The following is a 72,089-nucleotide window of genomic DNA, read 5'->3' as shown; positions in this document are numbered from 1 at the left end:
AAAGTTGCCTCCTAAATTAAATATCTGATTCACTTTAGCTTCGAATTCACTAAAATCGACAAATATGCAAGTAAACATCAATTCCAAGATCAGCAATCCTTTAAAAAAGCTTAAAACGCAGACAAAAAATAAAGAGACCTTACCTGTGAGGTGAAACAGCACAAACTATCCATGAATCTGTGAACACCTCACCCATCTCTCAAAATCAAACATGCACCATCTAATTACAGGAGTAAAAATCCACACCCTGCAAACATGATTGAAGAAATATTAATCATCAACAATCACAGACCCAAAAACAACAACAAATCAAGATTAGCTAAATCTTCAACAAGAATGAAGGAAGAAGACAAAATCTTTACGAGGGCATTCCAGAAAAAAGATTCAACATAAAAATCTTTACAAGGGCATTCCAGAAAAATAGATTCAACATAAAAATATTCACAAGGGCATTCCAGAAAATGATTCCACATACAGATCCAACGGTCTCCAAGTCAAGAAGTCAAACGGGATCGGAGTATGTGGGAACTATTTAAATGAATTACAGAATTACTTTAAACCTGATCCTCCAAGAAAATCCTCTGAGCTTTTCGACAAGACATATCCGGATATCCCTATACCATTAAAAAAAACTATACGGGGACTGAAATTTCGAAAAAACAATAAATGATAGGAGGAGCTAATTGCATTCACGCCCGCGAAAAGTTTAAAATCTAAAAGGCATAAAACCCCTTGAAAAATATTAATAGACTAATGCATTCTTCGTTTTTTTTAAATATAGCACATTTCACCCCTATGTTATACAAACTCGAGCACATTTATACCATATCATAGGGGTTTTTATGCTAATTTTTTTAAAACATAGGGTCTAACATGTTATTAATTTTACACATGATATTTTATGTCTTTTAGACTTTTCACGAGGGCTCTGGATGCAATTAGCCCGATAGGAGGAGTTGTGGATGTGCGCTGAAAATGGGTCATAGATTATCTGGTGCAGAGGCACGAAATGGGGATATTTGGAGAATTGACTTTGGTCAACATTTTTTTAAAAAAATTGACCTCCCCAAATGATATGAATTGCACTAAAGGAGATTATTTTTTTAAAAAACAAGTTGATCAAGGTTAAAAAAAAATATACCCCAAAAAATGGCCGCCGAAACACCAAAGCTTTGGGCTTTGGGCTCCCCACGTTGACTTTGTTGTCTTTACTATTTCTTTTTTATTATTTATTGTGAGCAAAATGTTACGAGCGGCAAAGGACATTGTTTGTTTGTTTTTTGTTGTCATATTTTTTGAGAGAGTTTGAAAAATAATTTTGATCAATCAAATTTTTAATTTATGATCTTTTTTAAAAAAAAATTTGTAAAATGACCTTCAAATACAAAGAAAATGCAAAAACAAAACATTGGGAAAATAGAAAAGGTTATATTTCCAAATCATGGTTCAATGAAGGTTATTTAGTTAAATAAATCTCATATTTATTTTTGTGACAAAAAGGGCTCGCTGTTGTACTTTTTTCGACGTGAAACCTTGCTTTTTAATCCGGTTTTACAACCATTATCAAATTTTATATCAACCCTGAAAATATATTTTATTAATATTCCTTGGTTTAGGTGGAAATTTCAATCCCAATGGAAGAAGAACAGTTTCCTTTCTTCATGTTCATCTTACTTTTCTCTTTATAATATAATATTATATATATATTTTTATACATATACCAGTAAAAAGCACAAAAGATCACTTATTTTAAGATCAAAATTAGTTATATAATTTGCGTTAGTTCGGGGTTTACCCAGAGCACAGCGAAAGATACCGACTACGGGTTTCCACGTCACAAAAAAAATTAGTTATATAATTGAATTAAATATGATACTAATAATGAGATATAGAGTGACATTTGTTATATATATATATATATATATATATATATATATATATATTGTAAATCATGTCACATATTCCAATATGCATCTTCGTTATCTAATTCAAGAAAAAATATTGACATAGGATTCTATATATAACTTATAAAATAAATATATCATAAGTCAAAAAATCAAATACCTTGTAAAAATATTTAACACATTTGGTACGAAATGACATATAAACGTAATTATAAAGAAGTGAAAAAAATAGATATTCTAAAAAACATTGACTCAATATTAAATTATTAAAACAATAAAAAATCAAAGCATATGATATAATTGTAATAATTAATATTTAGTTATAATAAATATGAAATTAATATTTATAATTAACAAATAACATAATAACTAAAATTTGTAATTCGCTAATTTTTTTTCATATGCTTTATTACTTTATTTTTTATTTGGATTTTTCAAACTCTTATTTTATATATAATAATAATAATTTTGCAATTATTTATTTAATTAAAATATTATTAATTTAACATAAAAATATAGCAATTAAAATAAAATTTCATAAAATAAAGAAAAAATTAGAATAATAACTTAAATACTGTGATTTTAAAATTATTATATATTATTATTTTACTGTCTTCTATAGAAATTACTTATAGTGTTAAAGTACTTATAGGATTAATTTAACATATAAATATAACAATTAAAATATAGTTTCATAAAGAAGTAAAAATATTATAATAGTAACTTAAAGTATTGTGATTTTAAACTTATTATATATTTTAAGTTTTGTAATTTGTAGACATCAAAACTTAATTTTTCAACATTTATAAACTGTTAAGTCTTATTTTAAAAATAAGTTGTTAAAGTGTTTGGATGAACTTATTTTAAACATTTTAAAAATTTTGATGTGTTTGGCTTTATAAGATCTTTTTATTGTCAAAATTACTAAAATGGTATAATAATATGAAGGTGATGTAAATTATATATATATATATATATATATATATATATGAAAATAATTAAAAATTTTATAAAAAAATGTTAAAATTAACTATTTTATATGATAAATATGTAATATTTTTAAAATTACTCAATAATATATTGATGGTTTAGTCTTTTTAATTATAATAAAATGATAGAACAAAACATTATTTTAAATTATAGGTATATGTATATAATATTTTATATTTTAATTTTATGCTTTGAATTTTTTTCCAAATATTTAATTTTATATAACTTTTAAAATTACTCAATAATATATTGATAGTTTAGTTTTTTTAAATTATAAGAAACTATATAACAAAACATAATTTTGATTACTTAAAAATTTAAGCTATTAAAATATGATGGAATGTTAAACACATGCTTTTATTGTAAAAATAAATGTATAGCTAAAATTATCGTCCACTTCTTATAATTTCCATAACAATTGAATTGAATCACGCACTGTCATCCAGTATACATTGTCAGGATTATCTTCATTCTCAGCCGTAGAGTTAGCGGTAGATATATTACGTTCAATAGGTGGTTGATAACTTTCATACTCAATAATTTGGAATGCCTCGTCTGAAACATTTTTATTTCTTATGTAGTTGTGAATTGCCATTGTAGTCGGCACAATTTCTCTTTGCGTATTAATATGATAATAAGGCATATCAACCAAAATATTTCATCTTGATTTTCAAACTTCAAATGTACGTTCAACACAATTCCTGCATGAAGAATGGGCAAAGTTGAATTTTTCCTTCAAATTTCTTGGTGCGTGTAGTTGCGAGGTCCTAGCTCGGCGAAAGTCTTCAAGATGGTACCTTATATTTTCACCTTTATAAAGACCCATATATCCTGTCATATGTGAATATCCGGCATCAACCAAGTAATACTTCTTTCCTTTTGGGTGAGGAAAATTAAGTTTTGGCTACGAATAGCTTCTCCAAATATTCTATTATCATGAGCAGCTCCTTTCCATCCAGCCCACACAAATGTAAAACACATATTAAAATCTACAATTGCGAGAATATTTTGCGTAGGAAAACATTTGCGTCGAATATATGAGATTGCTTTTTCTTGCGGTAATCGTGCCTTAATATTTATATCATCAATTGCTCAAATGCAATCCAATTAATCATTTAAAAAATAAACACTTTAGTAAATCACGTTAATAAATAATTTTAATACACGAACATGTGATGTTTATAATATTAAAAATAAATAAAAACATACGTCAAAAAATGACTTGTATCGTTGATGTTGAAGCATATGGTATCCTTTGCCTTCGTTATACTCGTAATGAAGTTTAATTATATCTTCATAGAAAAGTAAAATATTAAAATAAGATATTAAAAAAAAAGTGGTGGAACAATTTTTTTAAAAAATTTTTTATAAGATGTGAAAAAAAAACATTCGAAAACTTAAAACTGTTTTTTTTTTAAAATTATTAACCAAATTTAAAGAAATTATAAACCATGCTAAATAACTTCAAGCCACAATAAATTTAAATTGATTCCAACATTTTAAGGATTTAAGGGGGTTAATTGCATCCACACCCCCTGTGAAAAGTCTAAAAGACATAAAACCCTATAAGAAATATTAATAGGCTAATGCATCCATCGTTTTTTTTAATATAGCACATTTCACACTTATGCTATACAAACTCGAGCACATTTATACCCTCTCATAGGCGTTTTTATGCTAATTTTTTTAAAACATAGAATTTAACATGCTATTAATTTTACACAGGATGCTTTATGTCTTAAACTTTTTACGAAGGGTGTGGATGCAATAAACCCGATCTAAGGATTTGAAATATGTTGTGATTAGATGAAGTGAAGTATAAATAAATATCTAAATAAATTTTATTTATTTGTTAGTTATCTAATAATATTGAATATGCATTTAAATCTATAAATTTCAAATACTTTTATCAGCACACAACCTTTTATATATTTTAATTATTTATTTATTTATTCAGCACTCATATTTACTAATTATTACAAATAATAATAATTATTATATAAAAATGACAATCTGCACATAATAATAATAATAATAATAATAATAATAATAATAATAATAATAATAAGCATTAACAAACAAACACTTATTAGAAATGCAAATATTTATTTAAAAAGTTTATTATGTTTTGCATAGTCTTCAATTTTAAATACTTGAAATTAACTTGTCATATATCTTTCAAAAAATAAAATAAATTATTTTGATACAAGTTTTGATTGATTCAATTAAACTAACATAATTATATATTTATTTTACATTGAAGTTTTATATTGTATTTATAGATTCTAAAATATCTGAAAAATAATAATCATTCCATTCTCTAAAATATCGAATGAAAAGATTTTTCGATCAAACTACAAGAAATTAGTTAAAAGCTTGAACACCTCACTTGCTGTATAAATTCAACCAGAGATGTGACACAAACAAGTTTTCCAACAGCTGGAAACCAAAATATATAAAAATAAATATATCTGAAAGAGGACAACTTCAAGTATAAATAACAAGTAAGAGAAAATAATGCAGGAGTAGGATTTACTTGCAACAGTTCAAGAAAAAGATTCGGTAAAAGTATTTGAAGCATTAACTTTATGTAGTCCAGATTTGAAGCCTTTGGTCAAACTCTCGTAGTGCCGTATTTGCTGCAAAACAAAAAGGCATATATATACGATGAACGTGAAAATGAACAAAATAACGTATATTATGTATACGATGTGTAGTAGGCAGGCACCTCCTCTGAAACAGATGGAGAGATTTTCTCCAATGCTCCTTTGAAATTTTCATTTTTCACTGTATAAAGTGAACAATCAACTGAATTTTCGTCCCATGAGCCCCATATGTCATCCATTGCTATCCTACCAGCTTCACGCATCTGTTGTAGGAGCAATTTTCAACAAAAAAACAGAAAATACAAGCTATTCAACAACTTAATGATGTATGAAGGAAGAACGTGTAAAAAAAACACATACCAGTTCATATAAATCAGCTCCACTATAATTTTTACATGATTTTCCAATCGCCATTAGGTCGACGGAAGCATCTATGTTCATCTTCCTAGCAAGAGCTTTCAGGATCATTCCTCGTTCTTCTGAACTAGGGAGAGGAACATACAAAAGATTCCCAAATCTTCCTGGTCCAAGTAAACATGGATCGATGGCTTCAGGCCTGTCAACATACATGTCCAAAGATAAAAGATGTCAGACAAAGGACTTACGAGAAACTACTCATCCATAATAATGAGCCCGGAACGAGAATCTCTACCTATTTGTGGCACCGATCACATAGACACCCTTTCTATGTTCTGCTCCATCCAGCTCTAGTAGTAGCTGAAATGATAGAAACAGTTTTCGCCCATAACAAGGTTCAACGTGCAGACAGAGATATTATATACTCAGGAGGGGAACCGTCTGGACAAATGTTTTTTACTGACCTGATTCACAAGTGCCTCCACATTAGCTCCCCCTTCTCTACCACGATTTCTTGTCAGTGCATCCACCTGTTAAAAAAGGAACCACGGAGTTCAGAAAACATAAAATCCATCAAACTGACCTACATAATTAAAGAGGAACAAACCGACAAAAATGAAAAAAATCATTCCAAGTAACCACAAATTGGCTGCTGAGGTTGCAGAATGGAGTTAGCAAGCAAAGGAACTAAATTCTTGCGTGTAGAATATGTTTTTCCGGACTATCATTAATGCATCAAGTATCGATTTTCCAACATGAATGCAACTAGTGAGAAACATATAACAGAAACACAGTATAATATGGCAAATCCACACTCGGACATTGTTAAACCAGCACTAATACTTGAAGGCTTTTTAGTATTTTATATTCCCTTTGGAAAAATTAGAAAGTAATGATCATTCAATCAAACTTCGACTACAAGCAGCTCAACTATGCATGTTTGATGTGCACAAGAATACGAGAACTTGAAACAAATCAACCACGTGGATGCAGATAATTTGAAATTAGGGCTGCTTTGAATTGAAACACCATATAAAATCTATACACCAATTTGATAACAATTTGGGTTATTACAAAGGGATGCAAATGGGAGTGAATAGTACCTCATCAAAGAAAAGTATGCATGGAGAACATGTTCTTGCCCGATTGAATGTTGTCCGCACTGCCGATTCACTTTCACCAACACATGTATTCAGCAGTTCAGCGCCCTTGATACAACAAAAGATTACTTAAAGAAGCCAACAAATATTGTGCTCGTAGATACAGGGAATAAACTCAAGGAACCTTAATACGAATGAAGTTTGCTCCAGCTTCAGTTGCAACAGCCTTAGCGATCAATGCCTTTCCACAGCCCGGAGGGCCATAAAGCAAAATACCTGACTCTACATCATCCATCCCAAAATGCTGGGAAACAATAAAGAAGTGTTTGCAAAAAAATTACTAAATTTATAGATTTTGAGTAAGTGGGGGAAATTTTGGGTGGTGTTCGAAAATACAAGTGAACAGCTGAAAATTTTTAAAGGCAAAGAGTTTGGTAATAAGTTATTCTAATACAAGTTTTATAATAAAATACCAAAAAATTCCTTATAGGAGTGTTTGCACAAAATAGGGTTTGATAAAATACCAATCATTAGATAAAAATATAGTTAGTGTGTCCGCAAAAGTTTCCATTTATTAACCAAATCCAGGAAATCACTTTTGATGAATCAGAACCAGCACGGGACAAGCTTCAAAAATTTAATTAACCAGAGAAGAAGCAAACACAAAATTTGAGGTTAAAAAATGATTTCTTCAATTGGAAGGTGGAGAATCACTTTTTACTAGAGGATGCAACTACTCCATAAACCTATTTTAATAAGAATCAAACTCCTCCGTAGGAAGATTTCTAATAAACTCGACGAAGCTTATTTGTTAATATTGATTATCAATAACATATATAAGTCTAAAAGTGTCAAGGTGCAATACACTAGCCAAGATGGAATATGCAGATTAGAAACTCAAAATAATGATCCAACAGTTATATTGTTAACCTGGTAATTACGCACAAAATGATCAAAATTGTGAATCTTGCTGAGAAATTAGCCCTATAACAGCTGAACATGCATTCAAGCAAATCATCCATTTAGATCATCTCAATCATATTTAGAGTCACGGTTATTTAAGGCTCACATGTGTCCTGGAGCCTAAGGCGTACTCTGCATAAATTGTTAGAATTCACATTACTAAAGCGAATTTTACTAAAATCTTATACACATAGAATTAGATTATAAAGGATTTTAAACAATAATGAAAACAACAAATTCATTTACTAATAACCAAATTTGAAATCTTTAGATAAGACCATAAATTTTAAGTTCAATCATTTATTTTTATATAGTAAATCATGTTAATTAGGATGGATTTCAAGTTCACCTACTAACACAATAATTTGAAATGAGTAAGGTGTAGTGGTGTAAACTTAAGATTTGTTCTATGTTTCATTGTTGACAACATAATGAATCATAATCGAAATCCTAACATCCAATCGCCGCATATAGTTTTTTTTTTATATAAAAAAAAGGGAGATTCCCTCTTTTTCCTACAGAACAAACTAGATGAACAGTTGGAGAGGTCTAGGAATTTAATAAGTGGCTGGAATTAAATTGCAGCAAATAAAAAAAGAGAAATAAAATGAAAGCTAATATATTGAAGTGCCATTAAAATAAAAAAAGAAGAGAAATGGAAAATAAAAGAAAGAAAGCAGTGCAATAATCAAATGAGTAATATAGAAGCATTGTAAATCAAATTGCAAGAGAAGAAAATTTAATGTTGTGCAGATTAAAATTAGGAGAAAGATACTGGTATGGACTTATGAGTTTTGATGGAATAAAAAGTCTGCCGATAAATACATGCAAGGTTTTCTAATAATTAGATGGTTATGGGTTTAATCTTATTGAGTTTGGGTTAGGCAAAAATGTATCAGACCAACCTTGCAAAACGCATGCGCCAAGGCTCGCATACTACAACTATGTTTGAAATGAAATTAATCACCTTGAAAACTTCAGGATGCTTTATTCCCTTGACTATATGGCCGTCAAACTCTTGTCTGAGCAAATGAAATCCACCAACTTCATTCCACTTCACATCTGGTAAAGTAGAAAATCCTTCTCTTTTAGTGGAAGGTTGGACAATTTTAGCAGCTTCCTGCAAAGAGGAGTCAAATAGAAAGATCATAGAGCATCATAATGAAAACAGATGAAAGGGCAGGAAAAGACAACAGAGTGAGAGAAACTGTTCTGAGCGGAAAGTAACACGATAGGAAAATAAGAGATATAGCAAGTGACTACAGTGAATCCGAAGAAAACCTGAAAGCAACAAACAAATCATGAAATCAAAATTGCAAATCATCGACTATTACAGCACATATTACTATCCAATTATATTTTTCATCTCCTTTTGTACTATAGAAAGGAAGTGGGTAGGAACGCAAGCAGGTTTAGAGTTCAACACAATTATTTATTTATTTAAGTACCACAATTTGTTCATTATTTACAAACGAATGGATCGGTCCAAAATCATGATTACCTTAAAATCAGCAGTCGTAACCCTAAGTTTCTCGATTTCTTCACGGGGCCACGGGTGTCTCCAAAAATCTTCACAATATTCTCCTGAAAGAAAAATTCGCTTCACTGCTCTGATATGAGCCACCTTGACAAGAAAGGCCAAATCTGCTTCAACAAATCCAGGAGTGGATCTAGCTACTTCCTTAAGATCCAAGGCACCTTCAACTTTAATATTACGGGTGAGTGATCTCAGTATCTCAACACGTGCCTTTTCATCCGGAACACGTAAACCAAATTCGTAATTAAATCGTCCAGGGCTCCTCAAGGCAACGACGTGGTCTACCACTTGGTCGACGTTGGCATAATCATCCGCGGATTCTATGCGTCGGCGTAGGACTCCGCCAAACATCGACGTCGATCTCCCCACTTGGCCGCCTCTTCCCATTTTTAGGGTTCACCTTCTCCTTTGTTAAGTCTTTCTCGGTTTGAGTTTTGGTTGAAAGCAATCGCCCCTATGCCTGTTTAAATATGGAAAAATAATATAACACAAATCTTTACGTACGGTATCTTTATATTTACATGTTTATTTTGATTATTACAAATCTAGTAGAACAACCATAATCTTTTTGTATTATAATATAATATATATAATAATAAATATATATTATAAATAAAATAGGATTGAACATGTGATCACGAAATTATCCTATTAATAAAAAAAACCCTCAAATTACTATTAAAAAAATTATAAACTGTTTTAGAGCTTTTAAGCTTTTAAATTTTGTTTGGCAAAATTTTTTAAAAACAGCTTATTTTGACAGTTTATAAGCAGTTTTTAAAAAATTAAGGGGAAGATACTTTTTTCAAAAACATCTTATTTTAATATTTTATCTCTCCAAAATATCCTTAAATATTTACATAAATCTCCATCATATCCTCCAACCATTAAATATTAAATATTATTTTTTAAAAAAATTACAAATCACATAAATTTTTCTAAAGTAAAATATTAAAACATTTTTATTTTTTAATATATGTTTATTTTAAAATATTTTCGTATGTATATAACTCAAAATTTTATTTTGATAGAATTATACTCTTTTGATAATTTTGACAATAAAAAGATCTTATAATACCAAACATATCAACATCTTTAAGTTGTTTAAAATAAGTTTACCCAAACACTTTAACAACTTATGTTTAAAATAAGTTCTAACAACTTATAAGCTCGTAAAACATCTTTTAAGCACTAGGAGCTTATAAGCTCTTTTTAATAAGCTCAAACAATATAAAAAATTTATCATCATTAATCAGAGTGTGTTTGGCAAACTTATTAAAAAAACAACTTATAAATTGTAGGAGCTTATAAGATGTTTTAGGAGCTTATAAACTGTTAGATTTTATTTTAAAAATAAGCTGTTAAAGTGTTTGGATGAACTTATTAAACACCTTAAAGATGTTGATGTGTTTGACTTTATAAGATTTTTTTCTCAGTTGAGTTGTTGCAACTCACATTCCTTCTCATTTTGAGATTTTTCTTCTGAACTAATTTTTTGATCAGTTGATCAATTTTGGGTGCGATAGACTGAATTCTTTCTTATCGTTCAGGTTGAACTGTCAGTCTAGCGAATATAAGCTAAATTGATCATATGGTTTTTATTTCCTGCAATCACAAAATCAAACTCGGCTATGGTACCCATTTTTCGTGGGTCTTTAAGTGATTAGTCCTTTAGGAATCCATACTTGAATCACTTTAACTGGTCAATTTTTGGATGGATCCCACAAGATTCGCGATTTGTGTGTTGTGTGCTTGTGAAATAAATAATGTGCATTTGATCGTAAATGAAGTGTTTGTGAGTGTTATGGCCAGTTAGTGTGAGTTTTTAAACTGCCCTTGTAATAGATTTTTCTGTTCCACTTTGAATCTTGACGTTGGTAGGTTCTGTAGTTGCAACTCTTTGTTGTTGAGATATGCTCAGTTTGACTTGATTCGCAGTTTAGTTTATGATATTTTTCCGGCATATATCCAATTCCAAATCTTTGAACATTATTGTATCCTTCGACAGTTTCTTCATTTTTGCCGAATTGGTTCCCCTGGCATATTTCCTAAACTGGACTTGATGAAATGAATGTACTTTCTTTTGCTCATATCTGGACTGAGTTGATTGTCACCCGTAGTAGTTTTGCAATTTTGGTTGCTGAATCCTAAGCCAGTTTTGTCTCCATTGGGTTTCTGTATCTCATGCAATTCATTCAATAGAGCTGATGACTTATTCCATGTTTGGAACTTTTCAGTCATCCTCTTATTCTCTGCTTTTAGTTGTTGATTTTCAGCATGTAGCTTTTCATTTTGGATTATGAGCTTTGCAATTTCTTCTTCGAGGTTTACTTTATCAACTGATGTTTGTCAACTAGGTTCATTGAGCAACTTAGCAGATTACTTTTCTCAGTCTTAATTTCTTCAATTACTAAGCAGAGTCTCTGATAATCATTTGCCATCTCATGTAGTGCTTCAGCTAACTCTTCCCGAGTGAATCTTTAAGAGTTAAAGTCAAATACGTGTTTGCTTACTTTTGGTAGATCAAATTCTTGCTCTTGTTCTTGAATAGAAGATTGTTCATCATGAGCCATAAGACAACTATCTATTTCTTCGATTATTGAAGTTGCAAAGCTATCTAAGTCACAGAGATCTTTAGTAGAATTATCCATTTGATTCCCACTATCTTCAATTCTTACTTTTTCTTCGCTTAGCTTGATTAATTGCTGCCAAATGTTCTTTATTGTAGAGAAAGTTTTTATGGTTTTGACAGTGCAGTTTCCATAGTGGTGTTCCAGAAGCTCTTAGCTAGATTCCCAAAGTTATTTGCTTACACAAGTTCATAAATGAGTTTGGTCCCGAAGGCCGTGATTCATCAATCTATGACATATATGGGGCTAAAAAAGGTAAGGATAGAGCAGTTACTCATGCCATAAATTCTATTGCCAGACTTCAGGCTCTTCAATACATGAGAAGGACTGTAGATGAGCCTACGAAACTGGTTTAGTTTTAGTTTTTACAGAATGCACCATACGGTGATTTAGTTCTTCAAACCCTTGATGTTAATTGTTGGGGTGTAGCCATGATTAAGAAATTGACAGAGGGTGACAATGAACCAGATATACGTTTGAGACCCATTGGCGAGGTGCCTAAAGGTATTTCTCATGTCTATGATGTTGATGACAGTGTTTACTTGCGAAAATGGATGAGATCTGCCTCATGGGCTTCCAATGTTTCTCTGGGTTTTTGGAAGAACATGTCTTCTAGAGGAGTTGTAATTGGCAAAAACCTTGTAGTAGCTGACATGAATCTGGTGGAAAAAGCAGCAATTATTTGTAGAGATAAATACAAGTTGGCTGAGAAAACATAAGCCATGATTGATGTTGCAATGATCAAAGGGATTAATAGAAACATTGACCTTTTTAAGGTCAGGATCTACCAAAAAAAATTTGAGTGCTTGTAGTTATTCAATTTCATGGTATCTGGGGTTACCCCAACGAATGACATTATTTACGGGTTGTGTTGCTCTTGCACGCATCTTGAAGCGTCTAATATAACAGATGTAATATGTGAATTACTTTATACTTTCTGAGTGGAGTTCATATTAGACCCATTGTTATAGTAACTCGAGTTATGATGTTTCATATCATTATGTTTTTCCTTAGAATATGGGTGTTTCTTGTTTTCAGGAACTTGTGCTTCCTCTGATTTTTAGTGCTAGAAGTTTGGAAAGATTTAGACGTTGGGATGATCCGCTTGTGACAACATCATTTCTTGGACTTATATATACTCTTATATGAAGTAGATGAGATAGAGCAAGTTGAACAAGCTAAAACAAGATCGTGAGTCATAACACAATGAACAACAAATGGACATGGAAGCACCTAAAAGAGCCGGTCAGTACAGTTGAACAGACAGAGAAAGCAACTGAACCCCACATGGAGCAAGATGACACATAAGGCATACAAAAAACTGAACCTAAGAAGGAAGCAGTTAAAGAAAATTTGGACACTGAAGAGACTGAAACTAAAGTTGAGACAGTAAACAAAGAAACTGAAACTGAGTAAGAGAGTACTGTTGAACCCAATATTGAATAACATTCATCAGAGCCGGAAGTTGAGAAATTTTCAATTGAAGTGGAAACGTATGATCAAATCTTACGGAAAGGAAAACAGTTGAGTACTGGAAAAGCAGGACCTTCAAGGATGACCAATGAATCAAAAGACAAGGAAATGCATGACAAAGATTCGATACATGATCTCGACTCAATGTTGGAAAATATTGAAGAAATTCTTTCGGCTTTGACTTCAAATATCCTAGCCATCGGGGGAGATCTGTAGTAACCCAGATTTTATTTTAAGATAATAATATGTTAAACATGATTTAGGGTTAGTAATTAACCAATTTTGGGGCTTAATGAACTAGAAAGCTAAGAGGACAAACGGACGCAACGTTCCTCATCGAACGCAACGATGAGGGATGGAACGGACACAACGTTCCTTGAGATCCAAGCAGGCATGAGGTGGCTCGGTGACTAAACCACGAGTTTTGAGAAGTGTCGGACATGCAAGGAACGAAAGCAACGTTCCTAAACGTTCGCAACGTTCGTCCCCGAGAATTTTGCCTATAAATAGGGCTTGTCTGATTTCATTTTGAATTACGAATTCCTGAGTTTCCTTCTTCAGTTATATAGTGTGAGATATACACTTGAGGGCCCTATCGGTTAATAGTGAGGTTCTGAAATAACCAAGGCGAGGTTATAGTCATTCAAGACAAGCGTCTTCAAAGGGCTTACTACGGACGAAGGTATGGTCCGGGAATCTATTTAAGTTTTGGGAGTACATATTAGCTTAGTTAAGGCTTATAGAACTTGTTTAGTGATACAGTAAAATTTTGAATATAGGCGTTGAACCTAGGATCATACTATACTTGAACTAGCCTAGAGGTACGTACACATTGACTGAGATTGCCAGAGAGTATACATGTTTATATGTTGTATTTATTTGGCATTATTATATGGCATGAGATATGATTTACCGCTTTCTATATTCATATGTTATGTGCATATACACGTTGAGCCTATACCTTGTTATACCTGACTATAGAGCCGCTCAGCTCTATACTCGATAGTCTGTCACTGAGAGTACCGTGACAGCGGGGGCATTTATGTCTGTCTACTCTGGTGTACTAGACGAGTGTGGTTGCACCCAGAGGTTGATCCGTGCAGTGACAACACTCATGTGGCGCCTGTACTGAGCATGACTTTTCAGATGACCCGTTACCAGTCATCATGTTGCATGAATCATATTTATATGTGTACTCATGTTTATGTACTGGGCGTTAGCGCTCACGTCCTAGTTGTTATCTTGGACACCCTATTCCATGGGGCAGGTCGCAGGATGGACGGAGCTGGTGGTTCAAGGCAGGACTAGGGATCAGACCTTGAGAAGTTTATTATACAGCAGGATTCGATATAGCTGTATAATGTTTATTTTTTAGTATTTCGATTTGGTTGTATTACTATAGAAGTAATCCTGGATTGGATATACTAAGCTGATATGTAATTTATGGTTTTGTTTCCGCACGTTTTTCCTCTGATTAAGCATTATTGATTTATTAAGTTTAATGTATGCTATTAGTTGCCAGTTAGTAGGTGATACCATGCAGGGTCACTACAAGATCAATCTCAGAACAATGCTCATGTCAACAGTCTACATGAATTCTTGACCAATGAAGTGGGCAAGCTACAGATTTAGCTATTACATTAGTTCAAAGCTATGGTGTAACGCCCCAAAATTTATCTTAATTTAGTTTATTTGATATAATCAGAGTTTGTAGAATTCGAGAGCCGATTTATTATTGATCAGGGACTATTTTGTAATTTTTGGAATTTTCAGAGACTAAAACGCAAATTGAGGGATTGTTATATTATTGGACTTGACTAAGGGCCCGTTTGGTTTAAGAAGCAAAGAGAAAAAGTGTTTTTCTTTTAAAAAAAGTGCTTTTATTGTAATTATTGTGTTTGGATAAATATGAAGTGTTTTTAAAACACTTAATTAAGCTAAAATAAGTGTTTTTTCAAAAGCTAATATTTGTAGCTTTTCAAATGCTTTTTTATAACCTAGTTTAAAAAAATACTTCCAATCTAATCATCCAAACACAAAATTAATACAGCTTTAACTTATAAAAGTGCTTTTAAAAATCAACTTAAAAAAACACTTATTTTTTAAAACAACTTTTGAAAGCAAACGGGCTCTAAGTCTTCTCCTACTTCACCACTTCATCCCCTCCAACGTTTCTCTCCATCAGAGACTCCTCCCAAATTCTTCAAGCTTTGAGATTTTAGTTTCTGCTCGATCCGTACGTTAAGAATTAAATCAGAAGTGATATTTGCGATCATCGTCTTGAGAGCTCCGTTCTGAAGTAAGTTTCTTTGAATTCTGCGATGTTTGAATTTTTTAAGGTTGTTAGAATTGAATGATATTTTGAGAGGTTGTTCTCAAGCTAGTATTTATCGTTTATTCTCAGTCGGATCGGAGATATGACGTCGTTCGGATTTGTTATGAATTTATAGATGATTTTCGAGAAATTGGGTTTTGAGATTTGTTGTTTTTGAGTTATTATTTGATGATTTGATATTGGGTTGAGTATATTCGATATGTTTACTGTTGTCTCTGATTTCGGATTGTTCAGAATATAGCCGTTATGTCGCCGGTTCGAGTTTTGTGCTACAGTTTGGTTTGAATTGATTTGAGCTGCATTCAATCGAGTTTGAATGTCAATCTTGATCTCGAGCCTTTATTACTTCTTTTACAAATTCGTTTGAAGGCCGTTGAGCTGCGAGGTTGCAAAAGTTGGATCGTTCTAAAGTTTAGAGCCGGTATAGTATCGATTTCCTTATTATCGATTGAAGAAGATTGAATGAGTTTTGAATGAGTATTTTTTTTGTTTTCAGATTGAAGTTGTGAAGCAACGAGAAGAGGTATAAGACAACTTAAAATTGCATGGAGCGAGTGACTCGAATCCGACTTGATTCGAGTGTTCCGAAGAAATCACATACTTGCATGTTAATTGATTACCTTAATTATTTGAATGAATATGATTTGCACTTGAATTCATATTGAGCCAATTGATTCATTCATTTTGATTTAGACGTTATGAGAATTATAGTAGAGAACATTGACAGGAAATTACTTTAATGACCGACTTAACTCTCTATAGTTGCTTCAGAGTCTAGAGGACTGAATTATACACTATCCACCTCGAGGAGAGATTCGGTGTGATTGGTGTGATATTTCATCCTCGGGATCCCAATAGAGGAAGAGAAGAACCGAATCACCTTTTGATTATCCGACTTGATATTCCCGTATTTTAAAGACATGCATTTCATTCTAGACTTCTCTTTGAATTGCATTGTTGCTATTTGTATATACTTAGTGGATATATTGAATGATATTACATGTTTGTTGTTTTACTAAGAATGTTATTCTCACCGAATTATCCGGCTGTTGTCTTGTATTTGTATGTGTACTTGGCGACAGGTGGGGCAGGACCGAGTCAAATATCGCACGGATAGTTGGGATGTGAAGATAGAGTGAGGACTCGATGTTTTAGAAATCGAAGTTGTTGTTCGAACTTGTTATGTATTTTAATAGTTTGAACTAGATGGAATCGATGCATATTCTACTTATGAGGATTTGTGCAACTTTAGACTTGTATGCTTTTGTATCTTGTTGAATGGAGTTATTTGTGTTGATTGGATTTGAGTTGGAGATCGGATTTTTAAGTAAAAGCTCAGAATTTTGGTTCGGAGTATGACTCGCTTGAGCGGGTGTTTATTACCGCTCGAGCGAGGGACCAAAAAACCTTTTTTTTAGACATGGTGATTCTCGCTCGAGCAGGTGTTTCTTACCGCTCGAGCGAGAAATCTTCAGGGTGCCGGGCAGAGCTTTGCTCGCTCGAGCAGGCGTTTCTTGCCGCTCGAGCAAGTTACTGTTCACCAAAATTAAATTTTTTTTCTTTTTTTTTTCTTGAATTAATCTTGGCTCTTGTATTGGATTAGTTCTTGATTAGACGATTATAATCGAGGCCTCACATATGGATACTGCAAATGCAACTTCTGCTTCTCTACCACCACTTATACAGAAGGCCACTGATCAAAAGATAGATGCCTTGACTTCAGATGTTACAATCCTTGAAGAGCACCATGGTTGATAACTTCATCTCAATGAAAACTCATATCAAATCAGTCTCCAATGTGGTTCAATAGATCTTGTTAGCAACACATGTTTCAAGAAATGATCAATCAAGGGGAGGCCATCAGGGCTCTCAGGGCAGAGGTAGTTTGAGTGTAGGTCATCGGGGCCATTCTTCCCATAGAGGCGCCTACAGAAGATAGAAGACCGAATTTCTTATTTTATCGACACTTGAATCAATCTCTAATCGGTATTTTATATAATATCAATTCAGAAATTTTATTTTATCTACAAGCGGCTGACATGTGTCAAAAAGAAGAGACATAACAAAGATCATATCAGTTATACATATTCAGTCAAGAGGAAAGAAAACAATGAACATAACATTTAAACAACTCCAGTCACAACATAAACTGATAATAACTTTTTCTTAAAGTACTTAAACACTTAAATTTGTCAAAAACCAAAAATGAAAAAGTTGTTGGAGAATCAATTATTGGAGTTTTATTGTTAAACAAAGACAAAAATAAAAGACCAAGTTAAGTAATTCAACCGAACGGATATAGAGCCTCTTTGGAAACAATAAATTTTTATTTAAAAAAGTGTTTTTTAAAGTTGCTTTTAAAAGTGCTTTTTTTAATAAAAGTTGTGGTATTTTTGTGTTTGGATAAACAAATGAAAAACACTTATTTAATTGATGAATATGTTTGAATGATAATTATTTATTTTTGGATAAACAAATGAAAAACACTTATCTAGAAATAAAAATTATAAAAGCACTTAAAAAGCCACATTTTTGGGCTTCTAAAAAAGCTACAATTATAGCTTAATTAAGTGCTTTTTAAAGCACTTAGAAGCCCATCCAAACACTAAAATAATCACAAAAGTGCTTTATTTTTAAAAAAATGTTTTTTTCTAAATTATCTACTGTTCCCAAACGGGCTCATAGACAACTAGAAAAGAGTTACTCAACTGAACAGTCAGTGAACTATTTGTTAAACCGCGACTGGATATTCTCAACTGGACTGGATGATTTCAGTGTGTTTGGATACCTAAAATATAAGATTTGGAATTGGAATTGGAATTGGATTCGGATTTGGAATTGGAATTGGAATTGGAATTATATTTTGGTGTTTGGAAAAAAGTTAAAACATATTTTGGAATTTGATGGTATAAATTTTATATAAATGATATTATGTAAATTTTTTTTGAAAAAAACTTAAAATTTATAACCAACGTATATATATTTATTATTAAAATATTTTATTATTTTTATAAACTCAAATACCGTGAAATCCCGTAAAATCCGACCAATTTTATAAGGATTTCAGTTAGTTAAATGAAATCACATGAAATCCCATCAAATATCAATCCCGTTTTGAAATCTCGTTTTGCCAAACACTAAAACGGTATTTTCAATTCCAAATCCCACCAAATCCAATGCAATTCCATGATTCCAAACACAATGTAATTCTTCAAGGCATGCAAGACTGATTCAGTACAGATTTTGATGACTGAAGTCTACAACTAAATAGAGAATCGTGACTGAACCATGACTGAAAGCTTTTCTAGAAGGATGCTAAACTGATCTGACCGAAACTGAAGTTAAGGGTGACTGAAACTTATCAAGGATACTCTAGAAAGTCAGTCTCAGACCCTGAACATTCCCACAGAATCCTTCAGATTTGAATTTTAACTATTTTTTTGTAAAATGACAATAATACATTGTGGACGTCGCAACAGTGCCAGTAAGAAGATTTGTCCTATTCATCATGAATTATCTCCAAGACTTAAACTCAAGCAACAAATAATTATTTATTGAGGATCGATGATCGAGTGAATAACTTCAAGAGTGTAGTCGACCGATACCAATGCTTGTTTTTTTTAATTGATTTCTCCGCTATAAGTTTTAATCTTGCATGTTTGTGATAAAGTTTAATTTTAATTGCTTTTAATTTTTAGTAGTTAATTCCAATTCTCAAAACCCCTTTATTTTATTTTAGTAATTTTTAAGAACACGATAAATTTTACTTTTCTCGTGGGAACGATCCCTACTCGCACTACTACAGAATTTATTTATCTGATTTGAGATGGGTAATTTGGACGCGACACGACTGAGCATTGCCAAATTTTGGTGCCGTTGCCGGGGAAGGCGTTTAATTTATTCGTGTTCTTGTTTTTTTTTATATTTCTATTCTTTTTCCCTGTGCTTTTGTGGTTCGTTCATGCTTTCAGGTGACTCTTCTGAAGAAGAATTTCCATACGATCCAGAGATAGAAAGAACATTGCATAGTCGAAGGAGAGAATCAAGAAGGATATTTGAAGAGGAAGAAGAGGTTCCATTCGAAGAACCTAGAGAAGAGATTGCTGCAAACGCCAATCTGATTTTGAGACAACTGGGAACTCCTGATCTAAAATAGCAGCCTTTATGCATTATTTTCCCTACCTTAGAAGCTAATGCTACTTTTGAATTAAAATCTGGGCTAATACATTTGTTGTCTGCTTTTCATGGTCTTGCAGGTGATGATCCCCACAAATACTTAATGGAATTCCATGTGGTATGCACGAGCATGAAACCCCATGGAGTAACAAAGGAGCAAATCCAGCTAAGAGTTTTTCCTTTTTCTTTAAAGAATGATGCTAAGGATTGGCTATACTACTTGTCTCCTGGATCCATCACCACCTGTGCAGAGATGAAGAGGATATTTTTAGAGAAGTACTTTCCAGCTTCGAGAGCGGAAAACATTAGGAAGGAGATCTATGACATCAAACAGTATACAGGAGAGTCACTTCACGAGTATTGAGAGAGATTCAAGAAGCTTTGTGCTAGCTGTCCACAACACCAGATAAGTGAAAATCTTTTAATCCAATACTGCTATGAAGGCTTGTTGTCTCATGACAAGAATATGCTAGATGCGGTCAGTGGAGAAGTTTTTGTGGACAAAACTCCAATCCAAGCAAGGAATTTGATCGAGAATATGGCTGTCAATTCTCAGCAATTTGGCACTAACAGGAGTGATCCAGCACTCAGATGGGGCAATGAGGTAAATGTGTCTTCCCTTGAACAATAACTGATTGATCTGACGTCTCTTGTGCGTCAAATGGCTGTAGGAAATGGACAAAATGTGAAAGTTTGTGTAATTTGCACTGCAAGGGAACATGCAACTGGCATATGTCCCACACTTCAAGAGGAAACGAGCGAACAAGTCAATGCAGCTGGAGGATTTCCTGGGGCACCATAGAGAAATTATGATCCTTATTCGAATACATTCAATCTAGGTTGGAAGGATCATCCAAACCTCAGATATGGAAATCCTTCAATGAACCAGCCTGCACCTCAAGTGCATCCGAATAATCAAGCTTACGGGCCACCGTATCCTCCACAATAGCAGCGTCCTCAAATTCCAACGTCTGGTGAGTTTCTAGAAAATATAGTTAAGGATCTTGCAACTAACACTTTGAATTTTCAACATAAAACGAGAGAAAGTATCCAACATAAAATATTTTGCTTGAAACGGCCTCTGTAAGTATGTTTGCTAATTGATCTTCTGATTTGACGAATGGGAATCGAACTATCTTGAACTCGATGTTCTGCTTGATGAAATGTCGATCCACTTCAATATGTTTTGTTCTATCATGTTCGACTGGATTGCGAGAAATGTCAATTGCTGCCTTCTTGTCACAATATAGATTCATTCCAGAATTGGGCGTATGACCTATCTCAGCCAACAATTTTTTAAGCCATAGAAGCTCACAAAGTCCTTTGGCCACGCCTCTGAATTCAGCTTCAGCACTAGACAGAGCTACCACCTTTTGTTTTTTGCTTCTCCATGTAACAAGGTTACCTCCTACAAACGTGAAGTATCCTGATGTAGATTTCCTGTCCGAGACACTACCAGTCCAGTCTGCATTAGTATAGCCTTCAATATTAAGATGCTTGTTTTTGTAGAACATCAGTCCCTTCCCTGGAGCAGATTTCAAATATCTTTGAATTCGAACGAGAGCATTCATATGTTCTTTACTTGGTGAGTGCATAAACTGACTTACTATGCTCACTGCATAAGAAATATCAGGTCGGGTATGTGATAAATAAATCAGCTTGCCTACTAATCTTTGGTATCTCTCCTTGTTAGTTGGCACCTGATTTGGGTATTCTCCAAGTTTATGATTTTGAACCATCGGAGTATCTGCTGGCTTACAATCAAGTAGCCCCACTTCAGAAAATAAGTCTAAAACATATTTCCTTTGGGAAATAATTTTTTTTTCACTTGATCTGGTAACTTCAATCCCTAAGAAATATTTTAGACCTCCAAGATTCTTCATTTTAAACTCATTTGCTAAATTTTCTTTAAGTCTATCAATCTCTTCTTTGTCATTTCCTGTGATAATTATGTCATCCACATAGATAATTAAAGCAGTTACCTTTCCTTGTCGATGCTTCAAGAATAGAGTATGATCTGAGTTACTTTGTATGTAACCATGCTTCTTCATTGCCAAACTGAAACGTCCAAACCATTCACGTGGTGATTATTTTAGACCATATAGAGAACGTTGCAATTTGCACACAACATTTGCATTTGGAGAAACACTGAATCCTGGTGAATGTCCATGTATATTTTTTCCTCAAGATCGCCATGAAGGAACACATTCTTAACATCAAACTGGTGTAATGGTCAATCCAAATTTACTGCCATTGACAATAAGACCCTAATTGTATTCAGTTTTGCAACTGGAGAAAACGTCTTGATAGTCTATGCCATACGTTTGTGTATATCCCTTCGCTACAAGTCTCGCCTTGTATCTTTCAATGGATCCATCGGCCTTGTGTTTGATGGATAAGACCCACTTGCATCCTACTGTCTTTTTTTCCACCGGCAATGGAACAAGATTCCATGATTTATTTTTCTGTAACGCCTCCATTTCTTCCTTTATCGCTTGAGCCCACAATGGATCTTCCAAGTCCTGTTGTGTTCCACTCGGAATATTTCATGTTGACAAGTTATATGTAAATGCCTTAAATGGATTTGATAATACCCGAGTTGATATGTAGTTGGAAATTGGGTACTTTGATATCATTTTTTCACAATCTGGTGAGTACCGATTTGGTGGATTTCCACGATTATGTCTGAAAAGGTAAGTTATAACCAGCAGAGATATCGAAACAATGAATATGGATGGGGTGTATCAGGAGATCGTACCTCAGAGATATTCTCAGGAGATGGGTCGTCGGGTACTAAGGAGTGCGAGGGAGTTGTAGTGTCAGCCTCAACGTCTTGTGTAATGTTCTCTAGACTGTCATCCCGAGTCAAGCCTTCTTCCCATGTATTCTCTGTAATGTCACCACTATCACTAAACACACTTTTTGTTCCAGCTTCAAATTGTATTGGGATGTGTTTATCTTCAGATGCTTCAAAATTCCACCAATTTTGCTCTTCATATCCGAGAAGCTCCCCCCGAGGAGAAGAATTGGTTGGTGATGAAGAGTAAAAAATTTCAGATTCCATAAAAGTTACATCCATGGTGATATAGGTACGCCGTGTAGCCGGGTTGTAACAACGGTACCCCTTTTTTGTGTAGCATATCCCAAAAAAACACAACGGACTGCACAAGGATCAAGTTTGGTACGCTGATTTTTATGAAGATGTACAAAGGCCACACATCCAAAGACTCGAGGAGAAATCAATAAGACAGATGGTAGAGAAATATGATTGGAGTGTGCTTGTAAAGGAGTTTTGAAATCCAAAACTTTTGAGGGCATACGATTCAATAGATGTACTATCGTGACGACAACAGAATCCCAATATCTACCTGGCATGTGTGATCCAATTAATAAGGAATGAGTAGTTTCTAAAATATGTCTATTTTTTCGTTCTGCGAGTCCATTCTGCTGCGGTGTTTGAGTACAAGAGGTTTCATGAAAAGACCATGATGCTGAAAATAAGCCTGAAAGTCTTGATTAATATACTCTATGTCATTGTCAGAACAAAGAATTTTGGGTTTGGCTTGAAATTGAGTCTTGATCATTACATGAAAGGACTTAAACACATCAAACACCTCATCTTTGTGTTTGAGCAAGTATACCCACGTCATTCGCGTACAGTCATCAATGAAAGTGATAAACCAACGGATACCAGTCAAGGAAGTAATTGGGGAGGGTCCCCAAACATCAGAATGAATTAAAGCAAATGGAATATCACTTTTATTCAAGCTAATTGGGAAAGAAACACGATGTTGTTTGGCTAAAATGCAAGTTTCACATTTAAAGTTCGACTCATGTAAAGTAGAAAACAAATCTGGAAATAAGGTCTTCATATAGCCAAAAGATGGATGTCCTAAACGACGATGCCAAACCAAATCTTCCTCTCCTTTCTACTGGTTGGGTGATGCATGTTATTAGCTCTTCCTGGGTTAAAGTCATCAATGTAGTACAACCCCCCCCCCCCTCCCTATTAGTACCACACCCAATGATCTCCCATGTGAGAATATCCTGAAAGAGACAAAATTTAAGATAAATTAGAACGCAACAATTTAATTCCTCTGTAACTTGGGCTACGGATAGTAATTTATTAGAAAGAGATGGGACAAGTAAAGTATTAGACAAAGACAGAGAGGGAGACAGAGCAACAGTTCCTGCTCCTATAACTGGGTATGTGACCCCATTGGCATTGGAAACACTCGATCGTCTTGGTTGGGCAATCTTTACATTGTCATTGGTGTCAAAAGTCATGTGATCGGTAGCCCCAGAGTCGACAATCCAACCACTGAAATTATCTTGGCCTGATCCAAAAAATGCAAAGCCACGATTACCTTGATTATTTTGAGAGTTTGACTCATCTGATGGTTCCACCATTGGAGTAAAAGAGAGTAAAGGTTCTCCACTCACTAGAGCAGCTCGTCCCGGTTCGCCATTGTTACCTCGTGCATTTTTATTTCGTGCCTTGAGCTCATGCCACCATTCTGGATACCCATGCAATTTAAAGCAAGTTTATTGAGTATGTTTTGGGTTACCGCAATGTGCACAACCACCTTCAGATTGTGTCTTAGGCTTTGAAGTTGCATTGACTTTTCCACCGCTTGTTGAGAAGGATCCTACCTTAGACATTTGGAGTATCGGTGGTTGTTGGGATCCCATCTTGACACATTTGGAGGCCATGGCAGCAGCTTGTATAGGCTCTTTGTTGGATTTCATAACTGATTGTCGTATAGCCTCTCTTCGAACATGAGAATAAGCTTGTTCCACAGTTGGAAATGGTCTGATTTGTAGCACATCAACCCGAATTTTATCGAGGTGATCATCCAATCCATCAAGAAATAAATAGACTTTATCTTCCTGTACATCTGAGTTATATCTCTTTATATCGACTGGGCATTCCATGGGGTTTGGTCTTCGAAAATCAATTTCTCTCCACAAGCCTTGTAGACCATTATAATATTCTTCAATGGATCCTCCATCTTGTCTCATTCGAGTCACTCGTCTCTTCAAACCATACACTTGAGAAGTGTCGGTTTCATCAAAATAAGTAGTAGCAATCGCATCCCAAACCATTTTTGCCGTAGGAAAGCGAATAAAATTACCGATTAGAGTCGGGTCCATCGAATTAATTAGCCACCCTTTCACGATTGCGTTTTCTGTCCTCCATTTCCGAAATACGGGGTCTGATGGTTGTGGTTGCTGAATGTCTCCGTTGATGTAGCCCAATTTGTCTTTCCCGGCAATATACATCTCGACAACTTGGGACCATAAGCCATAGTTGGATCCATCTAGCTTAATTCCAATCGGGGCGGCGGGAGGTTCGATAGTATCGATTTGGTTCTTGGTTTGATTTTGGTTTAGGACTTGCATCATTCGGGTCGTCAAGTCGTCGAGGATGACAACTTTAGAGTTCTAACCATGCCCTTGGTTTGTCTCAGAGTCTGCCATGAATTTTTTATATGGTTTGAAAGAAACGTTAGGATCTTTGCTTTGATACCATGACAAATAGAGGAATTAATTCTCTCCATTCATCTTCTTCTTTCAACCAGTACACCAATATATATATAAGCTATTACAGAGCTATTTTAGTCTAAAGATCAAATTGACCCTAAGAAAAGGAATTAAAAATATATGACAGCTACGTTATTTACAATCCTATCTTTCTTTTCATTCTTATTTGACAACTCAAGCTAACAGCAGTTACATACCATGCTATGGCCTCGAGGCCCTCGACGACAAGACCGGTGCCGGCTCCAAGGTGAGGCGGCCTAGGCGGCTGCCTAGGGCCTCCCTTGGCGGGGGCCTCAATCTTTTTAAAAAAATTATTTTTTTCATCATTTCTTTAGTAAAAAAAATACTCTTTCTATTTAAACAAAAATCTCTTTTTTCGTTATATCCACTCAAATGAGTTAGGTTATTCAAATTGTGTCAATCATCTTTCGTTTATTTATTAAATGATATTTATTTTTGTCTATTTTTATACTGCGGTTGATTTTTTTTAGTTGATTTAATTTGTGGTCTCGATATACTAGAATTTACTTAATTAGATTATAATTATTCCTTGTTTAAGTTAGTATTTAATTATAATTTATATTTTTTGTCAGATTTGTTATGACAAAAATATATTATTTATGCTTCTTTAATTTGGAGATTTTTATTCTATTTGTATTATGCATTAATTCATCTGACTAATGAGATTTGAAAATTCATCGAGTTTTTTTTTAGTTTTATTTTTTATATTTCGATTCAATTGTTTATCTTATTATTTTTAGTTACAAAATTTTGAAAATTTGATTTTTAGATGAAGTGATTGTATCGATATTTAATTAAAAAAATTATATAGCTCTTTCTGAATATTTGTCTAGGGCCTCTAATATTCTGGAGACGACCCTGGACAAGACTTGGTTTGAATTAAGATGTTCATGAATTTGTCTGAATTTTTCCTTGAGCCGGTGTATCTGCAAAGAATATGATAATTTAGCAAAACAACAATAAAATAAGAACCGAATATTTAAAGAAGTGTAAGAGAAATTATGCCAGGAAAATACCCGTTTAAGATCGTTTTCTGTTTCTCTTTTTCGCTGTCCCAGTTAGGGGTGTAAACGAGCCGAGCTACTCGTGAGCAACTCGTGAGTAGCTCGATCAAAGCTCGATTTGACCGAGCTCGAGTAGCTCGAGCATACAATCGAGCTCGAGTCGAGCTTTGAAACTATGTGATCGAGTAGCTCGCGAGCTACTCGATAAGCCATATATATTAAAAATAATATAAATAAATAAATATAAATATAATATAATTTTTAATATAAATAAATATAATATTTATATAATATTATATATATTAATTTATTTATAATATTTATATATTTTATTATATTTATATATTTATTTATTTTATAATATATATATAATATAATATAATATAATATTTATTTATTTATTTATTAATATTTTTAATTATATATATATATATAATATAAAAGCTCGAGCTCGAGTACTCGAACTACAAACGAGCTCGAGCTCGAGCACATATTTTACTACTCGATCGAGCTCCAACCCGAGTAGTAAAATATGAGCTCGAGTAGTGTGCTACTCGAGCTCGGCTCGGTTCGATAACACTCCTAGTCTCAGTGAATGTCGTAAACTGGTGATGTTGAAAACATTTTCTAAATCATCTTCAAATGCAGATTCGAAGTCGTCTCGTAGAAGTGCAGGTAACTTGTCAACAACACGCATTAGAAGAAAACATACAGTTGAACTGCAAGAAGGCAGCCATGGTTAAGGAGTTCGCAAAAATTACATTCTAATTATGTTCCAGATGGCCAGTTTGCATACACATATATGTTAAGAACAACCACTCGACTCGAGTGAAGCAATGTGGGATTAAGTGAACTTTTTTGAAGCCACGGCTACCAGAACCAAGTAAAGGAAACGAGAATGCAGAAAACTAATATGCGGCATAGTTCACCATGGGTGAGTCAAATGACACTGCAGCATACAAGTCCAAATCAAGAAAAAGGTATGCAAGGTCACAAAAGTGGTTGTTTTAACCAAATGTGTATGCAACCTTTTCGTTATCCTTTTGCAAATACTAAATAACCAATATGTTTTTTAAAAGTGGATGCTTATAAACCTTTTAGTTCTGCGGATGCAAGAAAGTATTCTCTGATCCCATGAAAAATTTGTTGAACTAATGCATAAACAATCCGTTCAGAGAAAGGGGCAAGCCTCATATTCCAGAGTGTGCTATCCAGAAGGTCAGCCAGCCTTGTCTCGGTTGTTGCAATACCAGCTGCAGAATCATTTCCTGAAGCCAAATGGTTGAGTTTGACATCTGACTTCAACTTATTCTCTAGCTTATCATTGGCTACAGGTCCAGATGATAATTCAGAAAACGAATTGGCGGAATGAACACCAGCTGTAGACTGCTCCGATCCACCAAACGAGTCCAAGAACTAACGTAATCCAGCTCGATTATGCAAGGTTATTGTGTGTGGACAGATTGGTAAGAATATGAAAGCGAAGAGGAGCAACTTTTACAAATCACATACATGTTTAGTTTTTTTGATATATCATAAATAACTTCTGTTTTACCATCAATAGACTCTTAAATCCAAACAAGCCGAAGTAATCAGGGGCAAAGGTCAATCACCATTCCACCGCAACTCCCTCTCGCCAAAAAACAAGGAATAAACATGGATTGTCCCAAGTCCTCAAACATCTTTTATGACATATCAACATCAAACACTTACTCCTCACTGTCCTAAAGAGTTTCTAATTGTGCTCACTTCATTTCATCTAAGTGTCTATAAATTAGATTTTCACCAAGTGGGGGTGCACATATAAACCAAAAGACCTCAACATAGTGACCTGAATCTCCAAAATGAAGAAACTACATCAAACATAATATTATTCATAAGCCAAAACTTAAAAAAATAATTCAGCATCCATTCTAAAGGAGGATTAGGAAACACATGATGAATTACAAGTCTGAGACTCCGTACCATTTTGAAAAGATACTGAGCAACCAAAGAATGGGATGAAAAATTCATTAAGAAATTCAAATGGCAACTTCACTACCTTGTTGTGGAGAGACCACGAAACATAACGAGTAGCGCTCACTAGGTCCTCCAAACATCTGCAATATTTGCAACGGAATGTTGATATAAATCCTATGAATGGGTAAATTGAAACCAAATTATATCAATGTTTTCAAATTGTGCTAGTTATGCAGGAACAGAGAAAAGGTACAATGCCAAGTACTAATAGTCTATTTGTTTTGTGTCGAAGGAGTTGTAAATGCTATAGGATCAATACCACGAAAACAGTCCATGTGCTACGCCGATGGATGAAAAATCATATAGATTACATTGAAGCATGAATCAAAGATTTAAATAATTATTATAATTTTGTATTCTTATATCATAAATGAGCTCGTTGAAAAGTACAATTGCAATACAGGGTCCCAACATCTATTTTCAGTCATGAAAGAAGACAAGCTTTAACAAAGCTCGAAACAGAACGAGGTCCACAAAATAATCAGTCTTCCCAGAGAAGAACAATCTTCAATGATTAAACTGAGCACTTTCTTATTTCATTGTAGATTAATGGGCGACCTTCAAATCTTAAAAGGATGCAAATCAAATATTATATAATTTAATCTTGCAAAATAGAGAACAACATATATAGGTAAGTGCCTCCTTTATATACCCCAAAATAACAATTGGGTTTCCTATAACGACCCACTGTATTAAGACGGGTCTTTTCAGCGTGCTTTTGTCCTCACTCACACGCACCTTGAGAAATTTCCCAGGGGGTCACCCATCCTATAATTTCCTCAAGTCAAGCACGTTTAACTTTGGAGTTCTTATGTAATGAGCTTCCGAAAAAAAGATGTACCTTCTTGATATGAGTAGTACATATGAAATCTTTTAAGCTCTCCTCAACTATGAGGTCTCATGTAACACCCGGTATTTTTTTTAAATACGTAAATCCGCATGCATAATTAGGATATTTAATTATTTAAATTTTAGATTTATGGGTTAAATAATTATGTGAATTATTTGTGCATGATTTAATTTATTTTTAAGCATTTAACCCATAATTAGTGATTTTTATGATTTTTAGTATTTTAATTAATTGTTTTGATCGCGTAGACGGGACCGTGGACGGACGAGATGACAACTTTCCACCCAAATTATTTTATGAGCCTTTTTAGAGCCCTAAAATATTATTTTGAGTTTTATTATCTCAAAAATTTAAGTATTTAATTTTATATTATTTTAGGAGTCCGTTTTTACCCTATTTAAGCCAAAATATGGACTTTTTAATACCTTTAAAATTCCTATTTTTACTAATTTCGAGATTTAAATTTTACCATCAGTTTTATTATGTTTTTAAGAGTTTTTAAATTATATTTTACTTATTTTAAATTCCCTTTTTATTCCCTAATTAAATATATATCATATTATATCAATTCCTAAACCTATTCTACACTCTTCCTCACGTAAATCACACACAGCCGCCACCCTCACTTCTCAGCCTCTTCACCATCGGCCATCACCATCCAAGAGCCTTAGCCGTGGGTTTTTCTAGCTCGAAGTCATCCCGTTGTCGCCCCGTCGTCCCGAAGCCCGTCGTGCACGTTTTAGCTCTATCAAATCGGTGTTAAGGCATGATTTTCTTCTCTTTTCAACCCTATATCAGTGTATGTATGTGTGTGGGTGTGTAGCATCGAGATCTATCATTTTTGACAGCAAGTTTTCAAATTCTTTCTCTTATGCACTCGGTTTTGGCTTTGTGATGTTCATGCTCACGTTTTTACTATCCATGGCTTGAAGGGGGCTGCTGGCTAGGTCCTACGGGGTCCCTAGAGTGTCTAGATGGGTCGGCTTTGGCTGGGTTGGGGCTAGGAGTCACGGCTGATCGAGTTTCAGAAGGGAAGCCATGGGCGCGCAGGTTAGGGTTGTCTTGGAAGAGGGTTCGGTGTTGGGGAAGGAGGCAGCATGGGGTTCGGGCCAGGGCATGGTTCGAACTGGCAGGACCCTGGGGAGGTCCTGCCGGCGGGGCTCCGGCCACGGTGGTCGGAGCTGGGCTGCAGCAGGCCATGAAGGCCTGCTGCTCGTGCGGCCGCGACAAGGGGGAAGAGGGAAGAATAGGGTTTCGGGTTTTTGGGTTGTTGGTGGATCCGGGTCGGGTCATGTGGTCCGGGTCGGGTCTAAAATAATATGGGTTAAGTTAGTTGGGTCCGGGTCCGGGTTATTTTAATTGGGCTCGGGTATTTTTATTTTTAAGTTTTTAAGTTAATTAGGAGTTAAATGGGCTAATTAAATTCCCAAAAATTTAATTAGTACCATTTAATTTATTTGGGCTCCATTAAATTATTTTGGGTTAATTTAATTATTTTTGGGCTTTTATTAATTTTTATTTAAATTTTTAAGTTGGCCAGAAATTTTTATGGGCTTGGGAGCCCATGAAAGTTATTGGGCCAGTCTTTGGGCTTTGGTTGATTTATTGGGCCTAGAAAAGTTGTTAATGGGCTTAAGTACACTAATGGGCCAAGTCTTAAGTTAATGGGCTTGTATGTCTAGGGCCAGCAGTTGAATCAAACCATGAAAAATTTCATGTGTCCTGAGTTTATATTTAATTATTTTATGAAAAGTTATTTGAATATTTATATGATATTAGAAAATAAATTAAATATAAATGAAGGACACACAATTTATTTAAAGTACATGCATTCATGAAATCAATTTTTATGCTATGATTGAAGTTCTATGGTTGAGCAAATAAAATATTTTAGGTGGAAATTGAAGTAGTGTGGCCATTTATGTATGGGCAGTTTCTGCCATTTATGTATGGGTGGTTCGCCACCAGCCTCGTACGATAGTTTCTTAGACTGATCAGTCGCACTATAAGTATGGGTCACACTTACGGATAGGACCATTCGATGTTAAGAAAATAAGTGCTCAACAACTCAAGTATGTATGATATTATGTATGTTATGTATAATTCAGTGATTTCTTTAAGCAACATTTATGTTAATATTTTTGAGGCATGCTCATGCATTTATAGGTTAAGTATTATGTATGAAAGTGTATTAAATTATTTTAAACCCTTGTTAGTATGCATGTTTGGCCTCTAGGCTCACTACACTGATATGGTGCAGGTGAGTACGTAGAGGAGCAGGTTACCCCTACCGGTGGTGAGGACGTATGAGCGGAGCTGCAGTGGCCCCGTGACCGTAGTCTGCATCGTGCTAGTGTTCTATGCATGAATATTTTAAACACTATTTTATTTGAAGATTTTATTCCAGTGTTGAGATTTAAGTATTATTTTTATGCAACTTTTTAGTGTATGCACTGTTGATTAAATTGTTTTGAATTATTTTAAGTATTGCATGATTCAGACGTTTTAGTAATTATTTTTATGTTGCATAATTATTTATTAAATTTTAAATCTCTTTTATGGTTGTACATATATGTATGGGCATATATGTATATATATATATATAAATATTTTACTTAGTATTTATTTTAAAATTAAAAGAAAAAGAAAAATTTTTAAATTTTCCGCATTTTAGAAATTTATAAGTCTAGGATGTTTCAGTTGGTATCAAAGCACGGTCCTTGGAGGGGTCATTACTGCTATGCTAGCTCAGAAATCTACGCTACCGGTCTGTAAGTTTTAAGTGTTTATAGCATGATTTAATTCTTTGAATTTAAGTTAGCATTACTTTTAAACCACTTAGTTATGCATGACGATTTACGTAAGGTAATATGTGGTGGTGCAGAATGCCTCCCAGACCAGTGAACCGACGTGGGGGACCTCCACCTCCACCTCCGCCTCCGCCTCCACCGCCACCTCCGCAGAATCCTTTATCAGCATTGGAGCAGGCCAATGCTAATATGATGGCGGGTATTACTGCTCTGTTGGAGCAGCAGGCTACACGTCCCAGACTGTCCCATTAGGAGGACGTTGCTGAGAGGTTCCAGAAGAAAGGGCCCAAGGAGTTTGTTGGTACCACCGATCCTTTGGTGGTTGAGGGATGGATTCGCTCTCTTGAGTCCATCTTTGATTATATGGGGATCACAGACACCGACAGGGTGAGCTGTGCGACGTACATGATGAGAGGAGATGCAGCCCTTTGGTGGGAGGGTGCAGTTAGAGGAGTCCATCTACCTACACTGACGTGGACCGAGTTCAGGCGTATCTTCTACGCCAAGTACTTCACTGAGGATGTGCGCAGTCGCATGATCCGGGAGTTTATGAGTCTCCGTCAGGGGGACAAGACAGTGGTCGAGTATGTGAGACAGTTCGAGAGGGGCTGTCGCTTTGTGCCTATGATTTCTGATAGTCCACCAGAGAAGTTGAGGCAGTTTGTGGAAGGTTTGAAGGCGGATATCAAGCATGATGTTCGCATGGCAGACGTACTTACTTATGAGTCTGCAGTCAGTAGGGCCTTGCGTTCCGAGGAGGGTCGGAGAGAGATCCAGAGAGAGCAGCAGGGTAAGAGGCAGTTTCAGCAGACGGGGTATCAGCGACCATCTTCGCAGCCTCCTGCGAAGAAGCAGTTTACAGGGCCATCTAAGGGCCCGAATCAGCAGAGGCCTCAGGGGAAGCCACAGCAGCAGACTAGGGGCGGGGCCCCTACTCCAGGGAGATATCCAGTATGTCCGAAGTGTCAGAAGATGCATTCCGGGCAGTGTCTTATGGGAGCAGGAGTCTGCTATCGTTGCAAAGAGCCGGGGCATCAGATTGCCAACTGCCCGCAGAGGCAGAACGTCAGTGGGCGAGTATATGTGATGCAGGCAGAGGAGGCAGACCCAGATACCTCCTTGATCACCGGTATACCTAACCCCTAGAACTTTTTCAATTTTTTGCTTTTGTTTATTGCGATTATATCTGAATGTCTGTTACTTGAGTTTAACTATCAGCATGCTAGAATAAGAATTTTGTTTCTTTGTGATTAGAATTAAGGATTGTAGTGTTTTAACCTTGGGAGCGTAGTGGTATGAATTGTTGGGAATCTTCTGCGTGCAGGGAGAATTCTAGTTGGAGGCAACTCCACGTTTGAGTTGCTAGATTCAGGAGCCACGCATTCGTTTATCTCCCGAGATTTTATCAGACGGATAGGCATTACACCGGAGGTTGTCGACTGTGGTTACGATGTTACCATGCCATCCGGACAGACTATCACTACCACTAGTGTCATCAGGGATCTGGAATTGGAGTTGCAGTGACACTCCATTCGAGCAGATCTAGTGGTTCTTCCATTGACTGGGTTTGACTTGATTTTGGGTATGGACTGGCTATCAGTTAATGGAGCTTCGATTGATTTCCGACGTAGGACAGTGTCAGTGAAGCCAGCAGGAGGTGAGATGTTTACTTTCTTTGCATCTCAGTCTAGCAGTATTCCTCAGATGATATCACTTGTTCGTGCGAGGAAATTATTGCGCCATGGATGTCAGGGCTTTCTTGCTAGTGTGGTCACTACCTCAGACGTTTCTAGCAGATCTTTATCAGATATAGAGGTGGTACGTGACTATCCAGATGTTTTTCCTGACGATGTTGCAGGAGTTCCACCAGTGAGAGAGGTGGAGTTCAGTATTTAGTTGTTGCCAGATACTATGCCTATCTCTAAGGCACCGTATCGACTTGCTCCTACAGAGATGAGAGAGTTGAAGGAGCAGATTCAGGAGCTGTTGGAGAAGGGCTTTGTTCGTCCTAGTTTTTCTCCATGGGGAGCTCCAGTGTTGTTTGTAAAGAAGAAGGACGGTAGCATGAGATTGTGCATCGACTACCGAGAGCTCAACAGAGTCACAGTGAAGAATAAGTATCCACTACCGAGGATAGAGGATTTATTCGATCAGTTGCAGGGAGCTTCGGTATTCTCCAAGATCGATCTGCGATCTGGTTACCATCAGCTGAGAGTCAGAGATTCAGACGTGTCTAAGACTGCCTTTAGGACACGATATGGACACTATGAGTTCTTGGTGATGCCCTTTGGGTTGACCAATGCTTCAGCAGTTTTTATGGATCTCATGCATCGTGTCTTCCAGCCGTATCTAGATCAGTTTGTCATTGTATTCATTGATGACATATTGATCTACTCGAGGAGCATTGAGGAGCATATACAACATTTGCATACAGCCTTGCAGACTTTGAGGGAGCATCGACTGTTTGCAAAGTTCAGTAAGTGTGAGTTTTGGTTGGAGCAGGTGGCGTTTCTAGGCCACATTATTTCTAGGGATGGGATTGCAGTGGATCAGTCCAAGGTGCAGGCAGTGAGGGATTGGGGGATTCCAAAGAATGCTTCGGAGATTCGCAGCTTCTTGGGTTTAGCAGGATACTATAGGAAGTTCATCAAGGGTTTTTCCTCTATTGCAGTACCCTTGACTTCCTTAACCAAGAAGAACGCGAAGTATAATTGGAGTCCAGATTGTCAGAGGAGCTTTGATCAACTGAAGGATGCACTTACTTCAGCACCTGTGTTAGCTATGACAGTGCCACATGAGGAGTTAGTGGTGTACACCGACGCGTCCAAGCTTGGTTTGGACGCAGTACTTATGCAGAGTGGCAGAGTTATCGCATATGCGTCGCGACAGTTGAAGATTCATGAGCAGAACTATCCGACGCATGATTTGGAGCTTGCAGCAGTGGTATTTGCGTTGAAAATCTGGAGGCACTATCTTTACGGCGAGAAGTGCAAGATTTTCACCGATCACAAGAGCCTCAAGTACTTCTTCACCCAGAAGGAGTTGAACATGAGGCAGCGCAGATGGCTTGAGCTTTTAAGGATTATGATTGTGACATTAGCTACCATCCGGGTAAGGCTAATGTAGTGGCCGACGCTTTGAGTCGGAAGTCCTCCGTATTACCCAGTTTGACAGTACCGTTACCACTGCAGAGTGAGATTCAGAGATTTGATTTGGAGGTGTATTCGAGTGGTCAGGCTCTGAGGTTGTCAGTATTGACAGTGCAGCCGATTCTTCGAGATCGGATCAGAGACGGACAGCCTACTGATGAGGAGCTACAGCGATGGAGACAGAGAGATGAGGCCAAGGGTGACCTTTTGTATTCAGTTGTGGATGGGATCGTTCAGTACCGCGGCAGGATGTGGGTACCGAACGTTGATCAGTTGAGAGCCGAGATTCTAGCAGAGGCTCATGCATTTCCGTACTCCATTCACCCCGGAAGTACGAAGATGTACCGAGACTTACAGTTATTGTATTGGTGGCCCGGGATGAAGAGTGACATCGGGAGAGTGGTGTCAGAGTGCTTGACTTGCCAGCAAGTCAAGGCAGAGCATCAGCGTCCAGCAGGACTTCTTAGACCTCTTCCCATTCCGGAATGGAAATGGGAGAATATTACGATGGACTTTGTGGTTGGCTTACCGAGGAGTGCCAGAGGTTGCACAGCGATTTGGGTGATTGTGGATAGACTCACCAAGTCAGCTCATTTCTTGCCGATGAAAACTACTTATACTTTGACACAGTATGCAGAGCTTTACATCAGAGAGATTGTTAGACTGCATGGCATACCAGTGTCTATTGTGTCAGACAGAGATCCGAGATTCACATCTGCGTTTTGGAAGAGTCTGCACACAGCTTTGGGGACGAGGCTTTTGTTCAGTACAGCATTTCATCCCCAGACAGATGGTCAGTCTGAGAGGGTGATTCAGGTTCTCGAGGATCTTCTGAGAGCTTGTGTCATCGATTTTCAGGGCTCTTGGGAGACTAGACTGCCATTGGTGGAGTTTACCTATAACAACAGTTTTCAGTCGTCTATAGGTATGGCTCCTTATGCAGCATTGTATGTGAGGAGATGTAGATCTCCTGTGCATTGGGATGAGGTTGGTGAGCGGATTTTGCTGGGTCCTGAGATTGTGCAGCAGACAGCTGACATTGTGACTCAGATTCGGGATCGGATGAGGACTGCTCAGAGTCGGCAGAAGAGTTATGCAGATGCCAGACGACGAGATTTGGAGTTCGCTGTAGGTGATCACGTATTCCTGAAGGTGTCACCTATGAAGGGAGTAGTGCGTTTTGGCCGGAGAGGCAAGCTTAATCCGAGGTATATAGGGCCATTCGAGATCTTGGAGAGAGTTGGCACGTTGGCCTACCGTTTAGCTCTACCTCCAGGGCTAGCGGCAGTGCACAACGTTTTCCATGTATCCATGCTTCGGAGATATGTCTCCAACCCGTCGCATGTGTTGGATTTCGAGCCCTTACAGTTGCCACCAGATCTAGTGTATGAGGAGAGACCAGTACGGATCTTGGCAAGGGAGGAGCGGAGGCTTAGGACGCGGGTCATACCGATGGTCAGAGTCCAGTGGCTGAATCACTCGGAGGAGGAAGCTACTTGGGAGACCGAGGCAGACATGAGGACTCGCTACCCGGAGTTGTTCGGGTAAGTACTTTAATTTCGAGGACGAAATTCAATTTAAGGGGGGGAGAATTGTAACACCCGGTATTTTTTTTAAATACGTAAATCCGCATGCATAATTAGGATATTTAATTATTTAAATTTTAGATTTATGGGTTAAATAATTATGTGAATTATTTGTGCATGATTTAATTTATTTTTAAGCATTTAACCCATAATTAGTGATTTTTATGATTTTTAGTATTTTAATTAATTGTTTTGATCGCGTAGACGGGGACTGTGGACGGACGAGATGACAACTTTCCACCCAAATTATTTTATGAGCCTTTTTAGAGCCCTAAAATATTATTTTGAGTTTTATTATCTCAAAAATTTAAGTATTTAATTTTATATTATTTTAGGAGTCCGTTTTTACCCTATTTAAGCCAAAATATGGACTTTTTAATACCTTTAAAATTCCTATTTGTACTAATTTCGAGATTTAAATTTTACCATCAGTTTTATTATGTTTTTAAGAGTTTTTAAGTTATATTTTACTTATTTTAAATTCCCTTTTTATTCCCTAATTAAATATATATCATATTATATCAATTCCTAAACCTATTCTACACTCTTCCTCACGTAAATCACACACAGCCGCCACCCTCATTTCTCAGCCTCTTCACCATCGGCCATCACCATCCAAGAGCCTTAGCCGTGGGTTTTTCTAGCTCGAAGTCATCCCGTTGTCGCCCCGTCGTCCCGAAGCCCGTCGTGCACGTTTTAGCTCTATCAAATCGGTGTTAAGGCATGATTTTCTTCTCTTTTCAACCCTATATCAGTGTATGTATGTGTGTGGGTGTGTAGCATCGAGATCTATCATTTTTGACAGCAAGTTTTCAAATTCTTTCTCTTATGCACTCGGTTTTGGCTTTGTGATGTTCATGCTCACGTTTTTACTATCCATGGCTTGAAGGGGGCTGCTGGCTAGGTCCTACGGGGTCCCTAGAGTGTCTAGATGGGTCGGCTTTGGCTGGGTTGGGGCTAGGAGTCACGGCCGATCGAGTTTCAGAAGGGAAGCCATGGGCGCGCAGGTTAGGGTTGTCTTGGAAGAGGGTTCGGTGTTGGGGAAGGAGGCAGCATGGGGTTCGGGCCAGGGCATGGTTCGAACTGGCAGGACCCTGGGGAGGTCCTGCCGGCGGGGCTCCGGCCACGGTGGTCGGAGCTGGGCTGCAGCAGGCCGTGAAGGCCTGCTGCTCGTGCGGCCGCGGCAAGGGGGAAGAGGGAAGAATAGGGTTTCGGGTTTTTGGGTTGTTGGTGGATTCGGGTCGGGTCATGTGGTTCGGGTCGGGTCTAAAATAATATGGGTTAAGTTAGTTGGGTCCGGGTCCGGGTTATTTTAATTGGGCTCGGGTATTTTTATTTTTAAGTTTTTAAGTTAATTAGGAGTTAAATGGGCTAATTAAATTCCCAAAAATTTAATTAGTACCATTTAATTTATTTGGGCTCCATTAAATTATTTTGGGTTAATTTAATTATTTTTGGGCTTTTATTAATTTTTATTTAAATTTTTAAGTTGGCCAGAAATTTTTATGGGCTTGGGAGCCCATGAAAGTTATTGGGCCAGTCTTTGGGCTTTGGTTGATTTATTGGGCCTAAAAAAGTTGTTAATGGGCTTAAGTACACTAATGGGCCAAGTTTTAAGTTAATGGGCTTGTATGTCTAGGGCCAGCAGTTGAATCAAACCATGAGAAATTTCATGTGTCCTGAGTTTATATTTAATTATTTTATGAAAAGTTATTTGAATATTTATATGATATTAGAAAATAAATTAAATATAAATGAAGGACACACAATTTATTTAAAGTACATGCATTCATGAAATCAATTTTTATGCTATGATTGAAGTTCTATGGTTGAGCAAATAAAATATTTTAGGTGGAAATTGAAGTAGTGTGGCCATTTATGTATGGGCAGTTTCTGCCATTTATGTATGGGTGGTTCGCCACCAGCCTCGTACGATAGTTTCTTAGACTGATCAGTCGCACTATAAGTATGGGTCACACTTACGGATAGGACCATTCGATGTTAAGAAAATAAGTGCTCAACAACTCAAGTATGTATGATATTATGTATGTTATGTATAATTCAGTGATTTCTTTAAGCAACATTTATGTTAATATTTTTGAGGCATGCTCATGCATTTATAGGTTAAGTATTATGTATGAAAGTGTATTAAATTATTTTAAACCCTTGTTAGTATGCATGTTGGGCCTCTAGGCTCACTACACTGATATGGTGCAGGTGAGTACGTAGAGGAGCAGGTTACCCCTACCGGTGGTGAGGACGTATGAGCGGAGCTGCAGTGGCCCCGTGACCGTAGTCTGCATCGTGCTAGTGTTCTATGCATGAATATTTTAAACACTATTTTATTTGAAGATTTTATTCCAGTGTTGAGATTTAAGTATTATTTTTATGCAACTTTTTAGTGTATGCACTGTTGATTAAATTGTTTTGAATTATTTTAAGTATTGCATGATTCAGACGTTTTAGTAATTATTTTTATGTTGCATAATTATTTATTAAATTTTAAATCTCTTTTATGGTTGTACATATATGTATGGGCATATATGTATATATATATATATATAAATATTTTACTTAGTATTTATTTTAAAATTAAAAGAAAAAGAAAAATTTTTAAATTTTCCGCATTTTAGAAATTTATAAGTCTAGGATGTTTCATCTCATACCTACACAGTCTCAGAATCACTCTCATTCAGGCAGGATCGGTTCATTCATGTCTCCCTCCGCCTAGAAGCCTATCGGGAGCCGCTCATTGTCCGTGTAACCTCTTGGCACCGGCGATCACTCCCCGCTCCTCAGCCCCGGGTGTCACATGCCCACCAGCTTCCGCTTGGTTCGTCCCCGAACCATACCGTACTAAGAAAGGTCGGATCTGATACATTTGTAACGACCCACACCTACACAGTCTCAGAATCCCTCTCATTCAGGCAGGATCGGTTCATTCATGTCTCCCTCCGCCTAGAAGCCTATCGGGAGCCGCTTATTGTCCGTGCAACCTCTTGGCACCGGCGATCACTCCCCGCTCCTCAGCCCCGGGCGTCACATGCCCACCAGCTTCCGATTGGTTCGTCCCCGAACCATACCGTTGAAACGACCCTAACTCTCTAATAAATAAATATGCGGAAATTTTTTTTTTTTTATACTACTAAACAAATATATGTACATATATGCCCATACATATATGCACAGAATAAAATAATTAAAATAAATACACGACTAAATAAATAGATAATTAAATACTTAAGAAAAATGCATTCTTTTAAATAACCATCTGAGTCAAAACAATAATTAAAAATATACTGCATAAATAAAATAATCAAAATGTATCATGGCAACATGCACGGTGACTCAGAAGCTGTCACGGTCACGGGGCTACTGCAGCGCTGCTCATACATCCTCACCACCGGTAGGAGTAACCTGCTTCTCTACGTACTCACCTGTACCATAACAGTGTAGTGAGCCTAGAGGCCCAACATGCATACTAACAAGGGTTTAAAAAATAATTTAAATCAATTCAATACTAATACATACATATACATGAATGAGCATGCTTAAAAATTTCATAACATAACTTACTTTAATAAACATAAATAACATAATACATAACATACATACTTGAGTTGTTGAGCATTTATTTTCTTAACATCGAATGGTCCTATCCGTAAGTGTGACCCATACTTATAGTGCGACTGATCAGTCTAAGAAACCATCGTACGAGGCTGGTGGCGAACCACCCATACATAAATGGCAGAAACTGCCCATACATAAATGGCCACACTACTTCAATTTCCACCTAAAATATTTTATTTGCTCAACCATAGAACTTCAATCATAGCATAAAAATTGATTTCATGAATGCATGTACTTAAATAAATTGTGTGTCCTTCATATATATTTAATTTAATTTTCTTACTAACATATAAATATTAAAATAACTTAAATGCATAAAAATAATTAAATATATAATCAGGACACATGCAATTTTTCTCATGGATGGTCCTGGACTGCTGGCCTTACACTCAAGCCCATTAACTTAAATCTGGCCCATTAACATACTTAAGCCCAATATCTTAAACTTTAAGCCCAATTAATTAATCTAAGCCCAATTAAATTAATTAAGCCCATTAAAATTACACTAAGCCCAATAACACTTAAACTGGCCCATTGGGCCCAAAAACCCAAAGACTGGCCCATTAACTTTTATGGGCCCAAAAGCCCATAAAATTAATGGACTAACTTAATTAAAATTTTAAAAGTCCAAATAAAATTATTTGGGAGTCCAAATAATTTTATTTCAATTAAATTGACTCAAAAACCCATTATTTCATAAAATATTTTAAAAATAACAAGACTCGAGCCCGGCCCACCAAACCCGGACCCGGACCCACTTAACCCGACCCACTAACCTACTGACCCGACCCGGACCCAAGAACCCGACCCGGACCAAGCCTAACCCTAGAACCCGAACACTTACCTATTCTTACCCTCTCGGCCGCCGAGGGCTTGAGCAGCAGGCCTTCATCGTCTGCTGCCGCCCTGCTCCGGCCACGACCGGCCGGAGCGCCGCCGGCAGGACCTCCCCAGGGTCCTGCCGGTTCGAACCATGCCATGGTTCGAGCCCCATGCACTCCCATAACCGAGCCCGAAGCCTCCACTTCCCAAACCCTAAACTGCTTCGGCCAAGCACTCGGCTGAACATGGTGACAACCTGGGCTCGTTTGGCTCGAACCACTCGAGCCACCCGAGCCCAGACCACGTACACACACCCCTGGAACCCTAGCCATCAGCCGAACCAAGCATGGAGAGGAAAAACGTGAGCATGCTTATGAAATACATGAACAATGCGCAAACCATGAACAACCGAATGGATTTTCTGAAAAATTACTAAAGGAATTTCGATGCCTACATTAACCTACATAATACATACTGATATGATGTTAAAAACAAGAAGAAAAATCATGTCTTTCACCGAAGTAGTAGAGAAAACGAGAAGGCGACGAGTCCGGGACGACGGGGCGATGACAACCGACTTGAACCTTCAAAAACCGAGGCTATGGTGTTCTTGGAGCTTGCTCGGTGGAGAAGATGAAGATTTATGAGGGTGGCGGCTGATGGAGGGGTTGAGGGATCGGCTAAAGGGGTTTGGGGTAGATTAGGTTTAGGTTTTGATTTAAAATAGGTTTTAAGATAATTAAAAAGGTTTAAATATAAAATATAAAATTTAAAAACTCTAATTAAAAGTTGAAATCTGAAATATTAAGTTAAACATATGAAAATCCCGAAATATTGAATTAAAGGAATTTTAAAAATACTAAAAAGTCAATATTTTGGCTAATTTTGAATAAAAATGGACTCCTAAAATTATATAAAATTAAATACTTAAAATTTTGAGATAATAAAACTCAAAAGAATATTTTAAGGCTCTAAAAAGGCTCATAAAATAATTTGGGTGGAAAGTCGTCATCTCGTCCGTCCATGGTCCCGTCTACGCGATCAAATAATTAAAATACTAAAAATCATACAAATCACTAATTATGGGTTAAATGCTTAAAAATAAATTAAATCATGCACCAATAGTTCACATAATTATTTAACCCATAAATCATAAATTTAAATAATTAAATATCCTAATTATGCATGCGAATTTACGTATTTAAAAATACCGGGTGTTACAACCGTACTAAGAGAGGTCGGATCTGATACATTTGTAACGACCCACTGTATAAAGACGGGTCTTTTCAGCGTGCTTTTGTCCTCACTCACACGCACCCTGAGAAACTTCCCAGGGGGTCACCCATCATATAATTTTCTCAAGTCAAACACGCTTAACTTTGGAGTTCTTATGTGATGAGCTTCCGAAAAGAAGATGCACCTTCTTGATATGAGTAGTACATATGAAATCTTTTAAGCTCTCCTCAACTATGCAGTCCCATACCTACACAGTCTCAGAATCCTTCTCATTCAGGCAGGATCGGTTCATTCATGTCTCCCTCCGCCTAGAAGCCTATCGGGAGCCGCTCATTGTCCGTGCAACCTCTTGGCACCGGCGATCACTCTCCGCTCCTCAGCCCCGGGCGTCACATTTCCAAACTTGAAAAATAAAATATAAACAATTTAAAGGAAATTATGCATTTTCATCAACCGTACGTACCCAATTTAAAATTAAGTAGAATAACTTTGAAATCTGTTGTTTAAAGTAATAAAAACGACAAAATATTGTTCCATATAAACAAATATAACACTATAACATCTGAATTAACTTAAGGTTGAATGATCACTGTTACGATATCCCACATTGAAATATTAAACTAATCAAGAGTTGGTTATAAACTCATGAGACAATCTCACCCAATAGGCAAGCCTTTTGGGATGGACACCTCATGGGTTTATAACCTAACATTTGGTGCTCTCGTTGAGAGCCGGCGTAGCGGAAGGGGCGACCTAGAAAAGGACTACCATCGGATCAGTGTCGATAATTGGAAATTATAGGCCGGATTAAGGTGCATGAATGCATGCACTGAATACTGAAAGGTGAGTGAAAGCCGTCTAGAGTAGACCGCCGTGGATGTCGACTTCTCAAGGGATCGGCAATGTTACGATATCTCACATTGAAATATTAAACTAATCAAGAGTTGGTTATAAACTCATGAGAAAATCTCATGAGAACCTGAAATGTCAAGGCAAAGTTGTTGAAGGCAGCAGAAACACGCTTCAGAAAAACTTCATGGTCACTCAAATATTCACCATCTCTTTGTTGGAAATCACAAGCAGTATAAGTGGTAAGAAACAAAAAATATAATACCAGCTGGCTCAAGTTTTAATACTAACATACAAGGCCACAAATCTTACCTGGAGAAGAAAAACTGAGATAGGAAGCATTCTCTTCAGAATGTGTAGCAGTCTAGCACCCAACTGGTGCATAGAAAACAACGAAGTTTAATTTAGAAAGCAATACCTGTTATGGGAATATAAAAATATACAAGAAGTACAGGCAGAGGTTTTTGACATCGAAACCTGATTTCAGTTCGATGTCAAAAACCACAAAATTTTTACTAACATGGTTTCATTTTTCATCCAATAATAGTCACTGCTCAAATCTCGATCGACACTTGATTTTTGAAATATATGTCTATCATGAAAAAATCTTTTAGTTTTTACTAGAAACCGACAAAATGCTGCAATGTAAAGGTGGAAATACGGGTATTTTAAGGCAATTGAATTCATCACCTGATGGAGAAAAGGTTCAAAAGTATCACGAGCCTTTGTCCTAATGTCCCAAATATATAATAATATAGATTAAGCAACAAGTATATTGGGAAAGACTGACCAAATTCATGAACTGAAAAGCTATAATTAATTAATACCTGGAATAGTTTGTTCCATCATGGATGTCCTTGTTACAGAATAATACTAATTAGGAAGTAAATAAATTAATTGTAGGGATTGATTGTATATATATTTTCCTAAGTTAGAACTTTTTTTGTATAGGCTATGTGATGTATATAAATACCTATGCCTAGATGAATAATATAAGGTGGATCAATTCCCAATTATTTCTTTCTCTATATATTTCACTTGGTATCAAAGCCCGGTTTTGTGGGAATTTGAAATTCTGAGTGTTTGGGTGAGAGTACAAAGCTGCCGGAATTTGTCACCGGAGCATCACAGGTCGTCACCGCCACTCAGAAAGGAGCGTCTGTCGCCGATCAGAAATATTTTTTTTTCTTTCACCCAGTCTATCAAGTGTTGTTTGGGTTTTCTGCAGCCACTGTTTGTCTGGACAGCCTACTGCTTTATTGGTAACTCGGTTATTTTTCACTTCTTTTCTCTGGTTCTGAGTTGTGAGCTATATTCTTGTTGATAAATATGACTGAGGGTGAAATGAAACTTGAGACTCTATCGGAAGTAATTCCACTTATGTCAAAAATCACGGATCACAAACTTGATGGTACAAATTATCTGAATTGGCGTCAGACTATTGAGTTATATTTACTGAGTACTGCCAAGGATGTTCATTTGACAGATCCTCCTAAGGATGATGACTCTAAACGAGTATGGGCACGAGAGGATGCTCGTTTATTTCTACAAATTCGTAATTCTATTGATAGTGACGTAATTGGTATGGTAACTCACTACCGCACTGTTAAAGAATTGATGAAGTATTTAGACTTTCTGTACTCTGGGAAGGAAAATATCTCTCGTATTTATGATGTGTGTAAAGCGTTTTACAGGGCAGATAAGGGTCACAAGCCTCTTACCAAGTACTTCATGGATTTCAAAAAGACTTATGAAGAACTAAATACATTGCTTCCTTTTAGTACAGATGTGAAAGTACAACAAATTCAGCGGAAAAAGATGGTTGTGATGAGTTTTTTGGCTGGTCTTCCATATGAATATGAGACAGCCAAGTCACAAATTCTCTCGGGATCAGAAAATTCTTCTCTTCAGGAGGCCTTCAGTAGAGTTCTTCGTACAGAGAACTCATCACCCTCTCAGCTTGCTCAACCGAATAGTGTTCTTGTGAGTCGTGGTAATTACTCATCAGGAGTTGGGAAACGACAACAAAGAAATGGTGGTACTCCCAATTCAGGTTCCAACACATATGGTAATCGTGATCCGAAAACAAAAAAAATAATTTGTCACTATTGTCATAAACCAGGCCACATCAAGCGTGATTGTCGAAGATTGAAGCGAAATCAATCTGCTCATGTTGCATCTACCTCTGAAAATTCTGTTACAATATCAGCCGAGGAATATGCTCAACTGATCCAGAATTCATCCCATTATTCATCATCTCAATCTAATTCCATTACTTCCATTGCCAATTCAGGTACACCCAAAACATGTCTTGTTACCTCCTCCTCCAAATGGGTTATTGATTCTGGTGCCACTGATAATATGACAGGTAATTCTGCTCTTTTCTCTACATTCCAGTCACAAAATTCTCCTAATCCCGTTACCTTAGCTGATGGCTCAACTTCTTATGTGGTTTGAACCGAAACAATTAGACCTACATCCTCACTATCTTTGTCATATGTTCTTAGCTTGCCTCAATTATCCTTTAATCTAATTTCGATTAGTCAAATTACTCGTGGTCTGAATTGTTGTGTCTCGTTTTTTTCCTGATTATTGCATGTTTCAGGATCTTGTGATGAAAAAGATTATTGGTAAAGGACATGAATCGGGAGGCCTTTACATTCTTGATATACAAGTACCAAAACCCATTGCTTGTCCTGGAGTCACCACCTCATTTGAAGCACATTGTCGGTTGGGTCATCCCTCTCTTCCAGTATTGAAGAAATTGTGTCCTCAGTTTTCAGATTTGTCATCGTTCAATTGTGAATCTTGTCAGTTTGCTAAACACCATCGTCTTAGCTTCAGTCCTCGAGTCAATAAACGAGCTACTGCTCCTTTTGAGTTAGTTCATTCGGATGTTTGGGGTCCATGTCATGTGGTTTCTAAGACTGGAATTCGATATTTTGTTACTTTTGTTGATGACTATTCTCGAATGACATGGTTATATTTTATGAAAAATCGTTCTGAATTGTTTTCCCATTTTTCTAGTTTTTGTGCTGAAATTCGAACCCAGTTTGATGTGCCTGTACAGAATTTAAGAAGTGATAATGCTAAGGAATATTTATCAGGAAATTTTCAAAATTACATGCTTAAACATGGGATTCTTCACCAAAAATCGTGTGTTGATACATCATCACAAAATGATGTTTCTGAAAGAAAGAATAGACACCTGCTTGAAACTTCCAGAGCCTTGTTATTTCAAATGCAGGTTCCCAAATATTTCTGGGCCGGTGCGGTTGCCACAACTTGTTTCTTGATTAATATAATGTCTTCTTCCGTTTTGTCTAATGAAATTCCTTTCTCTGTTCTTTTTCCTAACAAAGCCTTGTTTCCCATTCAACCCAGGATACTTGGTTGTGCTTGTTTTGTTAGAGATGTCCGCCCCCAAGTTACTAAACTGGATCCAAAATCTTTGAAATGCATCTTTCTGGGATATTTTCGTGTACAAAAAGGTTATCGATGTTAATGTCCTAGTCTTAACAGGTATCTTGTATCAGCTGATGTGACTTTTTTGGAGCATACACAGTTTTCTTCAGAACCTATTCCTCAGGGAGAGGATGACGATTTTATCTATCCAATTATTCATTCTTTGGATCCTCCTACATCAATCTCTGTCAAATCGGCCATTACCCAAACCTACACTCGCCGACTCAAATCTTCTGCTCCTGCTACTAGCATACTTTTGAAATTGTCCCCGAACCTCCCAGTTCATGTTCTAATGCGCCAGTACTTTCATCACAAGATCCGGCCCCGAGTGATGATCTTCACATTGCTCTTCGGAAATGTAAACGTACCTGTACGTATCCCATCTCTTCTTTTGTGTCCTTTAATCATTTATCTCCTTCTTCTTATTCTTTTATTGCATCCATAGATTCTGTGTCTACCCCTAAAACTGTTCTTGAAGCTTTAGGTCATTTTGGTTGGCGTAATGCTATGATTGAGGAGATGAATGCTTTGGAGGATAATTGTACTTGAAGCTTAGCAGATTTACCTGTGGGAAAACAGATTATTGGATGTAAATGGGTGTTTGCACTGAAAATGTAAGGCCCAAAAATATTAAATTATTAATTATGGGATTTGAGAATTAAATTCCATATTATGGGCTAATATTGATTTGAAGAGTTATGAATATTATAGATTTAATTTCCGAGTCGAAAATATTTAATTTGAGAATTTACGGATTTTGAGAATTACATTCCGAGAATTCTTAAATTAAAAGAATAAATATTCGATTTGAATATTTATGAGATTTAATATTAAATTCCATGTTTTGGAAATCAAAGAAGATTAATTTTGAAGATACAACCCGATTAGGGACTAATTTGCAAATATCAAAATTTGAAGGACTGAAATGCAAACAGCCGAGATTATTTTATTTAATCCGAATTTATTTAATTTTAATCCGAGCATATTTAATTTGGGAATATTTAGAGTTTCGATTTAAATTCTAATATTTTTAACTTATTTAGGATTGAAATTGAATTAAAAAAAAGGCCGAGGATTGAATTGCAGTTTATGAAGTTTCGAGGACTATATTGCAAATATGACAATACATATCCGATTCCTAAGATATTAATCAGATTGTATACGTGTTATTCAGTTGCAATTCATATTTATGAAGAACAGAGCACGTCAAAACCTTGCATTTCTTTTGATTTCGATTCTTCAAATCGCCGTAACTTTTGTTCCGGTTATCCGATTTCAATTTCGAAAGATGTTCTGGAATCCTTGCGATGAGGAATTCGATTTGATGTAAGTATTTTGATGTTTGAGTTAGGTTTTGAAATCAGTATTTGGCAGAAATAAGACGTTGAGCATGAATATTGATTTTGGTTGGTTTATATCTTCTCGTAACGATGTCGAATCGGTTATTTGAAGTCATATGACTTATAATGAGTTTTCACAGCATGTATCTTGAATGTATACTTTTGATATGCTGGGAATATAATTTTATCTTGCTGGTATGTGGATGTGAAGCCATAATTGAAGTTAGAAATGAATTCGATATTTCGTCGGTTATCGATTTTGAATCGCTACGTCGTCGGTTGATGTTTTGGAGCCGTTTTGATAGCCTATAACTGATTTGAGATAGTTGTTTATATGTTATGAATGTTATAGCATTTTTATTTCTCAATTTCAGTTGAGTTTTGAAGGCTAACGACTCAATACGTCGAATTCGAACCGAAAAAGAAGAAGAAGGTTTGAAATGAGTTTGAATGAAGTTAGATTGATGATTTTGACTTGAATTTGAGATGATTTAATAGAATGAAGATTAATATGAATGTTTTGATGCTATGTTTCAGAGTTTAATAGGAGACTATTGACTCAAGAACCTCAACTTTAAATCGAAGAAGAAGTGATCAAAGTTGAAGTGAAGTTGATAGAAGATTGATTGATGTTTGAATGATCAGATTTTTGTAGGAGTTGTGGTACTTCCTATTCAGACGTGAAACATGACAAACTCGAGAATGACAGGTATAAGATGACATCGAGAGTCAGGGATTTCGATACTCGAGAATGATGATTCTTGAGTTATCCCGACAAATCACATACTTGTTTATTTACTCGTTATTGATTTAGAACTTGTTATTGATATGTTGATCCATCACAGGTAGTTGATCTTTATTGCTTATGATATAATTTGATATTAAGTTGATTCTAATGCCAAGGTCAGATAGACCTTATTTTCGAGTCTGATGAGACGACGATAGATGGATATCCATATCAAGATCGTATACGAATCTTGATGGCAATGATCAGAGAAGAATCAATTCCTTGGCGCGCTATATAAATGAAGTGATGATTGATATGTATTATGATTGATCGATATATGCGTTAATTACCTATTGTTGAGTCAGTTATGAATGGAGTCGATATGATTTATTAACGCTTTATATGTCGATTATACTGAGAATAATTTCTCACCGGAGTTTATCTGGCTGTTGTTTTGTTTTGTATGTGTGCATTACAACAGATGGGGCAGGAGCTTATCAAATACAACATTGATAGCTCGAGGGAGAGATTTGGCATGTGTGGCTCGGGTTGTAGCGAAAACGATGAGTAGATCCTTGATTATTATGTTGTTAGTAGAGTTTGAAGTACTCTTGATATCTTATGTTTCCTTGTTATTATTTTGATGTAATTTTAATTAGTTGCTATATGAATCATAGGAATGGAAACATGATGGGAACTCTTGTATTGATCAATGCATAGTTTAGTCTTGATGATCATGAATTGATAGGGGTTGAAAGGATCAAGTTTTGGCTGTAAAAATTCAGAATACTTTCTGCCCGAAGTGCGCCCCCGCCGCTATTTTTGACCGCCCGCACGCAGCATGAATTTTTGGGTACTGTTTTGGATATTGAGGGGTGTGCCCGAGCGGGTGTTTTTGACCGCTCGAGCGCACCCCCTTCCGTTTAAAAAAAAAAAATTATTGGTTAATCTTGATCCTTTGTTGGTTAATCATGTTTATTGATTAATTGCCCATGTTTTGTTTAGTAACCCGAGGCCTCACAGAAAATGAATCCTGATGGCTCTGTCGCTAGATTGAAAGCTCGTCTTGTTGCTAAGGGATATGCTCAGACATATGGAGTGGACTATTTTGATACTTTTTCTCCTGTGGCTAAGCTTACTTCTGTCATATTGTTTATTTCCATGGCAGCCACTCATCACTGGCCTTTGCATCAGCTGGATATTAAGAATGCTTTTCTTCATGGAGACCTTCGGGAAGAAGTTTATATGGAGCAACCACCCGGTTTAGTTGCTCAAGGGGAGTATGGGACGAAAGTATGTCGCCTTCATAAATCCTTGTACGGCTTGAAACAAAGTCCTCGTGCATGGTTTGGCAAGTTTAGTCAAGTTGTTGAGACTTTTGGTACGCATAAGAGTAAGTCCGATCACTCGGTTTTCTACAAACACTCTGATGGTGACATCATTCTATTAGTTGTGTATGTAGATGATATTGTCATTACAGGTAGTGACTCTGCAGGCATTTTATCTCTAAAATCCTTTCTTCACACTCAGTTTCATACCAAAGACCTAGGAATGTTATGTTATTTCTTAGGTGTTGAAGTGACCAGGCAGCACCCCAATGATTCCTGGTATGCAGCTCACTAAAGATGGTGATTTATTTTAAAATCCTGAACGATATATAAGACTAGTCGGAAAACTAAATTATCTCACGGTGACTAGACCAAATATTGCCTACTCAGTCAGTATGGTAAGTCAGTATATGACATCTCCAACCATTGATCACTGGAAGGCTGTGGAACAAATTTTATGCTACTTAAAAGGAGCACCTGGGCGTGGAATTTTGTATGCTAATTATGGTCACACTAGAATTGAGTGTTTCCCAGATGATGATTGGGCAGGATCTAAAGAAGATCGAAGATCAACTTCTGGATATTGTGTTTTTGTTGATGGAAACTTGGTCTCGTGGAAAAGTAAGAAACAAAATGTGGTCTCACGATCCAGTGCTAAATCTGAGTACAAGGCTATGGCCAAGTCTGTTTGTGAAATCATGTGGATATTCAGCTTCTCAAGGAAGTAGGTTTCGAGGTTTCTATGCCAGCCAAGCTATGGTGTGATAACCAAGCTGCACTTCACATCGCATCCAATCCAGTTTTTCATGAGAGAACTACGCATATTGAGATTGATTGTCACTTTGTTTGTGAGAAAATCCAGCAAGACTTGATTTCTACAGGTTATATGAAAACAGGAGAACAATTGGGGGATATCTTCACAAAGGCACTCAATGAAGTTAGAGTTGATTATCTTTGTAACTAGTTGGGCATGATTAACATCTATGCTTTCTTCACGTGTAATAGGAGGACATTTGATTCCCCCAACAACAAAACGAAACTCGGCCATTGCACGATGATATTGAGCACCTCCATAAAGACACATTCCTGCATTCTGCGTAGAACCAACATAAATAGAAGTCATGTGAGAACACAAAAGAACATCACTTGATCCCATGGCAGCATTTCGTAAATAACTTCATAATCTAATTAATGTTATTGGAAGCAAAAATATATAAAATCCCAACCACAAAAATATCAGGCAGCAAGATTATTACAACACTTCTGACTAAAAGAGGAATAACCAAAAAAGTATAAAATTAGAGTCTTAGAAATACAAAAAATTAAACTACTTAAAATTTAAAAACTCTTTCAATCCTAACGGAGAAGTCATGTGAGAACACAAAAGAACATCACTTGATCCCATGGCAGCATTTCGTAAATAACTTCATAATCTAATTAATGTTATTGGAAGCAAAAATATATAAAATCCCAACCACAAAAATATCAGGCAGCAAGATTATTACAACACTTCTGACTAAAAGAGGAATAACCAAAAAAGTATAAAATTAGAGTCTTAGAAATACAAAAAATTAAACTACTTAAAATTTAAAAACTCTTTCAATCCTAACGGAGAAGTCATGTGAGAACACAAAAGAACATCACTTGATCCCATGGCAGCATTTCGTAAATAACTTCATAATCTAATTAATGTTATTGGAAGCAAAAATATATAAAATCCCAACCACAAAAATATCAGGCAGCAAGATTATTACAACACTTCTGACTAAAAGAGGAATAACCAAAAAAGTATAAAATTAGAGTCTTAGAAATACAAAAAATTAAACTACTTAAAATTTAAAGACTCTTTCAATCCTAACGGAGAGGATACAATATCTAACAAGTAAAACCTTTTTTTAAGTGTTGACTAAACTTGGAAAAATCAGCATAATTAAATTACACACTCATCAAATGTGATTATGTGAGCATAGTGTCTCAAAAAACATACACCCAATGGCATGCATAAGAAAGCATGCTCTTATCAACAATTTCCATGAGAGCAGATCAATGTGGAAAACCAAAACGCAAAATAATTAGAAAAACTGGCGTGAAAAGAAAGTAATGGTGATAAATGCATTCTGCATTGCTCTTAACACACAAAACATGAAGGTGCATGGAGGAAAAAGATACATATTTGCTAAAATACACAGCTACTTACATGTATTAACTTCTGAGGCAACTGAAGGCCATCAGAGCCAATAAATGATCCTCCATTGACCCTCTCATCTTGTAGAGTTTCACCTGAAAATGAACAAAGTTGAGCTACCAATATATTAGAAGAAATCTAATACATAAATATAATCAACACAATGAATCAAACATGATATAGAGAGGCGAACAGACGTGAACACAACACTGAAAATGAATACGGGCACAACAAAATAGGAACTATACATGATAAGACTGAAATTGTGAATGATAGGATTTGTTCTCTTTGCAGAAGTATTGAGTGGTCACAAAGAGCTTACCAACCGTTCATTTCAGCAGAAGTGATAACTGAGCAATAAAAATATAATCAGGTATGGCAGCTTGAAAGGCAAAGATGAATTTTTCATACTGGTTAGTTGGAAACAAACAATCAACCATCTCGAGATATGAGTAAATTATGACACGAAATAAAATGTAAAAGATCAGTCAGATTATTTATAAAAGCTATCAAAGTTAATGCAAAAAGAGGTGTGGTGGCAAAATATGCCAGGTGAATATTATATACAACAGCAAATTAAATAATCAACATGTCAAAGGCTCAAAGCTAAGAGTCAAGGCCAATGTTAATTTTTCAGAAACTAGTAAGTCCTGTCTTATTTTACTTGTTTATCTTTCATGTTCTACGAGGGACAGTGTCTTAAAAATTCATAATAGTTAAAAGTTAAATATCAAGTTTACTTCACCTTGGTCAAGAAAAGATCGTGGAAAGCTCTTCCTTTCTCTTTGCGCTTCACTTCATCCAAAGTGCTGAGGAAAGGCCAACAACACAGTAACTCAATTCAAATATCACAATTCACTTCAATTTAATGTGCCAAAGAAACCAAACAAGCAAATAGACCATCAACAGGACCACAAATTTCAACCAAGACTTCAGAGAAAATTTGAAAGTGACGAAAATAGAATATGCCCACTTATACTATTTTGCAACATAGGTTGAATATAATCACCAAGAAAGCACCCTTCTGATGATGTTCACCGCTAAAATATTTCAATTTTTTATATCCTATGTTCTGAAGAAATGTCGAACCTTAGTTCATGATTTATGTCATTTAGCTTCTTTGTTGTGCTCCGATACTCCTTTTCAAGAAGTGGAATGATCAGTGGTATGCTGTCCATATACCTTGAAAGAAAATAAGATCACAGAACTGTAAGTTACAGCGTTAATGGCCACTCATATGCAGCAATATGCACATTGTATACCTTTTCTGCGGCAACTCCTCCAAGAATAACCGAAGGCTGCTAACACCGATTCTGCTTCTTTCAAGTTTTGAAAGTGCCCTACCTAACTTTTCCTCCGAAGCTATGATATCTTCTATCTCCCTCAATGATATAGTCTATCAAAATTAAAGGAGAAGATTAATTTTCAATTAGTATTGGCAATAAAGCAATACATCATTAAAACATCTAAGACAGTGCACTCCGCAATGCTGAAGGTTGTAGGTGGCTACATCTACGATGTTAAACACGCCTATTCCTAAAACACTATTGATGACTTTGATAAGAACGATGATGGTCTGACAAAAGCTCTAGATAACATAGGTTTTTAACCAAGTGGAAATCATAACAGTCCTGAAGAATACTCATAAATCCTGTAGATTCTTGAAGAAATTTTTTTTTGGTATTGAAACACTGAATATAACATTTTAGACCAGTCATTATTATCATGAACTTGGGATAGAAAATGCGGCCCTCCAGATAAGACCAATGTCAATTTCTGTAACCTGTTACCTGGAATGAACTCGCTTGAAGTTTTTGCAAATTGTAATCCCCTCACCCTAACCGGATAAACAAAGTGCAAATTTACAAGGTATTAGCCATCTATCGCCTAAATTATCTTCTGAGAGCAAATCTTACATAAATAAAAATGTTAGGCAAAGCAGTAAAATTTAAAAGTTACAAAGAAATAAAAAAAATAGAAAATAGTATCGCAGAAAAAACGTACCATATGACAGGCTCACACTGTCCTATTGGACATAATGTGGGTCAAGAAGAATATAATCTAACCTGTTTGAACTCATCATTTGACCTGTATACTGATTCATGCCCAGATCCAACTCTCCCAGAAGGAACAGATGTGAAAAAGGGTGAATCCCCTAACATGAAGCCATCAAGCGTACATGCAGGTGGTGAAAGAAAAACTTCCACGTCTGAAGAGGCAGCAAACTGAGGGATTTTTATATCAAGCTTTGTTGACACAACTACAGTCCTTGAAAGTTCAGGATCAATCTACAAAAGAGTGTAAAAGATGGAATCGATCATCTACAAAACATATCAACGTTGAAAGTTTTGAATAGTAAATGGCATCACCATCCCCAGATTTTTTGAGTCCTTGTTTTGGCTCAAAGTACTTCATGATCAGAAATGAAGTTTGTGGATCTGACAATCTGGTTGTAGTAGATGTAAGTCACTTGGTCTTTTGATAATGCAATAGCTTCCTAGGTCAGCTAAGATTCCGGCAACAGAAAAAATTCTATATTTTCTCATGACCACACTGACAAGAATACTTTCACGATCCTCATAATAAATCGGGTCTGCAGAGGATTCTAAACATATTTATTAGTGAAATAAAAAGTGAGCATACAAGCTGATGGGGCTTGTAAATTAAGTAACTGCATAATTCATTAAGTCCTTAGCGATCTATTGGCTGTCAGACAATCTCAAACTCTGAAAGAAGTTGACAGCTAGCAAATGTTTCTCCTTACGGTTTGTTTACACTTCAGGTAGCTACTTTTGGCAATAATTGTATGGTTAATGCAGGCAAATGAATTAATAATGTAGTCAAGCAAATACAACATTACCTGATACTTCTATGACTCTTTCTGCACAAATTTACTTTTAGAATCGTAAATGTACTTGAGCAAGTCAACTTATCTTATACAGTTCATGAAAGTTGTTACTTATCATGAACTAAGAAACCAATGCCTATAAACATTTTTCTGACCATGGCTAAATAAACTAAGACAGATGCATGCAATGTAAATTGTAAGACACATTTCTTTTGCACTTGGAAACATAGTGAACAAACTAAGAGCATTTCTTTATTTTCTGGGGTTATTAAAGTAAGGTAACCTACACAGCTGACATGAACATACTTGCATCAATACCCTATGTGTGTGTCATTACTCCAATCACTACAATCTTCAAGGCATAATATGATAAATTCCTTTTGCTGCATCTTATGTCGCACCAAGGACTCCACGGCACGACCTTGAATCTGCCATAAAAGGTTCTTAGAATCAGACAATGAAAATATGTGATATTGAAGCGAAATTAAGTTGAAATTAGAACCTTACCTGCAATCCCCGATTTTTTCGAGTTGGGGCTGGAACAACAAGTCCAGGAGTGTCAATAATGGTAAGGTTCGGAGAATACTTGAACCCAGGTCATTTTTATCCTTCCATAAGTTAATATTTGGATATTCTCGTTTTGTAATTTGTACAGATAGTTCATTTATTCAATGATCTATTTTTTATTTTCTTTCTTTTGCGTAGAACATTCTAGATCTAGAATGTTTTGTTTTACAAATCCTGACATTTTTTATTCTCTAAGAATATCTCTAACATCTTTGTAGGTTCCACAATATTGGTTTTTGTTGTACTCAAAGTTTTCATTTTTGGTTCCACTACCGCTACCTCCTACATTCATTCGTAGAGTTAATTGTGGTCTAAAATCACCTTCTGATTCTGAAATATCCATGTCTTTATATTGTTCTGATTCCTGATGAGAATGATACAGTTCCTCTGTATTTATTCTTATTTGTTCATAATCAGATCTGTTTCACTAAACATCTCCATACTTAATTTTTCCATAAATAAGATGATTTTTATATCATGATTCAATTTTGAATGGTTCTTCCTCTATTTTTCCTTTTCATTTATTATTCATTTTTCGATAATCAATTACCATTCTTTTTTTATCAGTATCTTTTTTGCTGACATAAAAGGGTGGTGAAGAGTGTGGACTCTTGCTTGAATTGATTATCTTAAGTTTGAGTAATTCTTGAACCTCTTTTTCGAATATTTTTACATCATCCATGTTGCATCTTCTTGGTGCTTCACGGATTGTGATGTTAGGGTCTTTAAGTTTAATTGAAACCATAAATTGTTTTCTTTTCTTAATTTTGTCCTGAGGGTTTACAGAACAAATATCATGAAATTTCTTCATGATTTCTTTTTCAAGGTTAAACGTTAATATTTTCTCTTTTTTTAATTCTATCGGGTTTTTATTTTGTTTATGAAAATTCTTTGTAAATCCTTCATTTCCTATACGAAATGTCGTTCGTATTTTAGGAATATAAATCATTGATGATCATTTGTTTAAAGTTATGTGATCTTCAAATTACGTGAAAGGAAAATATTGTATTAAAAAATTATTTTCTATTATAATATCCATTACTGATATATAATTGATATTATAAATTTTGTTTCTTCGATTTTTATTCTTAATTTTTCTGCTACTGTATTTAACATAATAACTGATACATCTCATATTCGAACTTTTAAACTTTTATCATATGCCCTATTTTTTTCGATAATGATTTGAGAGTATGTGCCTACTTGCTAGACACATATTTACGTCTGTATCAACATAAGTATGCATATGATATGATTTATGTTCCTTTATTTTAATTTATATTTTTATATAAATTTTATTTGGATTAATTTTGTTTTTAGTTTCCATTTTATTCTCTCACGTTACTTTTTTTTCTTTTTTCTTTTTCTTTTTTTTTTAATATTAAACTTCCGAAGTGCTTTGGAGGTTATGGACCGAATTTGTAAAGTCAAAATTGAGTTTTAAAGAAATGAGTGTTAGTTTTTGAAATTTGGTTTTGAAAAGGTCTATTGGCCTAATTATCCCGATCCCTAAACATGGGAAGAGCGCGAGGCGGCCGAGTGGGGGGGCGATGGATGTCGATGTTGGGCGGAATCCTACGCCGACGCATAGAATCTGTGGATGATTATGCCAACGTCGACCAACTGGTAGACCACCTCCGCTCCACCTATCCGCAGTACTCGCGTCTCCCACTGCTGCTTTTCACCAAACGCGTCCATCAAATTCTTCACAGTTCAGGCAAAGCAAACGATGAGGTCTCTGATGATTCTATTGGCCATAGACATAGGGAAGCGATTCCTAGAAAGAAACGAAAGGAGTTCGATGAGAACGAGGTGAAATTGGGGAAGAAGAAGAAGAAGAAGAAGAAGAATGGTGTCGCGTTGAACCACTGCAATAACTCTGATGCATCGTCCTCAGGCACTGCAGGTTCCTTGGAGGACTGTGTTACAACATCGGGGGGTGATGGAATCGATTTGATGAAGTCGATGCTTAGGGAAAATTACTGTGATATGGTGAAGAAATCGAGTGTTGTGGAGGGGAATAGGGAGGTCGTGGTAAATCAAAAGAGTGAAGATGGTTCAGAATTTGGGGAAGGAAATGAAGGTGATGGGCGTGGGGCATTGAATAATTATGACTATAATGGGACAAAGTTTAAGGATTTAGGGGGGATGAGTCAACTTATCTGTCAATTGATAGAGGAATTGGTGGTGCCTTTTTGTCGTCCAGAGGTGACGCAGCACCTCGGCTTGGAACCCATCAGGGGAATTTTGCTGCACGGTCCACCAGGATGCGGGAAAACCAAGCTGGCTCATGCCATTGCCAATGAGGCTGGAGTCCAGTTTTACAAGATTTCTGCCACTGAATTGGTGTCTGGAGTTTCCGGTATGCTGGTTATATGCATGAGCACTTCCGAAAGTAATGTGTGATACATATGTGTTGCTAACCGTTTATCATGTTCTATTTCAGCTGGGATTAACAAATTCTCAACATTTCATTTTTATTGCTAACTTGGAAGGCTTACAATCATTATCCGTGTTAAGTGAAAGCTTCATGTTTTTAGGCATGCTTCAGCTGCCTCATGTTTGTGATTTCGCAATTTCTTATGTGCGTCTCAAAAAATATAGCTTAGTGTTGTGTCTGAAACTGCCTACTTGGCACAACCAATTTGTGACATTCTCCTGAATCCTGATTAATGTATAACATGTCTCAAGGAATGTTGATAACCATACTGTGCATTTCATTTTTAGGATTTTTAATTTTTAGTTAACTTCATTCCTGAATCTCTTGTTTGCCACCTTGTGGTTTCTTGTCTTTCTCTGTCACAGGTGATGTTTGATTTATAGGCACAATGAATATTGGTGCTTGATAGATTGTAAAGCTTCCTCATCTTCTTTCTTTTTTACTTTCTTTTTAAACTTTATAGGTGCGTCAGAGGAAAATATCCGAGAACTGTTCACAAAAGCATACAGGACAGCACCTTCTATTATATTCATTGATGAAATTGACGTGATTGCTTCAAAAAAGAAAAATTTGGAGAGAGAAACGGACCGACGCATTGTTACACAGTTGATGAACTGTATGGATGAATCGTACAGAATGGTGAAACCTGTCAATGGAAAAGAAGATTCAAAGAGTTCTAATAGCATACCTGGCCATGTCCTTGTAATTGGGGCAACAAATAGACCGGATGCTATTGACCCTGCCTTGAGGAGGCCTGGGCGATTTGATTACGAATTTGGTTTACGAGTTCCGGATGAAAATGCACGAGTTGAGATACTGAGATCACTCACCCGCAATATTAAATTTGAAGGTGCCTTGGATCTTGAGGAAGTAGCTAGATCCACTCCTGGATTTGTTGGAGCAGATTTGGCCTTTCTGGTCAAGGTGGCTTGTATCGGTGCAGTGAAGCGACTTTTACGTCCTAAAAAAGATGTTATTTCAGGAGAATATTGTGAAGATTTGTGGAGACAGCCGTGGCCCCGTGAAGAAGTCGAGAAACTTAGGGTTACGATTGCTGATTTTAAGGTAATCATGATTTTGTACCCATCCATTCGTTGGTAAATAATGAGCAAATTGTGGTACTTAATTAAGTTTCTTTTTTACATAAAATAATAAATAATTGTTTTGAACTCTTAACCTGCTTGCGTTCCTACCCACTTCCTTTCTGTAGTACAAAAGGAGATCAAAAATATAATTGGGTAGTAATATGTGCTGTAATAGGTGATGATTTGCAATTTTGATTTCGTGATTTGTTTCTTGCTTTCAGGTTTTCTTCGCGTCGGTGATTCACTGTAGTCACTTGCTGCATCTTTTATTTTCCTATCTTGTGTTACTTCCCGCTCAGAACAGTTTCTCTCACTTTGTTGTCTTTTCCTGCCCTTTCATCTGTTTTCATTATGATGCTCTATAATCTTTCTATTTGACTCTTTGCAGGAAGCTGCTATAATTGTCCAACCTTCCACTAAAAGAGAAGGATTTTCTACTTTACCAGATGTTAAGTGGAATGAAGTTGGAGGACTTCATTTGCTCAAACGAGAGTTGGACCGCCTTATAGTTAAGGGAATAAAGCATCCTGAAGTTTTCAAGGTGATTAATTTCATTTCAAACATACTTGAAAGATGCGAGCTTAGGCGCATGCGTCTTGCAAGGCGCAAGGCTTGCTTGAGGCGAGAAGCTCGGTTCTGTTAAAACTGTTGGTCGAATAAATTTGTTTCCATGTTAGCCTAACCCAAACCCAATAAGAATTAAACCCATAGGCCATAACCATCTAATTATTAGAAAACCTGGCATGTATTTATCGGCAGACTTTTATTCCTTCAAAACTCTTAAGCGCAGAGCAGTATCTTTCTCCTAATTTTAATCTGCACAACATTAAATATTCTTCTCTTGAAATTTGATTTACAATGCTTCTATATTACTCCTTTGATTATTCACTGCTTTCTTTCGTTTATTTTTCCATTTATCTTCTTTCTTTTATTTTAATGGCACTTAAATATATTAGCTGTCATTTTATTTCTCTTTTTTTTTGCTCGATTTAATTCCAGCCACTTATTAAATTCCTAGACCTCTACAACTTTTCATCTAATTTGTTCTTTAGGAAGAAAGAGGGAATAATGCCTTTTTTAAAAAAAAAAACTATAGGTTGCAATTGGATGTAAGGATTTCAAATCCATGGATTTCGATTATGATTATGTTGTCATCAATAAACATAGATCAAATCTTAAGTGTACACCTTACTCATTTCAAATGACAACGTTATTGGGCGAACTTGAAATCCATCCTAATTATAATGATTTACTATATAAAAATAAAATGATTGAATTTAAAGTTTATGGTCTTATCTAAACAACAAAATTATATTTAACCAAATTTGAAATCCATGGATTTCAAATTTGTTATTAGTAAATGGATTTATTGTTTGCATTATTGGATGGATTTCAAATTTGTTATTAGTAAATGAATTTGTTGTTTGCATTATTGTTTAAAATCCTTTGAAATATAATTCTATGTGTATAAATTTTTTGTAAAATTCACTTTAATTATGTGAATTCTAACAATTTATGCTGAGTGCGCCTTAGGCTCCAGGACACATGTATGCCTTAAATAACTGTGACTATAAATATGATTGAGATGATCTAAATGGATGATTTGATTGAATGCATGTTCAGCTGTTATAGGTTTATGGAGTAGTTGCAATTGCAACCTTGATTCTTTTAGACTTATTTTATTTATTGACAATCAATATTAACAAATAAGCTTCATTGAGTTTAAGATGGAATAATCTGCATATTCCATCTTGACAAGTATGGCACTCCTTGATTCTTTTAGACTTATTTTATTGACAATCGATATTAACAAATAAGCTTCGTTGAGATTAATAGAAATCTTCCTACCAAGGAGTTTGATTCTTAAAATAGGTTTATGGAGAAGTTGCAACCTCCAGTAAAAAGTGATTCTCCACCTTCCACTTGAAGAAATCAGTTTGTTTTTAAACCTCAAATTTTGCGTCTCCTTCGTCTCTGGTTAATTAAAATCCAGAAGCTTGTCCCGTGCTGGTTCTGATTCATCAAAAGATATTCTGGTATTTGGTAAATAAATGGAAACTTTTGCGGACACACTAACAATATTTTTGTCTAATATTTGGTATTTTATCAAACCCTATTTTGTGCAAACACTCCTATAAGGAATTTTTTGGTATTTTATTATAAAACTTGTATTAGAATAACTTATTACCAAACTCTTTACCTTAAAAAATTTTCAGCTGTTCACTTATATTTCCAAACACCACCCAAAATTTCCCCCACTTGCTCACAATCTATAAATTTAGTAACTTTTTTGCAAACACTTCTTTATTGTTTCCCAGAATTTTGGGATGGATGATGTACAGTCGGGTATTTTGCTTTATGGCCCTCCGGGCTGTGGAAAGACATTGATCGCAAAGGCTGTTGCACGTGAAGCTGGAGCAAACTTCATTCATATTAAGGTTCCTTGAGTTTATTCCCCGTAGCTATGAGCACAATATTTGCTGGTTTCTTAAAGTAATCTTTTGTTGTATCAAGGGCCCTGAACTGCTGAATAAATATGTTGGTGAAAGTGAATTGGCATTGCGAACAAAATTCAATCGGGCAAGAACATGTTCTCCATGCATAATTTTCTTCGATGAGGTACTATTCACTCCCATTTGTGTCCGTTTGTAATAACCCAGATTGTTATCAAATTGGTGAATGGATTTTATATGGTGTTTCAAGTCAAAGCAGCCCTAATTTCAAATTATCTGCATCCGCGGGGTTGATTTGTCTAGTTCTCGTATACTTGTGCACATCAAACATGCATAGTTGAGCTGCTTGTAGTCGAAGTTTGATTGAATGATCTGGGAAGTTACTTTCTAATTTTTTTCTTAGGGAATATAAAATACTAAAATGCCTTCAAGTATCTGTGCAGGTTTAACAATGTCCGAGTGTGGATTTGCCATATTATGCTGTGTTTCTGTTGTATGTTTCTCAGTAGTTGCATTCAAATATTGGAAAATCGATCCATGATGCATTAAAGATAGTCCGAATTTACAGAATTCTACCCGCAAGAATTTAGTTCCTTTGCTTCCTAACTCCTTTCTGCAACCACAGGAGCCAATTTGTGGTTACTTTGACTGATTTTTCATTTTTGTTGGTCTGTTCCTCTTTAAGTATGTAGGTCAGTTTGATGGATTTTATGTTTTCTGAACTCCTTAGTTCCTTTTTTACCAGGTGGATGCATTGACAAGAAATCGTGGCAGAGAAGGGGGAGCTAATGTTGAGGCACTTGTGAATCAGGTCAGTAAAAAACATTTGTCCAGTCGGTTCCCCTCCCGAGTATATAATATCTCCGTCTGCACGTTTAAACCTTGTTATGGGCGAAAACAAATTGTTTCTATCATTTCAGCTACTACTAGAGCTTGATGGAGGTGAACATAGACGGGGTGTCTATGTCATCGGTGCCACAAATAGGTAGAGATTATCGTTCCGGCTCATTATTATGGATGAGTAGTTTCTCGTAAGTCCTTCGTCTTGACATCTTTTATCTTTCGACATGTACGTTGACAGGCCTGAAGCCATCGATCCATGTTTACTTAGACCAGGAAGATTTGGGAATCTTTTGTATGTTCCTCTCCCTAGTCCAGAAGAACGAGGAATGATCCTGAAAGCTCTTGCTAGGAAGATGAAGATGATAGATGCTTCTGTCGACCTAATGGCGATTGGAAAATCATGTAAAAATTTTAGTGGAGCTGATTTATATGAACTGGTATGTGTTTTTTGACACTTCCTTCATACATCATTAAGTTTGTTGAATAGCTTGTATTTTGTCTTTTTGTTGGAAATTGCTCCTCTCTTTTGGCGACAACAGATGTGTGAAGCTAATAGGATAGCAATGGATGACATATGGGCCTCATGGGACGAAAATTCAGTTGATTGTTCGCTTTATACAGTAAAAAATGAACATTTCAAAGGAGCATGGGAGAAAATCTCTCCCTCAGTTTCAGAGGAGGTGCCCGCCTTTTACACGCATCATATACATAATATACGTTATTTTGTTCATTTTCATGTTCATCGTATATATGCCTTTTTGTTGTGCAGCAAATACGGCATTACGAGAGAGTGACGAAAAGCATCAAATCTGGACGGCGTATAGTTAATGCTTCAAATACTTTTATCGAGTCTTTTTCTTGAACTGTTGCAAAACCTACTACTGCATTTTCTTTGACTTGTTATTTATACTTGGAAGTTTTCCGCATTCAGATATGTTTATTTTTATATATTTTGTTTCTTCCAAACAATTTCACAGTTCAATTCTTAATTACCAAGTAATGAACAATTTTAATTGTTCCTTCTACAAAAGAACATTTACCTCCCCATTATGGGATTACACATCTGTGTCTGCCACACATAAAATTAGAAGTAAAACTTCTTATCAAATCTTTTATGACTGCACAGATGATAGTTACAAATAATTACTGGATAATTTTGCACGAGTCTAATGATTTTAAATCAAACATGAACACCCAAGTGTTTACTTTCACTTATCTCATCAAAGTCTATCCACCAAAAAGATCAAATATATTTTCAAGATTAACAAACTGACATCAAATTATACTTTAACATAACTGTTACAACGATATCTAAACTGAGTAAATATTTCACCTCCCTCTGAAGTTCAAAAAACTTTTAGAGTAACATTGAAAATATACTTCAACATCTTGATCACAGTTAACGTCTCCTAATTAAGCCATCTCGGTGTCCTGATGTAAATTTATCTTTACTTGACAATCCAAATTTCAATTCTTACAGAGAACCTTATTTAAGTAAATCGATCACTTAGAATTCTCATTCATTAATCAAGATCCTGATTAATAACTACATCCCTGATAGAATCAGTCAATACTGGTCAATCCTCTTTGTTTTCCTTCAGTATCACGTGCGAAAACTATCCGTTCAGAATAAACGTTTGTCAAGAAATCCTTTCCAAAACTATTATATCCACAAAATCAAAATCTGTAGCTCTAATAAAGTCAGTCGATAATTCATTACATCCCTTGACACTAACCCATAAAGAGATATACAAACTTTTTATTAATATTATATATTGATTGTATTTCTTCTTTATTAACTATTTTAGTAATTCAACCAATTTTTTCCGACATATGAATCTTATAAAAAAATGAAGATTAAAATAATATTTTAATTAATTATATGGAAAGAGAAATTCAACATATGACAAAGAAATTATATTGATATATTTTAGTATTAAACCTAAGAATAAAATTATTTCAATAAATCATATGAAATAAAATATATACTAAATTATAAACGCGAGAACTGACGTCATTTTTATATTTAGTCGACAAAAAAAGAACCACAAAATTGATATTATTTAATGCCTAGACTACATTTTGATTTTGTGATAATTACATTAATTCAAAATCACATTTCCGTGTTAAAACTTCAAATTGAAAAAATCTTGACTCGAAAACAAGGAGATTTTCTTTTGTTTTGTTTTGTTTCAAAATAAAAATAATAATTATATATATATATATATATATATATATATATATATCTCCTGCAACACATCGGATATTGGCATACGGATAGCTATCCGAATGATAGCATCTAAGTTTCTCCATGCATGCATCGAACAAAATGATCTTCCTTTACACATTTATTACATTTTTTACTATGTACTGTTGGGAAAGATAGCCAAATTTAATTGAATTTTATGTAGCGGAAGCTTTTGATTCTTTTCCCCTTCAGTGATATTATCGGATCAAAATGTTTCCATGATATCAATATCAATCAAGATAAAATAAGCACGAAGAAAACGACACAAGGATTTTTACGTGGAAAACCCAAATTAGGAAAAAATCACGGGACCGAAGTCCACCAAAAAAATCTCCACTATATCAATAATGTGTACAACACATTCCTACAATATTAGGAGATAACAACGACGCTCCCTAGAACAACTTAGGGGATACCAAGAACTTCAAGAAAAACTATTCTTGGATGACACACTCGATCTCACTTTACAAGTGAAACTCACACAAATCTAATCACGTAGATAATTCTTTCTGATGTGAAAGATCGGACATCGCCGCAACCACAGAGCATACTAAAATTTATCTAAATGACTAGACTACAAAAACACTCTCTATTGCTTGTGTTTTTGGGATTTCTCTTGGGATGGATTTGGTGCAAAGGTTTGTGATCTATTTATAGGCAAAATTTGGGGGGTTAGGTAATGTGTGAAACCATGGCAATGTGAATGCCTTAACTTTGTAGCCACCATTGTTGAGTTGACTCCAACAAAATTGTTTGAATTCCAACAATTCTCCCCCTCAAACATATTTGTAGATTCAATCAGACCCGCTGCACTTCTACAGCTTTCCAACTTTTCTTTTGGCAATGACTTTGTGAACATATCGGAACCATTTTCATAAGTATGTATCTTCTCAAGATGTAACAACTTGTCGTTTAACGCATCTCGGATCCAATGATACCTCACATCAATATGCTTCGACCTTGAGTGAAAACTGGAGTTTTTACTCAGATGAATTGCGCTCTGACTGTCACAGTAGAGAAACTTGTCTTGCCTTAGGCCTAACTCATGTGGAAAATTCTTCAACCATAGAAGTTCTTTGCATGCTTCGGTCGTGGCTATGTATTCGGCTTTTGTTGTGGATAATGCCACACACTTTTGAAGTTTTGATTGTCATGATACTGCTCCCCCTGCAAATGTCATCAAGTATCCGGATGTGGACTTTCTAGAATCAACATCACCAGCCATAACTGCATCAGTGTAGCCTTCTAACACAGGTAGGTTAGTTCCAAATTTCAAACAAAATCTAGAAGTACCTCTCAGATATCGGAATATCCATTTCACTGCTGACCAGTGATTTTGCCAGGATTTGAGAGAAATCGACTTACCATGCCAACTGCGTGAGCGAGGTCAGGTCTCGTACACACCATTGCATACATCAGACTGCCGACTGCTGAAGCATAAGGAACATTTTCCATTTCTTTCTTTTCTTCATCACTTGTAGGACATTGTACTGAACTTAGTTTGAAATGCCCTGCAAGTGGAGTGCACGGTCTTTGCCTTATCCATTTTGAATCTTTCAAGAACTTTCTCAATGTATTGTTCTTGAGATAGCCACAACTTTTTATTTGTCCTGTCCCTGGAGATCTTCATTCCAAGAATCTGTTTCGCTGATCCTAAGTCTTTCATTGCAAAAGACTTGTCAAGCTCCCCCTTAAGCTTGTCTATCTTGGTTGAATCATGACCAATGATCAACATATCATCAACATACAGCAACAGTATGATGATATCATTGTCATCATATTTCTTAAGAAATACACAGTGATCTGAACGGGTTCTTCTGTACCCGTGACTCATCATGAATGAGTCGAACTTTTTGTACCACTGCCTTGGAGCTTGCTTCAATCCATACAAGCTTTTGTTCAACCGACAGACCATGTTTTTTTTGCCTTTAAATTTGAATCCTTCTTGCTGATCCATATATATTTCTTCATCTAGATCACCATGAAGAAATGCGGTCTTGACATAAAGTTGTTCTATCTCCAAATCCAGACTATCAGCAAGTCCAAGAACAACTCTGATAGAAGACATCTTCACCACTGGTGAGAAAATTTCATCAAAATCAACACCTTTATTTTGGTTGAAACCTTTTACGACCAGCCTTGCTTTGTACCTCAGTCGTGATCCATTTTCTTCAGTCTTCAACCTGTAAACCCATTTATTTTTAAGTGCTCTCTTACCTTTTGGTAGATTTACCAATCCATAGGTATGATTTTCATGAAGCGACTGCATCTCATCTTTCATCGCTTCGATCCACTTATCTTTTTGGGAATTTGATACAGCTTCTTTAAAACTTTCTGGTTCTCCGTCATCAGTGAGCATCACATATTCATGTGGATTGTATCTTGTAGAAGGTATTCTTTGTCTGGTTGACATTCTAATCTCTGTCTCGGAAGGTGAATCTGAAGAGTTGTCTTGAGAATCATCTGGTTCAACTAACTCTTCATGATCTCTCCGCATATCTCCCCCATGATCACGAACTATGGGTGAACGAACTGGATCAAGATTGACTGGGATTTCTGAATTAGATTGTTGTGATTCTTTATTGTGTTCAAAATCACAACCAATGTCATCTTCAAGAAATACGACATCTCGGCTTCTAACAATCTTTTGATTTACTGGATCCCATAGTCGATATCCGAACTCTTCATGGTCATAACCCAAAAATATGCACTTTTTGGATTTATCATCAAGCTTGAATCTTTCATCTTTTGGAATATGAACAAAGGCTCTACATCCAAACACTCTTAAGTGTTTGTAGGAGACGTCTTTCCCAAACCAAACTCTGTTAGGAACATCACCATCTAACGGAGCTGATGGAGAAAGGTTGATCAAATCAATCGCAGTTCTCATAGCTTCACCCCAAAAAGAATTGAGCAATTTGGACTGAGATAACATGCACTTTATCCTCTCACAAATTATTCTGTTCATTCTTTCAGCCACACCATTGTGCTGAGGTGTTTTTGGAACACTTTTCTCAAGCCGGATTCCATGAGTTGAGCAATATTGCTCAAATGGACCCTTGTATTCGCCACCATTGTCTGCGCGAACACATTTCAACTTCATTCCAGTTTCTCTTTCAACTTTTGCATGAAAATTCTTAAAGATCTCAAGAACATGATCTTTAGATTTTAACGCAAAGCACCAGGCCTTTCGGGAGAAATCATCGATAAAGGTCACGAAATATAGAGCACCGCCGAGAGTTCTATCTTTCATATAGCACAAGTTTGTGTGCTCTAAATCCAAGCTTTGAGTTTTTCTAGATGGAGAAAAACTTTGAAATGCAACTCTATGTTGTTTTCCAGCTAAACAATCAACACAGGTATCCAAGTGCATACCAGATACTTCAGGTATGAGTTTCTTTCTAGCCAAAATTTCCATTCCCTTTTGGCTTATATGTCTAAGTCTCCTGTGCCATAATTCAATGGTGGAATTCTTTGTAGATACATTAACCTCTTCACTGGATACCTTGGCATGCATCAGATAAAGATAGTTCTGCTTCACACCTTTAGCGATAATGAGAGAACCTTTGATGAGCTTCCATTTTCCTTTTCCAAAGTGACTGACACAACCTTCATCATCAAGCTTTCCAGCAGAAATGATATTAAGTCGAATATCTGGAACATGGCGAATTTCTTTGAGAGTGATACGAGATCCTGTATCTGTCTCCAAGACAATGCTCCCCATACCAATGACTTCTGTCATACCTTGATTGGTCATTCTAACTTTTCCAAAGTTTCCACTTGAGTAGGACGCAAACATATCTCTGTGTGGAGTGATATGATATGAAGCTCCAGAATCAATAATCCAATCTGTTTGTTGGTATGATACATTTAAACATGCTTCATCGTCAAGAATGATAATATCTCCATCAGATGTAACTGCAGCTGTGTCTTTCTCTTCTGACTTTGTATCATTCCTTTGATCTCTCTTATTTTTCCTGCATTCTCTTTCGTAATGGTTTGGACCTCCACAATAATGACACTTGAATTTTTTTTCTGGTCTTAGACTTCCCCCTGGATTTGTCTCTTCCTTTCTGAGGACCTCTGGTGTAACTTCGTCCTCGATTATCAGTCGTTTCTGTAACCAATGTCTTGGTTTCAGAGTTATATTCGCTCTTTTCTTCTAGACTCTTCAGTAAGAAGACAATATTTGACTGTTTGTAATGTCATTTTTTCATCAAGAGCGGAATTACTGAGCGATACCACAAGAGTATCCCAACTGTCTGGCAAAGAGCTCAGTAGTAACAAGGCTGTAACTTCATCATCTAGGGCAATCTTCATGGTGGTAGATTTGTTGATTAAACCCTGATAAGTATTTAGGTGCTCCGTCATATTTGCACCTTCTTTGTATCTGAGTCGTGCAATACTTATGATAATTGAGGCTTTGTTCAAGACATTCTTTCTCTCAAACATAGCTTCAATTTTTTCTCCACAAAGCATCGGCTTTATCTTCGTTTGCAAAGTGATGGAAGATACTATGTTCGATAAAACGTCGTATGTAACCGACATTTTTTCGATGTAGTATAATCCAATCTTCATTTGATTGATTTTTTGGCTTAGCTTCATCACCACTCAATGGCAAGTACAAATCTTTGCAATATAGCAGATCCAGCATGCTTGCCTTCCATATGGAATATTTTGACCCGTTCAGTTTGAACATCCCTCCAAGGGGCTCCTCCATTGGACGTGGCTTTGATACCACTTATTGGGAAAGATAGCCAAATTTAATTGACTTTTATGTAGCGAAAGCTTTTGATTCTTTTCCCCTTCAGTGATACTATCGGATCAAAATGTTTCTATGATATCAATATCAATCAAGATAATAAGCACGAAGAAAACAAAACAAGGATTTTTACGTGGAAAACCCAAATTAGGAAAAAACCACGGGACCGAAGTCCACCAAAAAAATCTCCACTATATCAATAATGGGTACACCACATTTCTACAATATTAGGAGATAACAACGACGCTCCCTAGAACAACTTAGGGGATACCAAGAACTTCAAGAACAACTATTCTTGGATGACACACTCGATCTCACTTTACAAGTGGAACTCACACAAATCTAATCACGTAGAAAATTATTTCTGATGTGGAAGATCGGACATCGCCGCAACCACAGAGCATACTAAAATTTATCTAAATGACTAGACTACAAAAAACACTTTTTATTGGCAAAATTTGGGGGGTTAGGTCATGTGTGAAATCATGGTAATGTGAATGCCTTAACTTTGTAGCCACCCATTGTTGAGTTGACTCCAACAAAATTGTTTGAATTCCAACATGTACTAATATTTCATTAAGCTTCCTGGATTTTACCATATGTCAAATGATTAAAATTTAATATGGTATACGAACTATTGGTTAAATGTTGAATTGGTACACGATTTTTTTTTAATGGCTTAATTGGTACATCTTCGCCGGATTCCGGTAAATTTTCGGTGACATTTATGTAAAATGTCCAATTTGCCCTTTATTATAAAAAAAATGCACATTTTGTTTTTAATTTCAATTATATATATTTGTATATTATATTTTACAAGTAAAAATTGATTTTATTAAACTTTTATTTGTACATAATATTTATTATATTAAATAGATTAAATAAATTATATATTTAAACGAGAAGTATTAGATAAATTATATTAAAACATAAAATATCTAAATAATTGTATATAAATAAATCGATATCATATAAAATAAATAAATATTTTTTTATCTAAAATTATGATTTTGTATACATAATTTCTCGATAATATTTTGAAAAAAAATATTAAATAAAAAGTGATTGTGATAAAATATTTTTTAATAGTTTAACTATATAAAAAATTATTGAATATATTATTTTAATAAAAATATTACGTAAGTTCTACTAAAATTAATTTAAAATTTAAAATTATATTTATAAGAAAAACTCATCAAAACACCAATTAAACTCTGTCATATCGTGTCACATGTTTTTTAATCAACAAATAAAAATTTAAAAGTTTATTTAAACACAATAATTTTATAAGAGAACATGACTAATAAAAAATTGAAAGTCGTTCTCGATTTTTCGGACGGACAAAAGTGATGAAGTTGCTTTTTTAAACTAAAATAATATTATTGTTTTAATTAATTTTTATTATCAAAAGTCTATTATACCCTTTAATTCATCATAATTTGGTCAAAATCAGGTGGGCATGTATCAATTAAGTCATTAACAAAATTTCGTATACCAATTTAACATTTAACCAATAATTCATATACCAAATTAATTTTTACACTATGTCAAATAATTTTTTCCCATTACGCTCGTGCGCTCGCTCGTCCTTTCAGCTCCTAAATCTCTTCCCCCCACTACCGCACGTTTCGGCCTTTTGGCCGAGAAGAAGACACGCCATACCCTTGAGTTACCATAAAACCATGCATATATATTTATCGCCCAATTACTTTTTTTTATAATTAATATGATCGGCTCCATTGTCAAACATTTTTTTAATTTTTTTTAATATTAACAGCTAGGCTTGATCTCGTGAATGAAACTCTTCTTACAAATCATACATTTGGAAAAATTTTGTATGTACCTCTCCCTTCACTCGGGGAATGATCGAATGTTGATCATGAAAGTTATCGTGGAAAAGAAAAAGATCGATGCTAATGTCCAATATATGCATCTTTGAAAAGATGCCAAATACAATAATATTTTTAGTGCAACTGATTTAGATGGTGTTTGGGAGAGCTTTTAAGCTCTTCGAAACTGTTTGGTAATTTTTTAAAAAAGCAGCTTATAAGCTGTCAAAATAAGCTGTTTGACAGCTTATAAGCTGTTTTTAAAAAAGTAAGGGGGAGGTATTTTTTTTCAAAAAGATTTTATTTTAATATTATATTTCTCTAAAATATCCTTAAATATTTTAATAAATCTCCACAATATCATCCACCCATTAAATA

The 72,089-nt window shown here is 35.7% G+C and overlaps 4 protein-coding genes and 1 pseudogene across 7 annotated transcripts; 2 read left to right on the top strand and 3 right to left on the bottom strand.

Moving 5' to 3' along the window:
- Window positions 1-600, bottom strand: part of LOC140880769 (probable protein phosphatase 2C 10) — a 3,612-nt pseudogene extending 3,012 nt beyond the window's left edge.
- Window positions 601-5,283: 4,683 nt separating this feature from the next.
- LOC140881696 (cell division control protein 48 homolog C-like) lies at window positions 5,284-9,920 on the bottom strand. Its single transcript, XM_073287206.1, has 9 exons — window positions 9,422-9,920; window positions 8,888-9,040; window positions 7,142-7,261; window positions 6,961-7,065; window positions 6,322-6,387; window positions 6,153-6,217; window positions 5,861-6,056; window positions 5,623-5,763; window positions 5,284-5,533 (listed from the first exon to the last, which is right to left on the bottom strand). The coding sequence occupies exons 1-9, from the start codon at window positions 9,842-9,844 to the stop codon at window positions 5,441-5,443; spliced, it is 1,362 nt and encodes a 453-aa protein (XP_073143307.1). The 5' UTR covers window positions 9,845-9,920; the 3' UTR covers window positions 5,284-5,440.
- Window positions 9,921-50,149: 40,229 nt separating this feature from the next.
- LOC140883360 (uncharacterized) lies at window positions 50,150-51,415 on the top strand. The gene is made up of 3 exons (XM_073289799.1): window positions 50,150-50,416; window positions 50,986-51,072; window positions 51,164-51,415. Exons 1-3 carry the CDS (start codon window positions 50,150-50,152, stop codon window positions 51,413-51,415), a joined length of 606 nt encoding a protein of 201 aa, XP_073145900.1.
- Window positions 51,225-56,120, bottom strand: LOC140879708 (dynamin-like protein ARC5). Of its 3 annotated transcripts, XM_073283561.1 has the most exons (9): window positions 55,992-56,120; window positions 55,791-55,912; window positions 55,006-55,082; window positions 54,703-54,924; window positions 53,899-54,032; window positions 53,726-53,818; window positions 53,382-53,445; window positions 52,649-52,731; window positions 51,227-51,544 (listed from the first exon to the last, which is right to left on the bottom strand). In XM_073283561.1, the coding sequence occupies exons 3-8, from the start codon at window positions 55,006-55,008 to the stop codon at window positions 52,654-52,656; spliced, it is 594 nt and encodes a 197-aa protein (XP_073139662.1). In that variant the 5' UTR covers window positions 55,009-55,082; window positions 55,791-55,912; window positions 55,992-56,120; the 3' UTR covers window positions 51,227-51,544; window positions 52,649-52,653. The 3 variants fall into 3 exon arrangements, with proteins under 3 accessions (XP_073139660.1, XP_073139662.1, XP_073139661.1); XM_073283559.1 differs by lacking the exon at window positions 55,006-55,082 and having other exon boundaries at window positions 51,225-51,544; XM_073283560.1 differs by lacking the exons at window positions 55,791-55,912; window positions 55,992-56,120 and having other exon boundaries at window positions 51,228-51,544; window positions 55,006-55,143.
- Window positions 56,121-57,507: 1,387 nt separating this feature from the next.
- On the top strand, window positions 57,508-63,820 carry LOC140882158 (cell division control protein 48 homolog C-like). Of its 2 annotated transcripts, XM_073287960.1 has the most exons (10): window positions 57,509-58,413; window positions 58,955-59,556; window positions 59,965-60,117; window positions 61,895-62,014; window positions 62,091-62,195; window positions 62,775-62,840; window positions 62,950-63,014; window positions 63,111-63,309; window positions 63,412-63,552; window positions 63,642-63,820. In XM_073287960.1, the coding sequence occupies exons 1-10, from the start codon at window positions 57,567-57,569 to the stop codon at window positions 63,732-63,734; spliced, it is 2,391 nt and encodes a 796-aa protein (XP_073144061.1). In that variant the 5' UTR covers window positions 57,509-57,566; the 3' UTR covers window positions 63,735-63,820. The 2 variants fall into 2 exon arrangements, with proteins under 2 accessions (XP_073144062.1, XP_073144061.1); XM_073287961.1 differs by lacking the exon at window positions 63,642-63,820 and having other exon boundaries at window positions 57,508-58,413; window positions 63,111-63,274; window positions 63,412-63,549.
- The last annotated feature ends 8,269 nt before the right edge of the window (window positions 63,821-72,089 follow it).

This window comes from Henckelia pumila, chromosome 2 (genome assembly GCF_033568475.1).
Source record: "Henckelia pumila isolate YLH828 chromosome 2, ASM3356847v2, whole genome shotgun sequence".
NCBI classification, from domain to species: domain Eukaryota; kingdom Viridiplantae; phylum Streptophyta; class Magnoliopsida; order Lamiales; family Gesneriaceae; genus Henckelia; species Henckelia pumila.
Note: the sequence above shows the minus strand (reverse complement) of the source record. Positions and strands in the feature narration are given on the sequence as shown.

Coding starts and splice junctions, on each gene's coding strand:
- LOC140882158 (XM_073287960.1), top strand. CDS start 57,567: ATGGGAAGAGCGCGAGGCGGCCGAGTGGGGGGGCGATGGATGTCGATG. Junction 62,015..62,090: donor CAAACTTCATTCATATTAAG/GTTCCTTGAGTT, acceptor TGTTGTATCAAG/GGCCCTGAACTGCTGAATAA. Junction 62,196..62,774: donor GCATAATTTTCTTCGATGAG/GTACTATTCACT, acceptor CTTTTTTACCAG/GTGGATGCATTGACAAGAAA.
- LOC140881696 (XM_073287206.1), bottom strand. CDS start 9,844: ATGGGAAGAGGCGGCCAAGTGGGGAGATCGACGTCGATGTTTGGCGGA. Junction 6,218..6,321: donor TGGAGGCACTTGTGAATCAG/GTCAGTAAAAAA, acceptor CTATCATTTCAG/CTACTACTAGAGCTGGATGG. Junction 5,764..5,860: donor GAGCTGATTTATATGAACTG/GTATGTGTTTTT, acceptor CTCCTACAACAG/ATGCGTGAAGCTGGTAGGAT.
- LOC140883360 (XM_073289799.1), top strand. CDS start 50,150: ATGAATCCTGATGGCTCTGTCGCTAGATTGAAAGCTCGTCTTGTTGCT. Junction 50,417..50,985: donor AAGGGGAGTATGGGACGAAA/GTATGTCGCCTT, acceptor AGTGTTTCCCAG/ATGATGATTGGGCAGGATCT. Junction 51,073..51,163: donor AAACTTGGTCTCGTGGAAAA/GTAAGAAACAAA, acceptor GTGGATATTCAG/CTTCTCAAGGAAGTAGGTTT.
- LOC140879708 (XM_073283559.1), bottom strand. Junction 54,033..54,702: donor CAAATGATGAGTTCAAACAG/GTTAGATTATAT, acceptor TAATTTTGATAG/ACTATATCATTGAGGGAGAT. Junction 52,732..53,381: donor ACGATCTTTTCTTGACCAAG/GTGAAGTAAACT, acceptor GTTCATTTTCAG/GTGAAACTCTACAAGATGAG.